At 39.7% G+C, this 64,570-nt stretch overlaps 4 protein-coding genes across 4 annotated transcripts; 3 read left to right on the top strand and 1 right to left on the bottom strand.

Annotated features, from left to right (window-relative positions):
- Positions 1-20,795: 20,795 nt before the first annotated feature.
- parn (poly(A)-specific ribonuclease (deadenylation nuclease)) lies at positions 20,796-31,326 on the top strand. The gene is made up of 26 exons (XM_080881645.1): positions 20,796-20,917; positions 21,163-21,240; positions 21,323-21,402; positions 21,576-21,643; positions 22,760-22,841; positions 23,012-23,072; positions 24,672-24,840; positions 25,001-25,063; positions 25,156-25,194; positions 25,274-25,316; positions 25,401-25,481; positions 25,598-25,654; positions 25,863-25,940; positions 26,062-26,105; positions 26,203-26,245; positions 27,156-27,231; positions 27,321-27,431; positions 27,507-27,576; positions 27,676-27,731; positions 28,049-28,135; positions 28,223-28,297; positions 28,395-28,563; positions 28,689-28,813; positions 29,216-29,273; positions 29,356-29,516; positions 30,629-31,326. Exons 1-26 carry the CDS (start codon positions 20,899-20,901, stop codon positions 30,673-30,675), a joined length of 2,040 nt encoding a protein of 679 aa, XP_080737771.1. The 5' UTR covers positions 20,796-20,898; the 3' UTR covers positions 30,676-31,326.
- A 2,379-nt stretch (positions 31,327-33,705) lies between these two features.
- rexo5 (RNA exonuclease 5) lies at positions 33,706-42,137 on the bottom strand. The gene is made up of 19 exons (XM_080881236.1): positions 42,003-42,137; positions 41,153-41,425; positions 40,897-41,023; positions 40,687-40,798; positions 40,393-40,500; positions 39,708-39,796; positions 39,177-39,292; positions 38,873-39,011; positions 38,513-38,607; positions 38,336-38,438; positions 38,192-38,256; positions 37,134-37,221; positions 36,803-36,919; positions 36,584-36,721; positions 36,395-36,487; positions 35,921-36,281; positions 35,675-35,832; positions 34,145-34,254; positions 33,706-34,058 (listed from the first exon to the last, which is right to left on the bottom strand). The coding sequence occupies exons 2-19, from the start codon at positions 41,401-41,403 to the stop codon at positions 34,004-34,006; spliced, it is 2,325 nt and encodes a 774-aa protein (XP_080737362.1). The 5' UTR covers positions 41,404-41,425; positions 42,003-42,137; the 3' UTR covers positions 33,706-34,003.
- Positions 42,138-42,850: 713 nt separating this feature from the next.
- Positions 42,851-49,201, top strand: eri2 (ERI1 exoribonuclease family member 2). Its single transcript, XM_080879423.1, has 9 exons — positions 42,851-43,059; positions 43,312-43,373; positions 43,468-43,548; positions 43,641-43,768; positions 43,849-44,005; positions 44,230-44,330; positions 44,589-44,670; positions 44,753-44,841; positions 45,584-49,201. Exons 1-9 carry the CDS (start codon positions 43,037-43,039, stop codon positions 47,051-47,053), a joined length of 2,193 nt encoding a protein of 730 aa, XP_080735549.1. The 5' UTR covers positions 42,851-43,036; the 3' UTR covers positions 47,054-49,201.
- A 154-nt stretch (positions 49,202-49,355) lies between these two features.
- Positions 49,356-52,280, top strand: thumpd1 (THUMP domain containing 1). Its single transcript, XM_080879790.1, has 5 exons — positions 49,356-49,829; positions 50,308-50,485; positions 50,578-50,663; positions 50,861-51,023; positions 51,112-52,280. Exons 1-5 carry the CDS (start codon positions 49,623-49,625, stop codon positions 51,438-51,440), a joined length of 963 nt encoding a protein of 320 aa, XP_080735916.1. The 5' UTR covers positions 49,356-49,622; the 3' UTR covers positions 51,441-52,280.
- Positions 52,281-64,570: the final 12,290 nt, after the last annotated feature.

A 64,570-nucleotide genomic window follows, 5' to 3' on the forward strand; every position in this document is an offset into this window, starting at 1 on the left:
GAGGCTGCCAGACACAGGCGCCACCGGGCCCTCTGACCACCACCAGTAGGCAAACACGGGGTTAGTATCTTGCCCAAGGATATTTGGCATGCCAGGATGCAGCCTGGGATCAAACCACCGACCTTCTGATTAGTGGCTGACCTGCTCTGCCACCTGAGCTACAGCCACCCCAGTGTACTGAACAGTTATTTCAAGATTAGTTATTTCAAGATTAGTTAGTAAATAAGAATTAGCTGATGTTGTTCATGAGACTAAAGTCATATCACTTTGGTAATGTAAATATAATATGGCCAATATTATAGTTATTATATTAATCATTATTAGCTATTACAGCAGTGAACATGAACTCTGTGTCAAATACTGAGCTTCAGTACAGATTCAAGTTGCAGTTATTTATATGTCCTATCACCTTAAATCTTCACTCAAAGACAAGTATCTTTGACAGTGTATATATAGGTGTATCATATATAAGAGACAAATGTTGTTCCTTCAGTATGTTGGCATTACTAAATTTGGCTCATTGCTTACATATATTTATAAAAAGAAAATGTACAAGCTGTGATAACTGTTTCTGATAAAATGAAGAGTAGACTGATATATGAAATATTCCTTTATTGGGTGAGAAAATCAGACCATGTCATAACTGCTTTAAGTCATACAGAATAGATATCAGAGCCTTAAACAGGCTGAATTCTGCTAAATGGGTCAAACTGGGCAGAAAGTATACAAACACATAACATCCTTATAGAATATGATGTAACACTATAGATCAACTTACCTCAGAATATATAAAGCATATAAACAATTACAGCAATATGATGCAACAAACACAGCAGTGCTACTAATCCAAAATACTCAAAGCTTCATAGAACTGAAACCAACATTTATTTTTAGGTCCATTCTGCTGCTGATACATACTTTAGGTTTCTGAATATTAAACTTGTTGCTGCCTTTCATAGTGTGTAACTTGAAGGCCCTGAGTACTTTCTCCCACACTGAAAACACTGGAATGATCAAATTATTTGAAAATTACCTAATAAGACTGATTCAGGACAGACAATTAGTTATTTTAAACTTTTCTAGCAGTCCTTCACAAACAGGGAACAGTCTGTCTATTCTCTCCATCTGTCAGCTGCTGCTGGCTCTTCCTCCTCCTCTTCCTCACACACTGTTGAGTTTGTCCTGGTGGATCATTAGGGGTGCAAAGCCTCACAGATGATGTGCGGCAGTGGGTCCCTCAGTCTGTCCTCACTCTGGACACTTGCAGTTGTCACACATGGAAATCAAATGTGTGATAAGCTGCAGGATTCAAACACAAGTGTAACTTATAAACACATGTTCATACTTTTATTACACAATCAGAGAGAAAGAAACAGAGAGAGAGTGCAGGACAGACAGACAGGTGAAAGTCTCAGGTGTATACACTGCTACAAAACAGCACAAAAGAAGGAGGATTTAGTGTTTGTGTTATTACGAAACAAGAAGAGTTCCCAGATGGTACAGTGGACACATGTGTGACTCCTGTGATTAAAGCATCTTTCTTTCAGCTTAACGAGTGAACCGTCAGCTCGTTCAAACACACGTTAAACAGTGCAGTGGATCCTGCTTGTGTCGTGATATTCAGGACTGCAAACCGAGCAGCATCACTGACTTTCAGCTTGTTGTGTTTGTGGATATATGACTGACTTTAATTATCCACAAAATCATCACAATCTCTGTAAGATTAAGGTCGACTATATATATATTTTTTAATGTAAAGGCTTTAAAACCAAGTTAATTCTGAAAGTACAGACATCGCTAATGTCACATAACTTTCCCGACATGTGGCCAACAATAATGGTTTAATGTTCTTCATTAAAAAAATATTTGCGCATAAATAAGTGACATAATATTCAGTACTTACTTCTGAAAGTTTACTCTTCCTCCGCTCCGCTTCCACCGTTTTTTTTTCGGCAAAATTATCCACACCACCACCACACTATGAAGTCTGGGATATGTTGGGCCATGAAGGCTACACCGACCCATCCTTAAAATTCAGGGAAATTAAGGACGCATTTGAGGGCCGCATTTCGAGCAGCCTTTGAATTGGGAAAGCCTTCTCTTGTCGCTGTGACTTAATCGGCCTTAAAATGTGGCCTTTAAGGCTGCAAACCCCAAAATCCGGTCATTTTGCAAGTGTTTTTTAGTTTGTACGTGTTTTGAATTTTGCAAGTGTTTTGGAGTTTGTACGTGTTTTGGAGTTTGCATGTGTTTTTTAGTTTGCAAGTGTTTTGGATTTTGCAAGTGTTTTGGAGTTTGCATGTGTTTTTTAGTGTGCAAGTGTTTTGGAGTTTGCATGTGTTTTGGAGTTTGCACGTGTTTTGGAGTTTGCAAGTGTTTTTTAGTTTGCAAGTGTTTTGGAATTTGCATATGTTCTGGAGTTTGCATGTGCTTTGGAGTTTGCAAGTGTTTTGGAGTTTGTACGTGCTTTGTCTCTAGGTAATATGAGTACAACAAATAAAATAAAAAAACTCTCCCTTATGTTGGTGCTAAAAGTAAAAGTCAGGGGATCCTGAACATCTGTAGAATCCATCGTCTGGGCCCAGTGAAGGTCTGTTCAAGTTATTAAATAGTTGTTGAGATATTTCAATCTGAAACCACAGTGGTGAACTTACTGACAGATCTTCATTGGCACCCTGAAGCCATGCCACTAGCGTGGCTGAGAAATTATCAAGCAGCTGTCTAATTTTGTCGCTGCCTAGCAGATGAAGAACTTAGATCAAAGTGTCTGGCTGCACAGCTACACCCGTGCGATTGCCAACTAAACACTTTTGACAAGCCCCATCCTAACTTATCCATGCATTCACAGCCTCAGACAACTTCTTTTTTTTTTTTTACAAACTGCGGCAACTTCTTAATAAATAATGTACAATATTGTCATGTTGGTGTCACCCCCATGCTTTGCCCACACACCGGCTGAAGATAACACAGCTAAATTACATGTGCAAGCTTATATACACAAAATATTTATGCCTCACGCATAGTTTGATCAGCATCTCGACGCACAGGCTTCATTAAACCGCTGTTCAAAGACTTCCACCTTCATCAAGGCATATTTTCTCACGCCTAGACACACGCATAGACAACATTCACAAACCCAGCAACCTTGATTAGCTGGGTACCATCCACCCCCGTAACTTTAGCATATAATGTACGCAGTGTTGAAATGGAAAGCAATACTACATTAATCCAATTAAAATAGTACTCTCAGTAAGAAATTGTAAACAGCAGTTTTTAATTAGCTTAACCCAAATAAGGTCAGAGCTTTGAATTGAAGATGAGAGGGATTCAATCTTGTTATGAAAGGGCACTCAAGACATGTATATGCCTTTATCTGACTGTGACTCAGAGTTTTCATGGCATTTTGCGTCACATACAGCAATCCAGCTGCTCAGTGATGCATGGGTTATTACTGTGCATGAATCAACTCCAGCATATAGTCACCGAAAGAACAGATCGAGGGAAAATTTCCACTCAGCCACAGGACAGATTGTTGCAGTCCATGTAAATACTGTCAGTGACTGTGCGTTTCTACCAGCCTGTCTCAGATACCAGATGGTGGGATTTGTCCAGGTTGACATGTTGTATATTCAGAGTCAGACTCTATATCGTGAATGGATGAAAGGAGCTACTGAGCCAGAATGACGGCCACAACTGTAGGAGAAATCAGTTAGGTCTTAATGAGGTATAGCCCTGCAATCTAATGCAATGCCATGGCAAACTCCTGCAACAAATTCCACTTTTGTGAAGCTCCCAATCAGTTTCTCTTTGAGATTCTAAAGCTGTGGTAATGCCGTCAGGGATGGGTGGAGAATGGGAACGATTTGTTTAGGCCAAGCTGACTTACCTGGAAAACTCTATATGATTGTCTGATTGCAGAGAAAGTCTTGTGAATGTTAAGAGTAATGTGCATTGACGACATTGAATTTACAGATTAAAGGCCCAGCACAACCTCTCACGTGTCCTTAATTACCCTGGCCTGTTAGCCCTGTAGTCAGGTAGAGGATGGATGAGGCTGTCCAGAAATTGCATCGCGTCAACAATCTGTGTACCAGTACTGATAAAGCAGAACACTGTCCATGTACCAAGTAAATTAAGTCTTGAAGAAGAGTTGCTCGCTGTCTTCCCATTTCCATAAAAACTCCTAATCTTCCCACAGAATACAAACTGGATACTCACCTCCACAACTCAATTTCCTATTGGTAATTCAGGTCAATTCAATTCATTTTTATTTATGTAACGTCAAATCACAACAAAAGTTGCCTCAAAGTGCTTTAAATTGTAAGATGAAGACCCTACAATAATACAAAGAAAACAGAGAAACCCCCAATAATCATGACCCCCTTTGAGCAAGTGCTTTGGTGACAGCAGGAATGAAAAACTCCCTTTTAACAGGAAGAAACCTCTCGCAGAACCAAACTCAGGAGACGGCTGCCATCTGCCACGACCAGATCGTAAAGACTAGTGGACACTCACCCGGCTCACTGGAGTTTCTTCTAACAACTAACAAGGAAGCACACTGGTTCAATCATCTCTCACCTCTCATAATTATGACTTGGATGTGCCTTGAGGCGACTGTTGCTGCGATTTGGCGCCATATAAGTAAACCTGAATTGAATTGAATTGAATTGATGTTGAAACAAATGCTATTTCAATAAGAAGAGATCACTTGGAAGAACTGAACATGATTTAATGAGATCGAGAAAGTCACGTTTTCAGTGATTAGACTCCGATTCGACCGAACAGAATCCCAGTGATGATAGGATTTAGGACAGGACCCCCAGGAGTCTAGATGCTGGTGAAGATAAAGGTAGAGAGGTAGAGATGGGGAGGAGGTGGGTTGCATCAATGAGAGTCTGAAAAGGAAGAGTGACAGAAATCACAGATTTAAGCTACACAACAGATCTTCCTTATTGAAGTTATACGTAAGCTTCATTTAAACGTTAGAAACCAATGTTAAAATGAATCCTTTCAATATGGCTGCATAGATGCAAACCAGCTGTATTTTGTTGTAGAAGAACTGATTTCAGAGGTAAATGGAATGGTTCTTACATACTCTACTCTAAGTGAGCACTCAAAGCTCTTTATACAACTTGACTCACTCACCCAAGCCCTTTTTTCTACTCTTTTCCTATGTAGGTGCTCTCTAGCTAACATTCACACACATTCATATGGAGAGTAACTTGGGGTTACCGTCTTAGCCAAGGATATTTGGCATGCAGACTGAAGCAGATGGGGATTAAACCACCAACCTTCTGATTACTAGGTGACCTACTCTAATATGGAGCCACAGCCTCTCCAAGGTGAGTGCCAGAGATATAGGCCTTGTTCAGTGGCCATTTTGCTCTGGCAACTATGACTTGTTTTAGTCCTGTGTCCCAAGAACATGGGCAGTGAGTAGGAAATGAGGAATGAAGAAGCTAAATGATATTAAGATGTCAAAAAGTTTTTTGTGGAAAAGAGCCTATATTAGTCCAGTCACTGGAAAAGTTCATCTTTGGTGAACTCTGACATGCATAATTTGCGTTATTAACCAGCCGCAAACTGCCCTGACAGCACTGACCTATGAGGGAACTGAGAGCTGCAGAGTCCAAAAGAGTGGAGGCTATATTGTATTAGCTGAGAGCTGTGGGCAGCATTAATTTTTACATAACCCTGCTTCACACGAAAGGCACGAGTTGCGCTGCAAATAAAGAATTTGAAGCCAGTAATATCTTCTTTTAGAATGATTTTTTTTTTCTCAGCAAAGAAAAGTGATTTTGCCAAGCACCACATGCAACCATTTATTAGGTTTGTTCCAAGCCTACTGGTCCTGATTTGTGTTAGATTGTGTTAGCAAGGTATTCAATACATTTTTTTTTTAGCTTGAGCTCATAAGAATAATAAGGTAGTGGAAATCGTCTTTGATTAAAATTTGTGATTGTGCATTAGCTTTAATCCAAGCCCCTTTAACTCTGTGATTTTTTTATCTGTAGTGGCTGGTGATAGAGAATCTGCGGGCACTTATCAGACAGGAAGTGATCCTGTGTAGTGTAGCAAGCTAATCCTGCAAAAAGCCATAATGTCGACAACTGCAGGAACCATTTCTTCCACATGGATGCTCAGATTACATTTTCTGTGCGAATGAGTTGGAGGTGCTGCTGATTAAGAGGTATCCTATATATAATTCATATCTTTCTAACTCTAAATGTCATTATTCTTCCCTTGATGAACATTTTAGTGGTAATAGTAAAGTTTCCATATCATCTCAGTACGCGACTATAATTCATTGGAGACGATTATTCATAGTAATGATCTAATTTAAATATTATACAGTATTACATGTAGCTATAGTTTTCATATCATATCCGAAATATATTTATTAAGCCGGATTGTAAAATGGCCATTTTTGAGGAACTGTGTAAACGAACAGTGATTCATTGATAGTGATCAAAGCCAAACACGGATTATCAGAAAGATTCGACTGATGTGAGAAATGGGTTTTTTCCCACTTTGGTTAAAAAAAGTTGATTAATTCATCGAGTCCATCCAATCAGAACAAGTAGCCTAAAATCCATTTCTCAGTTAAATGAAGTGGCAACACCAAAACTTTCTTCTCATCCCTGTGGATTTTTTTAAAAACACTTTATTTAATCTCTGAATCTTGGTTTAGAGAGACAGAAGTAGTGTGTGTAGTCATAACTTAAATAAACAAACCCATCATTTTAAGCCATGCACACTCAATTGAAAAGCAGCTGATTTTTTTTTAAGACCACTGTGTCTCTGGAGTGATTAAGTGTTAGCAGCTGAGATCTCTACAGATGGAGATTCTATTAATAATCTAATGTTTTAATATGATTATCTGTGATATGGCACACCTTTCCAATAAAGAAGTCATCTGCGTAAAATTATTCAGCATCTTTATAGCTCAAATTATTGTGTTTAATGTTGTCATTTGCTTTCTGCTTTCTTCAGTTTTCTGAGTATTTCAGCATCTCTTTCCTCCCTGCATTGGGTTTCTGACCTGCTGGTAGGACCAACTGTTCCCAGACACAACAGGCAGCTGCTTCTTGGCAAATAGCTTTAATGAAATTAATTATGAAATACCTGTCCAGAACAAAAGTTATCAACTAGTAAATAGTAAACAGTAGATCATTTATGAACTACAGAGCTTGATATTTTTCTCAGTAATTAGCGCAGGATAAAATGAGGCCCAAAAAAAGTAATAATGAGACGGATCACAAATCTGACCACATGAAGTTACCTCTATGTTGATTATGTCTGTCAGCAAAAAATCTAAAAACATTATCTTAAGGCTGTACTTGTGGTGCGATCCATTAACAACTAAGTAAAGGGGAAGAACTAAATTTGACAAACTTACAAAAAAATGAAAATTGTGGATTCTAAGGAGAAAAATTTGAATGCAGGCAACAGGAAATATGGCAAATACACAAGCTGGGCTACTTTGGATAGGCTATTAGGTTATATGTCCAGAGGTTAAGTTGTGGTATCATGAAATAGATAATCCAGAAAGCTATTAGTTTGTGAGGCACTTAGCTAACTATGCTAGCTTAGCAAACAACTGCATTTCAGCTAGCTAGCTCATGCTACTAAACTACACATCTGACATGGAGAAGTTTTCAACAGTCTGATACAATTTTTTTCCACAACTGCAGATAGCTGCACCTCACTGCGTCTGATTCTACTGGAGGTTTCTTGCTATTAAAAGGGAGTTTTTCTTTCCCACTGTCGCCAAGTGCTTGCTCATAAGGGGGTTGATTGATTATTGAGATTTTCTCTGTATTATTGTGGGGTCTTTACCTTACAATATAAAGTACTTTGTGGCAACTGATGTTGTGATTTGGTGCTATATAAGTAAAACTGAATTGAACTGCTTGAACTGAACTGTCACAGTGAACGTTAAATCAAACAATCCAAATGTGATTGAAGTGCAGACTGGATAATGGCTAATGACCCAAAGCCAACTGCAAAAGCAACCCAAGAGTTTCTCTAGGCAGAAAAAGTAGCCTTAAATGGCTAAGTCAGCACCTGAGCACAGAGCATGCTTTCAGTTATCAAATAAAAAACTGAAGGCAGAGAGACCCACAAACAAGCAGCAAGTGAAGGTGGCTATAGCAAAGGCTTGATAGAGCATCTCAAGGGAGCAAACACAGCATCTGGTGATGTCCATGGGTTCTAGACACTGACTGAATGCAAATAATTTTCATCCAATTTTTTAAAGCAATCCTTACATGTAGAGTTATGTCAGCTTGTCCAATTAATTTACATTCTTGAAAAAAATGGACTGTCTATAAAAATGGCTCTAATTCCTAAACAGTTCATGTAAAATAATCCCTGAATTAAAGCTGAAAGTCTGCACTCATTGGACACATATTGATTGTTTGATTTATCCAAGCAATCAGTCTGTCCTGTTTGATCCATTGTGGTGGTGCACAGAGGCAAAATTGCAAAACTTATGGCTTCCTCCAGCTACTTATGGACCTAACTGCACATTTGTTAGGTGCAAAATGCTTCAATTCCTGAAGATAATGGTGATGTTGCTCTGCATCTAGTGGATTCAGCTTGCTGCTAATACAGCATGATCAGACCTTATATAAAAGCCTCTGGGTCTGAAAACTGAAGCATGTGCAACAGCGCCTTCAAACTCCATTCTTTCAGATAGCCAGCAGGGGGTGATTCGCTTGGCTGCATAAAGAAATCAGATTATCTTGAAGTCTATTTAAGAATGCACACTTGATTTATTACCTCAGCAAAACTTTTCTTGAAGGTTTTATGATGCCAGCCACTAGTTTCAGGTATTATTTAATACATCACAAGGAAGATGATGATTTTTCACAAACATATAATTGCATCTAGTGTTAAACAGACTATAATGCAGAGGTGACTGACAAGTTGACTTAAAAGAGCGCAGTGTCCTACCTCTCTCTTATGTCCACGTTATATTTACTGCTTGGTATATCCCCAAGTGGCCACAAAACAGTTAACACACAACTTAATTAACCTAACAGCAGGCTGCCTGTTGTCAAGGTGTGCATTTTATTGGCTATATCATCTAACGGGATACGCACACGGACTCACATTAACACACACACTCAGAGCCACTTACGCAGAGCTGAGCATTGGATGGTGATAATCTCAGTCTGTGATGGCACTCACTGACACAGTAATTTTATGACTCACTTCCAATTTCCCAGCCCTCTGACTCTACAAGAAAGGAGGCAGTTACCAGTTTAAAAAAATGGCTGTGTTAGACCTCTTCTAACATCCAATTCCCTGTGTCCAATACTATCGCTAGTTGCAAGATGCTCTTACTAAGATAGATGGATAGATATTGTTGTTATTACACTGTGTTTCATCATTAAGCTGTGTCACAGCTCTGGAGCTTAATCTGCTCATCTTTCCCAGGCGCCCCACGGTAGAGATGTGCATGTGGTGCGTTTACTTTGATGGATGAAGAGACAAAAGTCTTTGTGCGATCAATATGAATCATACTTATTATGATTCATATTGATCCATTTTCATATTGTTGTATCATCTGTCTTGCGGTTTGTTCATGCAACTTAGGATGGTGTATTTAGGGTGAACAACCACTAAAGGCCAGGAAAATGTATAAGATCTGAGACCAGTAGGCCAAATCTTTTGAAGCACATGTGAACTAAGATGTAACTTTAGTTTAACTTTATCTTATATTATATGTTTTTGTGGTTGTCTGACATAATTAAAAGACTTTGCAGATATTGCTATCCAGCCACATGTTTAGCTTCCAAACATAGCATTATGGCTATTAAATTAACACTGACATTGCAGCCACATTCTCCTCAGGCCATGTTTTGTCACTTTGAGTTTTGCTTCAAATGAAGCCTGATTCTAATTCTAATCTTTTAACACCCCGTTGCTCTTCATGTGTGTCCTTGTAAGACAGAAAAGGACTCAAGACTATGTTGCTGCACAACAGATTTGTTTGCGACAAACTTACACAACAGCAACAAAAAGGCTGATTGGACTTATTGGGTCAAGTGATCATTAGTGAGAGTCAGACTCTGATTTAGGACTCTAGCACAACTGCAGTGCCACTTTGTACAAAGAAAAAGGCAAAGCTGAAAAGCAGTAACAGGACCTATATAAGCCAGCAAAGTCTCCTGACTTTACAAATCTCTGTTTAACTCTATCTTTAATATCTTCTCATGTAAATATCAAATAAGCATGTTTAGTGGCTACAATTCTACCATTAACCTCTTAGTTGAGGGCTGTGTTAGAATTATTCCGTGTATAGTGTCAGATATTTCATAGAGCTGATTGAAACATGTGGCGCCATGACGGCAAGAGAATCCACTGGATGGCTGGGTGTGGGGTCTCTCTGGCTACTCCAGCTTCCTCCCACAGTCCAAAGACATGCACGCGAGGTTAACTGGTGATTCTAAATTGGCCATAGGTGTGAATGTGAGTGAATGGTTGTGTCTATTAGTTAGCCCTCTGAAAGATTGGAGTGCTGTCCATGGTGTATCCCCCTTTCGCCCTATAATATCTAGGAGGAGTTCTTATTTCATAATGAATATATTAAAATATAAATCTGCAGTGTCCACCCTTTTGTGTTTGTGGCTACAGTTCAACTAAGGTATGGTGTCAATAAAATATGTGTGCACAGATTTGTGTTATAAATATTTATTTTAGTGTTGTAGAGAGATATAAGTAATAACAAGTACTTATCCAGGAATAGCAATAGCCCATGGCCTCAAATGAGCTGCAAATGTTCTGTTGTTGCTTCAGAAGTCAACATTTTCAGTTCAATTCAATTATATTTGTATATCCATACATCTGTCTGTTTTCTTAACCACTCATCCACCTGGCTGTAGCCAATACCTGCTGAAAAAGGAAGAGTACATGTCCAAGAGGTTACCAGTCATCATCCTCTGATTGATTCATTTATAAAACTGGGCCAGTGTGAATGATCTTTGTCCAACAGACACCCGTGGGAGTGTTTTCTAGATACAGTAAGTTTCCTTACACTTGTTTCTGTGCCAGACAGACTTGATTCCAATGTAAAACTAATTCAAGAATAAATAATACCCTCATAAGCTAGCAAATACTGTGTTATTGAATGTGTTCTAAGAATTTTGATCAAGTCTAGAAATTTGATCAAGTCAACATGGACTATATTAGACACTCAACATATACTCCATGGCGTCTTCAGCGAATGTGAGCTTCAGTTAAATGATATAACTGTAATGTCTTGATGGCTCTTCTTCTTCCCCTCCTCCTCCTCCATCAGGTCCCTTTAGGGGTCGCCACAGAAGAACATCTGCTTCCATGTCACGCTATCCCTAGCATCGAGCTCTGTCGCACCAACCCTCTGCATGTCCTACTTGACAACATCCATGAATGTGTTTTATGGTCTTCCTCATTTCCTCCTCCCTGGCAGCTCCATATTCAACATCCTTTGTCCAGCATATCCACTATCCCTCCTCTGCACATGGCCAAAGCTTCGCACCCTTGACTCTCTGACTTTGTCTCCACACTGCTCAACCTGAGCTGTCCCTCTGATGTACTAAAATCTTGTCCATCCTCATCACTCCCAGTGAAAATCTGAGCATCTTCAACTCTTCCACCTCCAGCTTCACCTCCTGTCCTTTTGTCAGTGCTGCAGTCTCCAAACCATACATCACGGCAGATTTCACTACCATCATCTAAGCCATCACTTTCACTCTCGCTGCTATCCTTATGTCCCAAATCACCCCTGACATTCGTCTCCACCCACTCCATCCTGCCTGCACTCTCTTCTTCATTTCTCTTATATACTGTCTGTTGATGCCAGGTAATTAAACTCCTTTGCAACCTCTAATCCTTGCAGCTTTGCTGTTACAGCTGTCTGCCTCTCGTTCACACACATGCATGTGTTTAGTATGAAACTGATTAGCTTTTTTTGATACATAAATGTAATAAAGATTGAATGGGAGACAATTGGGCACAATTTTATACATCAAAAAAGAACAGTAGCTCAGTGACAGCTATTTTCCTCTGTCTTTCGTGCCCTGCACCCTGCCCTTGGACTTAAACTGAGTCTCTGTTATCCCTGTGTACCCATGAGCTGTCACACACGTGTTTGGCTTGAGATCTCAGTCAAACCAACAGCAAACAAATGGGAGTCATGTTCAGACTGAGCAGCAGCTCTCTGATTAAGTGTGATAATTTTAGAGTCCAAGTGTAATAAGTGACGCCATTTCTGCACACCAGCGATGGAAATGAGTGTATAAATTCCGAGGCTCACCTCTGACAGGGAGGCTTCCTCTTACTTGTCTCCACAGCTGAGATTCATTCAAGCATCTTTCCTTTCATCCGAGTCAAACTCCTCATCCTCCCACAAGTTCTTTTTTAAACAAAGAGCCAGACCAGCGACAGGCAGCCAGCAAAGCTCCACTCCCTAAATTGCCATCAATTTATTCTTTGTTCTCACTTATCTGTTACACTTCTACAACTCTGAAAAACTTTTATCTCTTTCAACAACTCTGTTTCTGTTCCTTTCCCTTCCCCACCCTGCAATTATCGTGCGATAAACCGCACTTTACCGTTCGTCTCTTTGGCCTGAAAGCAAATCAGTTTCTATTCACCGGAGGCCCAGTTTAAACAGAGAGTGTGTGCGCATTTGTGTGTGTAAGTGATGAAATGGCACAGGACGTGTCAACAGCCGGTTTTTGCTTGTGTGTTGCTACCTAATCTCACGCATGATTAGGAGAGCAATAACACGACTGTCTGAGCAGGTTACAAAAATGTGAGCGTCCCTTCTCAGTGTGTGTTTGCATGTACGCTTCCCTGTGTGCGACAGCCTAGAAAATGTTTATCGAACCACTAACTGTCACATTACAACCAGACTCTTTCTTTTCCCCCCCACCTGTGCACCTTCCATCTTTGTTTTTATACCAACCGGATAACAAATCTCTGCCCTTGACCTTCATCTAACATTCTCAATTTTCCCTCTTTACCTCTTTCATCACTTGTGGCTGCACTTCAATTTCTTTACTCTGAAAAAAGGGTGGTTGAGGAGACATCCACCGTTGGATCAGCAAACAATGGACACTCTCACTTGACAGAAGCCAACAGTCTCCTCTCAGCATGCTTTTTCCACAAATTGCTACTCCCCTTCTCTGCCTCTCTCCCACCATTCATCCCCTCGCCTTCACTTCATTTCGTTCTTACATTCACTTCCTACTCTGCCCAGTTTGCAGACATTGTGCTCCTTTTGACTGAAAAGGTATGGTGGACTTTGTTGGAGAAGAGGCATAGAATGGTTTTACAGTGATCTCAAGAACCGGTGTGTGTGTGTGTGTGTGTGTGTGTGTGTGTGTGTGTGTGTGTGTGTGTGTGTGTGTGTGTGTGTGTGTGTGTGTGTGTGTGTGTAAAAGGGAGAGTGGAATGCGGCTATGTAATAGCAAGTTAAAAAACAAATCTCAATTTCTGGAGTACAGCACCCTCATGTGGTGCTTGTCTATTTTTACCATCCAAGTTTGTGCATCTCTGGATTTAAAGATCGCCAGCCATCCATTCATTTACTTCCACTTATCCAGTTCAGGGTCATGGGAAGGCTGGAGCCTATCCCCAAATGTGAATGGAAAGAAACAAAAATGTGACACCCACCCTCTGCAAAACCGGTGAAGTTGGTAATGATCAAGTGTTTTCTTCAGCGTTCAGCCTTATCATGCAGCGCAGCAAAATTTATTTATGAATGACTTTACAAGAATTTACAAATCAGATCTAGTTGCATAATTTAAGCTATTAAAACATGCAAAAGCTACACTTTTCAAAAATACTGAATGAATAATTGAATTTTATATTGGCCATCAGAAAATATCAGTGAATTTAATACTCTGCTTTGTTTCAGGATTTTGTTAGCCGAGTTATTTATGGATAGATTTTTTTTTCCTATTCATTTTCATTGCCCAATTAAATGTTGACTTTGTGGTCTTGATGGCTTTGTCACTATTTGGAAGTAAACACCTAATCCATCACAGTTTTGTACGAGAAAGTGTTTTTAAATGGCTACAAAAAAACATTGCCAGAAAAATACACATCAATAGCAAAATTACTTGTCTTAAATTAGGTTATACTTATATTATAAGCTGAAAATGATGGTGGTCAATTAAATCTTCCGGATGATGTTAGATAATAGAACTGGTTAATACAAAGCATTCATATCTGATCCGTAAAGTCAAACTTAACGCCAGATTGTCATGCCAGGGGAAAATATCACTCGTTACGACACTCAAATATTAACTTGACAACTGTCATAAATATATGTATAATGAATGAAAAGGAATTTTCAGTGTTGTCAAACAAGCTTTTCAAAGAGTCCGGACAACTGAAAGAGAAATAAGGAAGAACTTTCTATTTGAGTTTGAAAACTGACATGAGTTGCTAGTACTGGGTTGGACGCCCTTTTTCTGGTGACTGCATCTGGTGACTCTAGAAGCCATTTCAGTGCAAGTTTGAAATGACCTAAGCTTTCTGACATGGTGGTCACAAGATGGTCATTAAGGGATGGACATGGTCATCAACAATATTCAGGAAGGTTGTGGAGTTTAAATGATGCTCAGTTAACCCAAAAAGGGCCCAAAGAAACTATCCCCCCATACCATTACAGCAGTGGTATGAACTGTTGATACAAGTCAAATGTGTTTTCCAGTGTTTTCTTGTCCAGTTTTGGAGAGCTCATGCGAATTGTAGCTTCTGTTTCCTGTCTTTAGCTGACAGCTCTGCTTCAAAGTCAACATATTGTGCATTCAGAGATGCTCTTCTGTATTCCTTTTTGTAAAGATTGGTTATTTGAGTTACTGTTGCTTTCCTATCAGCTTCAAACAGTCTGGCCATTCTTCCCTCCTCTTGAATCAACAAGGCACTTTTCCCAAGAAACTGCAGCTCACTGGTTATCTTCTCTTTTCTCTTTTCATTTTCTGTAAACCCAGGAGATAGCCGTGTCAACTGGGATCACAAACTGCTGATTCCAGTGGATCAGCAGTTTGTGAAGTAGTCAGACCAGCCTGTCTGGCACCAACAACCATGCCACATTCAAAGTCACTTAAATCATTCTGATGCTCAGTTTGAACTTCAGCAGGTCTTCTTGATCATATCTGCGTACCTAAATGCAATGACGTACTACCACGTGATTGGGTAATTAGATATTTGTGTTAACAAGCAGCTGAAGGGGACCTATTACAGGCATTTCCAGCTCAATATTTTTATTCTTTAACTTATAACAGCTTTCTTTCATTGTTTAACTCCTCTCTCCTTTAAGGACCCCCTCCCTTTAAACCAGCTTTCTATGACTCTCTGCCCTTCACAGATAGAAGGTTTGAACAGCAAGGCCACTGTGCTAACAGCTAGAAATGTGTTTCTGGAGATCTTAAGGATATCTACTCTGTTTGACATTATACAGATCAAAGTGTAGGAAAGAAAACTGTAACAAATTGAGCATTTATCAGCAGTGTAAAGCCTGATCTTTGGGCTCTTAGGGATTACTTGTATTTTCATGAACCTTATTTTAAATATGACAAAAATAAATAAATACAGAAAAGCTCTACCTTGATAAAATTACCAGAAACCTATATGACAAACACACCAGAACATGTGCCAGATGATATAGTGGTTTGAGCTTCCAGGGAAAATACAAAAGTACTTTGTGATATAGTGTGATGTGTACACTCAAGTTAATTGACTCTGAACATATAACACATACTACCTTACTTTTGAAATGCCACAGTACTGCAAGTCCTGCCTTATCCTCAAGATTTGGAGACTGCACATGACACTAACTGAGGACATTTGTTTCAATCACTTCCCATCTGTCAGTTAAAGGTTAAGTCTACATTTTGAAAGCCTGTCTTAAAAAATAATTGCATGAATATTAGTACATAAAAGTTTTCGTTTGCTGTGATTGTTTCCTGGCAGCACGCTTCCTGAAACAGTTCGTGTACAAACAAATGAAAATTTACTGAAAATGAAAACTTGGACTTAATAGACACTTGTCGAGGATTAGAGTGGCAGTTGTGGTGGAGCTCCTCAGTGGTGAAACAGCGCCGTTGACTGCTCAGCTGGGATTGGCAGTAAATTAAAATCAAACAATTATGATCTGATAAGCTGGCTTAAATAATATGCTGCTGAGTTATTGATATTATGTGGGGTGCTCAAAGGCTTTGGCAGGCTTATGTTCTGTAGGTTTTACACTGAAATGATCTTAATAACCTATAGTAGAAACAGACTAAACTGTCTGTATCTAGTCTGTATTAGAGCTGAATGTTTGGTGTATGAATGGTGAAGCCTTTGAATAAGATGTAGCAGGGCGGTGGGGTGGCAAACATAGTCAGTAGCTATGACTCTTTGAACAGAACTGAAATGAACCAAGTGCTTCATGATTCCAACCTGAACTCGTCACGTATTTTCACTGTAAGAGGTCATCATTTTGTCTGAATGAGGCTTCTTGTGGTTTAAAATGGGCATCTTCCACATGGATGTTTGCACAAAAGAAAAACGGTGTAGGTTGTAAATTGAAGCTGTTTTCAGAAAAGGATTTGTTTTTTTACCCCCTTTTGCTACCAAAGCAGCCCTGACCCATCAAGACATGGACTCCACTAGACCCCTGAAGTTGTGCTGTAGTATCTGGCACCAAGATGTTAGCAACAGATATTTTAAGCGCTATGGGAAAGTGTAAGTTGTGAGGTGGGGCCTCCATGGATCGGACTTTGCGGTTTGTCCAGCACATCCCCCATAGATGCTACACTGGATTGCGACTTGGGGAATTTGGAGGCCAATATCTCACACTTGTTGTTGTGCACCCTCAAAAATTTCTTAAACCATTTTTACTTTGTGGCAGGTTGCATTATCCTGCTGAACGAGGCCGCACCCATCAGGGAATACCATGAACAGGTGTATATGGTCTGCAACATTGCTTATAGGTAGCTAGTCCAGGTAGCTAGTTCAAGTAACATCCACATAATTAGTTCCACCTGCAGGACTCCTGTGGAGGTTCACTGTTTTTTCTCAGGTTTTCCCTGCCTCTACCAGCTTGCCTTCTTCCCATAGTGCAGCTTGGTGCCAGGTGTTCCTCCATGTAAGTGTTATACATGAAACCCGGTCACCCATGTGATGTAGAAGAAAACATGATTCGTGGTCCACTTCTGATGTTTGCGTGCCCATTGTTGGTGCTTTAGGCGGTGGACAGGGATCCACATGGGATCCCTCACTGGTCTGCAGCTATGCAGCCCCATACACACCAAACTGCAATGCGTTCTGTAATGTGACACCTGACTATTAGAACCAGCATTAACTTTATCTACAGTTTAAACTACAATCGTTTGCCTGTTGGATCAGACCACACAGGAAAAACCATGACTCTCCAAGTGCATCAATGAGCCTTTGGCCACCCAAGACCTTGTCGCTCATTCGCTACTGTTTCTTATTTGGATCATTTTCGATAGACACTCACCACTGCAGACTGGGAACACCTCACAGGAGCTGCAGTTTTGGAAATGCTCTCACCCAGTCATCACAGTTTAGCCCTTATCCAACTTGCTTCGGTCCTTATGCTCGCCCATTTTCTTGCTTCTAACACCAACTTTGAAGACAAAATGTTGACTTGTTCCCTAATATATCCCACCCACTAACAGATGCCACGATGAAGAGATAATCAGTGTTATTCACTTTACCTGTCATCTGTCAGTGCACTTAATTTTATACCTGATCAGTGTACAAAAGACAACAAATGAAAAGCTGTTAAATGATGGGAATACAATGGACAGGAATCACCCAAGGAGGGAAAAAGAAGATAAAAGGAGAGAGAAACTCATGAGATGTTGCAAAGCAGTCAATTTGCACTGAAAGAGATGTGAAGTATAAAGTTTTTATTCCTAAAACTGTTTTACAGGTAACAATAACATAATTTAAAGATTATTTCTTTAGTAGCTGACACTCAAGTCTTGAATCACTAAACCTGATCACTGCAACACAAACATCCACAGACATAAGGGTAGCATGTAATTTCATAGTTAAGTTATAATCTATCCATATGATGAGAGTTGTTTGAATTGTTGGCCTGTCAGAAGCTAATGCTGAGATCACCGGCACTACAACAAACCTTGATGTGACATGTGTTTGCTGCCAATAATGCAACCAGAAACTCTTTCAGTATTACATATGTGAGGGTACTGTCACCATGTCAGCAAAAACGTTTCCCTTTTAAAGCCAAAATCTTTGCTCAAACTCGACGTGTTCTCAATATTACAAGAGCAAACATCCTTCAGGGAAATGAGTTTCCTGAAATGAATCAAGTTACAAAATTTATATTTGTCATGGAAACGTTGCGACTCGTTCAGGTGTTGCTCAGCTATTACAGGTGACTTTCACATTTAGCAGACAAAGATTTTTCCTTTTTCGAGCTGGAGAATAATCAAGCATCCTTGCTGTTTTTAAGAAGCGCACAGATCTCTCACTGAGTGTATAGGAGGAGAAAGAGAACGGCAGCAAATGTGAAGCGACACCTTAAAGGTCATTTAAAAATCAGGGCTTCCTCAGATTAGTCGTGATTCAGCTGAAGGTTAATGCACACACCCCCACACCCTTCCCACACCCTCCCCCACACTCTATCACTTCCACTCATTAACCATATTTAATTAAATCTGTTTAATATGACTTGTCATTCATCTCTTATGTAAGCATTTGTCATCATGTCGGACTGTGCTCTAATTTGTTTTTCTTTGTGAGTCATCCCAACAGTTGGTTTGCTGCTGCATTTCCCTTTGTTTGTTCTGGTGTGAGATCTGTTCATACTATTATTATTATTTAATCCTCCTTTTGTAGCAATGCATACATTCTGTCTCGATCCTAACACATAGTAAAACTCTAAGAATAAAAACAAAACAAACTTTTTACATTTCTACTGAGCATAAAATGCTTTCAGTGTGACAACTAGAAAGGATGTGGCATTTCACATTTGAATCTGAGAAGTAAAAAAAATGTAATTCTGCAGCTTTACACCCCCTGAGAAAATACATACAAGCAGAAGCTTTTCTTTTCCCTTTCCTTTATAAAAAAGTATGAAAAGGAAAACCTTCCTGTCCCTATTTTTTGAAATGTCATCTTTGCATTTCAATGGAGAAAACACGTCACCCCTTGCTTCTTCCACTGGGAAGACATTTTCTATTGACAAAGATTTTTTTTATATATATATTCCTTTGACAAATGCATATGATAATTGCAGAAGCTGTTCCAGCTCTAAGAAAATCAGTGGCAGACACACTGCCAGATTGAATTGAGTCACCACTTTACAACACATCTGGAACTGACAGTTACAAATCAGTCAAGATCTGGAGTAGCCCACAGATATAAGATCCACAAAACACAGCCTCCTACAAGGCACCATTTGTACAGCTTGACAGGTGTACGCAGAGTTAATGGTTTTTGTTCAGTGTTTGAGATGAATTCTGTCACTGTGAAGAATATGAAGAGGAAGAATGTGTGGTATGTTTTACACATGAAAACTGTAAGGATGGTAATGTTTACCACTGATAAGTGTAAGTATCATGGGTGCAAAATGGCGAAAGAGGAGGTCGAATCAAGATTGTACCTCGAAACAAGCCAGAAATGACAAATAATGATCACAATGACGCAGTAGGCAAGAATAAAAGAGATGACTGAAAAGAGCTACAATACTGTGCAAAAGTCTTGAGCAACTCCCTTTTCTTTATATTTTGCTAGAAAATGGAAAGTGGGTGGATGAAGGCATACAAACATACATGGGAGTACAGTACAAACTTCTAACAAGTTTGAACTGCCTTAGACATTTCTTTGGATTTTTGCTGCCATTTGTTCTCTTCTCTGTAAAAATGATCCCATGCTGCTTCAATGATGTTGAGGTCTGGCCTCTGGGGAGGCCAGTCCATGACTGATCGTATCTATTGTCTGCTTTTCTACCCCGGTATGCTTTTAATTCATTGGCAGTGTGTTTGGGATCATTGTCATGCTGATAACAATGATGGTATTGCATTATGGATCAAAATCTGTTGATTTCGACCTATAGTTCCATTTATTTTGACAAATCTCCAATACCACCGACTGAAATGCTGCTCCAAACCATGACAGACCCTCCACTGTGTTTTACAAATGGCTGTAGACCTTCACTGTGATACCTCTCTCCTGATCTGCTCTGCTGACAATAATTTCAACCAAACATTTCAAACCTCATTTGATTCATCACTCCACGAGACCCATTGTGAGATGGCATTTTATACTTGAATGATCTATAGGTAAGTGTTAAGTGACAGACAAAACATTCCTCTGCAAATGGACTGAAATTTGTGAAAACGCGGCCAATTTCTCCAAAAAAACATTTGAAAGACCCTCAGAAATCCTAGAGAACTGCCCAGAGAAATAGCTGCAGGCGTTTCAAGATGGCTGTCGTTTTTGTAGAGATTTCCTTCTGGTAGGATTTTTTTTTTATGTGAAAAATCTATTTCAACTTTAGAGAAAAATATTAAAAATGAAAAAGAAATGGAATTTTAAACGGAAATGTCAACAGCGTTAAAATTAAGGAAAATAACTGGATAGCTGCAATAAATTGCAAAATCGTATTTTAAGTGTTACTCTATAAACATGCCCCAAAGGTTTCATGAAAAAAATGGAACATTTATTTTAAATATTGTCCTTTTATAATTGTCAATTAAATCTCTTTCAGCTCAAAAGCTACAAAGATGCATGACCGCGACAGCGTTACTTCGTGCTGCGGCACCGCCGCCGGAAGTGTATGTCAAACGGGTTAAAAGCCAGTTGACGAAGGCTAGCTAACCGTAGCTGTCAGCCGGGTCCAGTCATTGTGTAGGGATGGAGGTTACACGGAAAAGTAAGTAGCCAGACACCGTTTTCAGCGATTTACGGACTTTTTGTCTCACCATACATTTCACGATAGGATGAAATAGACTAGTGGTATGACAGATATTCAGTACTGAGCAGACTGAAAATGAACATCCCAGCGTGAGTGCTGCCTGCGAGCGAGCTACCCAGCTAGCTTGATAGCTGCAGTGTGTTCAACTGCTGGCTAGCATTGCGCTAGCATTCTGATACTGACTGACTGTTTCCTTCTCTCAGATTATAAAGACTGCTTAAACACTGTGTACAGCGCGATAGAAGAGGCTGACTTCCTTGCCATCGATGGGGAATTTTCAGGTATCCGTGTCAGAGCTGTAGCAGACGTCCCCAGCATTATATGTGGAAACTGACTTTTTTTTTTTAATTGTTTATTTTAAAGGGATAAGCGACGGTCCTAATGTCAGTGCACTAACCAATGGACTGGACACACCGGAAGAGCGATACACGAAGCTTAAAAAGGTTAGCAACGTTGAGAAACGCAGTTTATGCATATTAAATAATACTGCAACCTCCATACACACAATTCTAGTTGGAACCTCTACTTCTTTTATGGTCCTGCAGTAGCTTGAACACTTTCACTTTTCCGTTTATCGTTTGAACGTGTTAACATGTGTTTCTCTCCATGCCTGCAGCATTCCATGGACTTCCTCTTGTTCCAGTTTGGTTTGTGTACCTTCAAGTACGACCAGGCAAAGTCAAAGTGAGTGGTGTCTGTTTGTTGAATACAGTAAATGTGTTATTCTAATTGGTGAAACACAAAAATAACTAATCAGCTACTGGACTCCCATTAGTTTGCTGGGGTCTGGTCCTTTACATTGAAGTGCACCATAATGCATAAACCACAGATGGCCTCTGGTCAAGTGTAGGCATACTGTTTTAGATTCAGACTTATCTACTGATATTCTCCTCCTTGGGCATTCTCACACTTAAAGCCGGATTATGAAATGGATCACTGCCCACAATTAGGCCCAAAAGCCTCCAGGCTTACTACATGCCCATTGCCTTGTACCATTTCAAATGAGGGTCTGGGACAGTGCAGTTTCTAGACACATTATCATAATCTGTTTAGGGAAAGAGGTGGTTGGAGGCCAAAATTAGAGCAACTGTGTCCAGTAATATTAGGCTTGTCGGTTTTGATATGGTTACTTTAAAGGTGGGGACCAGGCCTGTGACCACTCAGTCAGGTGTTGTCTTCAAAACAACTCTGGTGCATCAATATGGCAATAAAAGATGAAGCCAGTCTGCTGTTGCGTGACCAGCTTCTCTTTGTGGTAATACAGAGAATAACCATGATAAATCAGGGAAACTGGCTAATGCCAGTTGCTGATTGCATAAGCGAGTATTCACATCAACTACTTGCAGAGTGTAGCCAGAATCTCATAGATTGACATGGGTGCAGGCATTTTTTATTAATTCGTTAATGTATGCTATTCCTAGTTTTCCTTATTTATTTCTACTTACAAGGAGGTTGATGTCCTATTTTGGCCTTTGGTCCAAAAATCTATCTTTGAGCCATTGTTTGGTTTACTTTTGTGATGCATACAGTTTAAACCAATTCTCTGTGCATTTGTGCATGTGAGATAATGTTAAATCCAGGTTCTGAAGACACTGTAATTTTTGTGTATGTGTGTGTCTGTATACCTTGCAAAATATTTGTCAGTAATGCAAGACATTGTAGCAATATATAACTGGGGCCCAGTCTCCCTGTGGTGCTTAAAAGATGTAAAGTGCTTGAACCATATATATTTCTGCAGGTTATTGCAATAAACTCCCAGGAACTTAAATTATTTCTCCTCCCCATTTCCTTGCTCTGCAGGTACATCACAAAGCCCTTTAACTTTTATATATTCCCTAAACCGTTCAACAGGACATCTCCTGACATAAAGTTCATCTGTCAAGTGAGTATTGTTCCCCACATTATTGAATTGCTTCTTAATAAGCAACTGGGATATGACCTTTTGGATTCAGAGAGATTTAGATGGTTTAAAAATGGTGCTTCATGAAATGCTGGTTCAGCTGCAGAAAGCTTTAATAACAGTATTAACACAAACACATTTTGTCATTTCAGAGTTCCAGTATCGACTTCCTGGCCAGTCAGGGATTTGACTTCAACAAGGTGTTCTGTCACGGTGAGTGCAAAAAAAAAAAAAAAAAAAAAAAAAAAAAAGCAGTTCTAGATATCTATTGTTATACAAAAATCTTAAAATGGAAGCTCACTGTGATTACTTGGCCTCTATACTTGATATATAATTACTCATAAAAGCTATAAAGGGTTTTCTGCTTCTACTTTATAGCAGTTATGGTGATGTGCACGCACAAAATTGCCATCAGATTTATGAACCATGTGCTCTGGCCAGTTTTCTTGCCACCGTGGGTATGTTAGTGAATCAGAATCATTCTACATCAGCAGGCTTTTACAATATAAATGGAAGCCTGTGTACTTTGAGTTGAGCGAGAGGGAGAGAGAAGCCTGTACTGCAAAGTGTAGAAAAAAGGGCAGAAGTCGTCCAGCTGAAGAAACTGAAACAAGGGTCTGAGAAGGAAGCCAGAAAAGGTGCAGCTTTAAAATAATTTTTCACAGGACGGATGATGGTCAGTCTCCAAAGAGAAACACTGCAGTTATCAAAAAACATCTGTATCCTTTGGCATCTGTGGAATACTAGAAACTAATTAAACAAAGTTATATAAGTGGTGACACCCAGCACTGATGGAAGTCATTTTTAATAAATGGTAATAAGATTAATCATAAAATAAACATGCATCAGGGCACCATCATCCACTAGCTTCTTCCCAGTAAAGGTTTTAATGGTGATTACAGGAATAGCACTGCTGTTTTGGACACTAGAAACACGGTTTCTCACTGTCTTGGTAACGGCTCCACCTCTTTGCTCTTCGCTGTGTGTAAACAGTCTCCGGCTGCACGTTAAACTGCAACGGCGTCATTGTCACTGCTACTGTTGTTAGCAGGGGTTTGTTTTTTGGGATGGGCTACAGAGCTTCGTGTTAAAGGAAGCAAAGAATTTGTGTTGAATTCTTTATAGTATTACTCAATGAATCGTATTTAATTCTGAGCATTTTTTTTTTTCTTTTGGTTTATGGTTATTTTAGAAAGCTGTAACAATGTTGTAGTAAAATCAGTGCTCATTTGAAAGAAGTGAGTACATTTTCTTAGACTGCTAAATCTTCATCTGTTTATCTGTATGGTCTGCGGTCATCTTCAATTCATTCATCGAGTACGAACAAATTCAGGTACAAATGTTTGTGTGCACATTGTGAATGTGGCCCATTGCTGAAACTTTTTCTTGTGGCTTAGCGCACACTCCAGAGCACAAACCACACATTACAACTATGCCCCATTTACGCCCAGTGAACCCTGCTTGAATCATGTTAATCAACAACCTGTGGGTCTCTCTCTATTTTCACGTTGCATTCTTTCTGTCTCAATTGTGCGCCTGCAATTTCATCTAATCTCAATGTGCAAATTAGTTTGGCACAGACGGCTGATTTGTCAACAAACATTGCACGTCCCAGGCAAGCAGTGGACCAGCAGTGCACAATAGCGTGACTGCTGCTACCTGGCCTTCCACAAATGCAGTTGGGATGAATCGGTTGCATTATATTACGTGCATTAAACCTCATCTGGATACACATTCCATGTTTGTACACGCTGCACAATAAGCTCCAGGTCACTGCAAAGTTTAAAAACGAGGCTTTGTGGTATTTTAAAGGAATCCCCTACCTAAATCAGGAAGAGGAAGCCCAGCTGAGAGAGCAGACAGAGGAGAGGAGGAATCAGCATGCCAATGGTGTAGGGACACCATCCTTTATCTCCCCATCATCCTCCAAAGGCTCTTCACATGTACCTGAGGAACATAAAGATTTCATCAACAAAGTTGTGTAAGTGCTGCTTCAGTTGTTTTCTTTACAGCATCAAATGAGTTCTTTGATCATGTTTTAGCTTTTGGTTGATGTCCTTGGTGGTGTATTGGTCAAGGAAGCCACAAAGGAAACGTTGTTTGCTTTTGAATACTCTACAATCGTTTTGTTTCCACTACAGCGAGAAGGTTGAGGCCCTCATGGTTAACTCTGAGAAGACTTTGGACCTGGAACCATGCACTGGGTAACTGGACACTCTTCTAGAAAAGCTGCATCTAACCCAAACTTTTGTTTTCACCATGTAAATTTCATTTTATTTCTACTTTTGCTTTCCAGATTTCAGCGAAAGCTGATATACCAGACGCTGAACTGGAAGTGAGTGTTGCTTAAAGCCCTGTCTTTGCTCTGATGGTCTTGCTTGGCTTAAAGATTAACATTTGTCTTGTTCCTACAGGTTTCCAAAGGGCCTGCACGTGGAAACTGTGGAAACAGAAAAGGTATGCTTATATTTTGTTTGAAGCTGTTTTTTCACTTTTTGCTGTTTTGTGAACATTTGAAAATACATATTTGTGTCTTTGCAGAAGGAGCGATACATACAAATCAGTAAAGTTGACGAGGAGGAGAGGAAGCGGAGGGAGCAGCAGAAACTAGAGAAAGAGCAGGCAAGCTATCAAATGTTTCTTGTGCTAATTGTCAAGCTTGTATGAAATTCAGAAAAACATGTTGTAGCTTTATGCATTTATAAAACTAACCGAACTGAATCACCTCCCCCTGACAGGAGGAGCTAAATGACGCTGTTGGTTTCTCCAGAGTCATCCATGCCATCTCAAAGTCTGTAAGTCTAGTTTTTCACTTACAGATTTATACACAAATATAGACTGAGGCTTTATACCAACATGCAATTTTGTGAGCAAAGTTTTGTTTGTTAAAGAATTTCTTTTATAGTGTTGCGTTTTGTTTTTTTTGTTGTTTTGTTTTTAGAAGATTTTTAAATTTGCGCCCATAAATGTGACATTTACAGAACCACTCTTTCTGACTTGCAGGGTAAACTGGTTGTCGGCCACAACATGCTCTTGGATGTGATGCACACCACCCATCAGTTTTACTGCCCTCTGCCTGAGGTATGTTTTGCATATTTTAAATATGGAGCTAAAATGCAATTTCGGTACAAGAAATGGCAATTTCAAGCTTGGTATGAGATGTATGCATTATTTAAGGTGGTACTCTTTTTTTTTTTTTAAGGATATTCAAGACTTTAAAGAAGTTACAATGTGCGTCTTCCCAAGGTAATGTTGTTAAATTTGGGGTTTTTGTCATTACAGCAGGGGTTTTGCATTACTTTTTTATTTGTTTGCTTTAATTGATTGATTTATTCACTTGCAGACTTCTAGACACCAAATTGATGGCTTCCACTCAGCCATTTAAGGTAAATCATTTGCTTAAGTGCTTTTAGTGGATCGCTGTTGGTCACTAAGATGTATTGAAAAGATGGGGGTGGGGTAACACTAATTTATGTTTTGTTTACTTTCCATCTGTGAACCCATCAGCTGAACTGCTGACTTACCCTCATGAGGCCCATTTTTCAGGCCTTCTGCTACAGCCAGCCAATATCTAGGCTACAATTTCCTATTTTTAAAACTCAGTCTTAATTGGACAGTGTTCAAAATTCAATTCGTCTTCTGCTTCATGTAGACTTTTTTTTTTCCTGGATGTAGGCAGTTACTTTGAAGTCTTCATCTAAGGGCAACAGTCTCCCTGAAAGGTTAACACTGTTACCCAGTATGATGGCTGCATTGCCTGCTAAGTCCTGAGTGGCGACACCTTCAACATTTCTGGGTTATCCTGCCCGAACTCTAAACAAGTGCCAGTATGATTTATATTGCTGTTGTGCTGACCTGCAGTTTTGGTAGTAACAGTAGCATTAATAATAACGTTTGCCTACACAGTTAGAATTCTGCTGATATCCAGTTAGTCAAGAGAGCTCAAAATACAAATGGAAACAAAAAGCTTCTGACATCAAACATGTCACCCCCACATCCCTGTGATGTGGTTGTTTGAGATTAGTGTCCACTAAATCTGTGTCAACCTGTAAATTCCCGCTGCTCTGTAAGTACTTTAAGAGCTCCCGTGCCTTAATTTCTCTGGTGTCAACAAACTTGACCACAAGCTGATTATGATTTTAAGTAGGGCTTATTAAGACAGTTTTTGTAATTGGGTCTAATTATAATGTGATGGTACAAGTGGCTAGAGCCCTCAATCAACTGAAGATATCATTTGTGATTTGTTGTAAATTATAAGTGATCAGGGCGATAATTGCACGTTCTTTTACATTTCAGGAGTTGATCACAAATACTTCTCTGGCAGAGTTGGAGAAGCAGCTGAAGGAGAGCCCCTTCAAGTCACCACAAGTTGGTGAGTAAATAAAGCAGACTCTGTCTGAAATGCAGTGACTGTCCAGAAACCCCGCTGACACACTTTTGTCTCTGTGCTGCTGTTCTCAGAAACAGCAGAGGGCTTCCCCAGCTATGACACAGCCCAGGAGCAGCTCCATGAGGCGGGTTATGATGCCTACATCACTGGCCTTTGTTTCATCGCCATGGCCAATTATCTGGGTAATCACTGATTCTTTTCACACAGAAAGTTTCAGTTCAGATATTTGATTTTAAACTTGGCGTTTCCCTTTACAGGTTCTTTCTTGACTCCGCCCAAAGCATACATCTCAGCTCGTTCCAAATTAATTGAGCCTTTCTTCAATAAGTAAGTGATTTCATAGATTTGATTTGCTTTAAGTGTTTTATTTTGATTTACATTTTTATTTTAATAAAACCTTTTTAATACTTGTTTTCTGTTATTAAGGCTTTTTCTGATGAGGATTATAGATATACCCTACCTCAACATCACAGGACCGGATTGTGAGTAAAGTACTGCAACGCAACATGACTGTCACTAATGGTCTATTATATTATCTTGGTTTGGACTCACTAATTCCAAAGTGTTTTTTTTATTTTTTTATTTTTGTTTTGTTTTTTTACAGACCAAATGTTAAATTTTGAGCATTTCTTAGAGCTGCGGCGGTATTAAACCAAAATAAACTGAAACAGCTTAAATATTGTTAGACTCACCCTAACACAATACAAAGTTAAGTTTCAAACATAAAATATGCTTGGTACAAATTCAAACTGCAGCTCGTCCACGTCATGTTTGTCTTTCTTCCCTTCTTCTTGCACAGTGCAACCCAAGAGAGACCATGTCCTGTACGTCACCTTCCCAAAAGAATGGAAGACTAGTGACCTCTACCAGCTCTTTAGTGCCTTTGGTACGTCACAATTTAGCCCATTAATTCTGCTTTTAAACGGATATTAGCAATTCTTTATAATTTACCCTCTGCTCTTTATCTACTCAGGGAACATCCAGGTTTCATGGATAGATGACACGTCTGCCTTTGTGTCCCTAAGTCAGACGGACCAGGTACAGATAGGTGAGTGTGACGCTTTAGCTAATCACAAAGTAGTAAATAGTCTTTCATAAATGTTTCAAACTGTGCTTTTTTTTTTTTCTTTTTAATTTAAACACAGCTATGAACACCAGCCGCTATGCAGAGAGCTACAAGATCCAGACATATGCAGAGTACATCCAGGGAAAGCAGCAGGAAAAGGAGAAGCAGACAACCAAAACATGGGGAGAAGACAGTTGGGTGAAGCCTCACTACACCTGCTCCACCACTTCTGCGTTTGGATATTCCAGGTACTCGTGCAATGAATGCTTCACGTTGTACATTTCCTGATGAAATTCTGTCCATTTTTCTCTTCTGTAGTATTTTCTTCAGATTTTCACAGGTTGTGTTTACATGAAATATTCTGCTGTTGTAGGATGAGGAAGCGAAGCATCAGTCCCATGCAGGGAGAGCAGGGAGCTGATGATGCTCAAATTACAGATGGCTGGAGTCACTACTCTTACCCTGATACCACAGGCACCAAGAAGATGAAAACTGATGGTGTGTGAATACGTGTGTTCATCTGTACTGTTTTTGTTTTGTTTTTTCTCTGTTTGGTAGTATGCAGCAGGATTCCCCTAGGAAAGTACTTAGTAGAGGATGAGAGCAGGTGGCATGGTGAATGATAATCACTGCCAAGGAGTTAAAGTTAAGCAAGCCTGGGTACTCTAGCGCTAGATTAGTGTAATTTTATTAATATTGACCTGCTCCAAAGCAGAGATGTCAAATGACTTTGATGACATTATTCCCAAAGATATTTATGGTGAATAGTGAGGGAGTGCATATACTAATAAAAGCTCTGTCTTAATGCATTTTCTACACACACGCTGTGTCCCATTAAATGATAATGAATACTCTGAACTATAATCTTGGGTCTTGTGCACTGTTGTCACTGTTTCCTAGATGCGGCAAATACTAAAGCTGTCGAGAGTAAGACATCCGAGGGATGGCTGAAGACGACGTAAGTAAAAGCAGCCATCATTTATGCTGACACTGTCATGTTTGTTGTGATTTAAGCCTCTTATGGTTGCTGTGTTCTGCAGGGATCTATCAGATTCACCTGGGCTAAGTCCAGCCCCTGATGATGAGAAAAGCCCAGAGGGTACAAATCCAGGCAATGACGCTGATGGGACTGTCCCTTGGCAACAAACTCCAACAGTACACAAGAGGAAGGGTCAAAAGAACAAGAAAAAGAAATCTGAAGGTGCGTTTTGGTTTTTTGATACCGGTCCATTAACTTTTTTTTTTTTTTTGTGTCCCGTTTGGATCTTTAGCCATCAGAATTGTTGTCTTAAGGCCAAGAAAGATGCCAAGCGGATTTATTACCGGTCCATTAACCTACTTGCAGGCCTGGAACAAAGATTCTCCTCATGTGGTTTTTAGTTGTTTTTTTTTTTTCTTTATTTATTAAATAATGGTTCATCGTCACATTTAGATGTTCTGGAAGTAAAAAAACAGGACCAGGTCAGATTCAGGCTGACTCACTGCTTTGGGCTCTTTGTAGTGTTGTCAAATATAAAGATGTGTAGCTAAAATCTGCTTAGCTGTGCCCTTTCCTAAGTTAACTGTACTCCCTTCTTTTATCCTAGATAAGAATAAGACAAACTAAATATCTTCTCAACATACATTGATTAGCCACAACCTAAAAGTGTGTGTGTGTGTGTGTTAACTTGAACAGGGCAAAATAGGAGTTTCAGAGTGAGACCATAGGTGTATCTACAAAAAAATCTCAGGCAAGTTCGAATCCCAGTGGCCTTGACCTCAAGGTCAGAGGTCAATTTTTCTGAAAATCCTGTGAATGCAATAACTTACACTGGGTGACGTAGGATTATGAAATTGATATTGCAGGAGGCCAAGAAATGGCACTGAGGGTGCCAGTATTTTTGTGTTATGTTCCTTTATGCCATCTTTTTGACATTCCAGAGAATTGGGAGAAACTGGAATATGGTGGGAGTCAGGTAGGGAATACTTGACAAAGGAGATCTGCTTGTAGTTGATCTCATAGAAATAATATAGTTACCAAATATACTTGGACTATAGTTTGTTTTTGTTTTGTTTTTTTCTTTCTTTCTTTTCTTTGTTGCTGGGAGTCTCATTTGTGAAAGCTGAAATTAGGTGAGAATCTAAGGGTTCACAACAGCCTGAGGATGTTAGTAAGGGATTACATGGCAGTTTAAGGAAGGGGAGGACTAACGGTAAAAAATAAAACTGTACATTTATCATATACTGTTTAATATGACCTGGTGAATGTAGACACTGGGAGCAAGTTGTTGGGTTTTTTCAGTCATGTGAAAAATGTGCGTCTCTCCTGTGCAGGTGCTGAATCTACACCAACGCTGTTCGAAGTCCCAGAAGTCTGGTAGCGAGAGGTGAAGCATGTAGAGGCCGCTGTCTCATACTGGGCTCCTGCACAGTCTCTCTTCCTAAGCACTTGGGATATTCTCCTTCAAGGTCGTACAGTACTATATTCATTTGTTCATCCAACAGCTGTGGATACCGTGTCCATAGCTACCAGCCAAGCTACATAACTGGACTACTGACAGAGAACACAAGCCATAACAGCAGCTGCCATATTTTGATCCTACATCAGAGGAGCAGGCAACTCCTCTGGGTAAACACACACAGATGTACCACCAGATCTTTAATATCGAAATTATTGTTCATTTATTCTCTGATGTGTTCAGACTGGTATCTGCCACCACATCCACGTTGTCACTTTGGAAACATTTACACGTTTTAATGACGGATACCTGTAGTCGGTCTTATTTTTGTGAGTGTGAGTTGTGAGTGTGAGAGTTTATGCATGTGAGGGACATGTACATTTTTCTCCCGTCTTTGTATCCCTGTGAGTCATAAATTGTGAGATATACCACTTGACAGGTCCTATAGTTTACAAAGTCAGGGTTATTTAGTATTTTAATGCAGTCCAATATTTTTTCCATTTTTAAAAAAGTAATGAGAGGTGCTTGTATTTCCTTTTTTCTTTTTTTTTTTTTTCTTTTTTTTTTTTTTTTCTCTTGTACAGAAATGATTTTTCTTTACCTTTTTGTGTTGAATGTTTTGTAACCGTGTCAACCTTCAGCTGTCTGAGTATGTTCTAATGCAAAAGTTGTAAGCGTTAAAATGACGTATACATTTTTGTATGAGAAAGTTTAAAAATCCTTGAATATTTCCTTGGAAAAGGGGGGAAAAAATTAAAGAATGTTTCTTACTAATTGTTTTTGTCTCATTTTCTTAAACAATTGTTAAATAGACTTTTTTTTCTTTTTTTTTTTTTTTTAAACATTCCTCATGATTAAATTGACTACTTCTGATTATTTTTGATGTTGTTGAATGGAAAACATGCCTGAAATTATTTATTATAGCAGAGGAATTTAATTTGGTGACTTGGCTTCAAGATCCTCCCACGTTGTTAAATATTGCACTCAATTTCTGTGTATACACCCCCGCAGCCTATAGGAGGATGCTGGGGTGGTGGAAGGCTTGAAACTGCTCCCAGAGGGGGAAGATGGGGAAATTCTGGAGCCTAAGTGGAAACTTGAGAGTTGTGTTGATTCCCGATTCTTGTGTTATCTGTCCAGCTTGCAGATCTTTAAAATGCAAAATCATTCAAATCCCACGAGGCTTTCAGAATCAGTTGAGGGGTTGTTTGTTTTCTTTCCTTGTTTTGTTTTTTCCAGAACATGTGTTAAAGCCTTACAAAATTGTGCCTTCATTCTTTAAGTACATGGCCCTGTATTGAATATGTCTTTTGGGTTTTTAAGAACAGGTGCCACTTTTTTAAACACATTTGAGCTCTGTTTGAGAACACAGTTAAATCAGTTATATATCCAAAGTGTTGGACATCAGCGTCATGGAATATATTAGACTGGAATTAAAAGCGCAGCAGTGTAACGTCTGTGACATGATTGTTTGTTGAGGCGTTTGGTAAAAAGTCACAGGGAGACCATCCTGTCCCTTTTAACATCATAAATGATCTGACCCTGATGAAAGAGATTACTACCCTGCTGGCTAAATTAATTAATGCTGAACATCAAAGTGTAGAAAAGAAATAATGTGATACTGGTGGAAGTTCCTCTTCCCTACTGGCTGCATTTACATAGCGTCATATGTAATATCCATGCATGAATTGGAAAAAAATAAAAACAATTTCCTTTGGGGTCAACCTTCAGGATCAAAGTTTTATTGAATTGAATTGAATTCTGTTCTATTTATGCAATTCAGAGCGGTGGAGCTACCTTAGGATGAGAGGTGGAGTACACCTTGAGCAGCTTGACAATCTGTTGCCAACACAGAGGCAGACAACCATTCAGAACAAACTACACACACAGAGGCCAAATGGTCGATTCAAACCAGTGACCCTTTTGCTGTGAGGCAACAGTGCTAACCACTATGCAGCCCATTATATTAATATATTTATAAGTTTTTAGCTAATCCACTCACCACTGTTTTGGTGAGAAGCCTTTTCCTGTTGGGAAGCGGCACCTCTGCACAGAGCGCAAACAAGCACTGGTATCCTGACTGTTTTATCTTCTGATAATTCACTGGAGAATACTACAAAAAGTTCATTTTGTGCACATTTTCAAGGGCCGTGTCACCATACAGCAGATTAAGCAGAAGAAAGTGGATGGATGGATATATTTGTGATTAGTGGCATTTCCATACCTATATTGATACCAGGGTCATTTTTCTAGCTGTGATTTCTTCTAAAACAATCATTTCTTTAATCCTGCAAATGTTAAATGAAGAAACCGCATTGGCGCTTACATGTTCTGTATTAATTCTGGGATCTATTATTTTGAACATACAACACTGATTAAACAATTTTACATCCTGATAGAGGTTCTCACACACATCCACAGAGCAGGGCCTCGATCAGTCATGCACTGATGCCCAGCCTTTTTCAACCCTTAAATATTCGTGTGGATATATTCCAAAGAAATATCGCAGCATACTTTGTACTGTAGGACCTGCAATTCAGACGTGCATGGTTTGATTAAATATGCTAAAGTTTCTGTATCACAAAAACATCAGCTATCTCTGAGGGAATCAGATAAGAAGCACTGATTAATTTTATATGCAATGACCTTTATATTTATACGCAGGTTTGGCTTATAAATGTTTGCACTCAGTCGCAGCAGAACTGCTTTAATGTGTAATTTTAGTCTGTAAATGTAATCCCTTTTAAGTACAACATCCAAATTCAAAGTTCCTATATTCTAAGCACAATAATATTCATGTGTTTTGTATTTAATTCAAGCATTACATTCGTGGAAATCATTCCATCTTCCTTTTACATACAGCATAATCCCTCTGCATGTTTTCCCCTCATAAATGAGACTCCCAAGTTGTTTTCTTCATTTTCTATCATTGTACCACAACATGAAGCCAGGTTAATGTATAAATATTGTTTATTCATGGAATGACAACCATCATATTTTTATTATACCCTTAGGGTATGGAGTTCTTCAATTTAGATCCACACACTAAAGGCAAATCTTAGTTTGCAGCTTTGATTATTTCAAGGCCATAAAAAAAACTTGCCGCATTACACAAAACTAAAAAAGCAATTCCTGAGGTAGAGCAAGTCTCAGTAAAACCCAACACCTTCAGGTTTCACTTTACTGAACAGATTTCATTTGATCCAGGTGACACAGGTTCAGGCATCCTGGAGCCGACAGCTCCATCTCCTCAACAATCTTGCTTGACTTCCATTAGACACAAGCCGGGAAGGTGACCATTTGTGCTAGGGGGAGGAAAAACAGGGAGGAAATGGTTCAGAAATGTATGACTGGAGGGCAGAATGAGGCAGAGACGCTGCGGGGTTCTCACCTGGCGTGTCCGAGCAACACAACCACAGACAAGGTGCCAGCCGGGAGGAATCTGAAGAGCTTCTGCAGGCAGCGGTCTAGCTTCCTCATCACGACATCCATCTGCTGTTCCTACGCATATAAAACATAAGAGTCATCATTATACATGTTCTGTACATCAATAATATTCTGAAAAATCTAATTACCAAAGATGCTTTTAGCTCTCCTAATTGAATTCAATTTTATTTTTATAGCTCCAAATCACAACAGGAATTGCCTCAAAGTGCTTTTTATTGCAAGAAAACTCCAACAATCATATGATTCCCCTATGAGCAAGCTCCTTGGCGACAGTGGGAAGGAAAAACTCCCTTTTAACAGGAAGAAACCTCCAGCAGAGCCAGGCGCAGTCATCTGCACAAACATATTGCAGCATAACTATTACAGGAAATGAACCTATACTGAGATTGGATTCTTATAAAAGAAAAAAACACAATGCAGCACTATCTATATCAACCAATCACACGGAGATATCCTGAAACCACATGATGACATCCATCATACTCCATTCGTTAAACGTAGCAGCTTATCACGCTCACCATGGGGATCTGTATTTGTAAGATCGTGCCAGCTAAGCATCTAAAGATAATCATGGTCCCAGCACTATCCAGCTTTCTGTTTCTCGTACTCTTAAATCCAATTTAACAAACTCCAGTGGGGCTGTCACTTGGCCTCTGCTCAGAGTAACCCTGATATACTGTGAGCTCAAGGCTGCAGTTTTATCCCTGCGCTCTACAGAGTTATTTAGAATTCATGACGTGTTTTCTTTTTTCTCTTTTGAGGTGCTGACACGCTGTGTGAATTCTGGGATCAGTTTGATTTTCCACAGGAGGGAGAAATTAATTACTAGTCACATTTCAACTCAATAAAACCTGACCACACGTTCAGAAAGTGTGCAGATAGGAAAGAATAAAAGTAACTAACAGATTCAAATTCTTCTGTAAGACTTTACTATATTATATTTTTGGTCATATTCTTAATTAGTGAAGTCATCTGTGTGTGATGTTTCTTCTTGGTGTAGCCTTTCCTTTTTCCCTTTTTATTTGGGATTTTTATAGGATGACACAACAGAACTGCGTTATGACCCAGGATGGTTGAAATACTTGTTCAAAGAAAACAACAGTATTGAATTCAGAGCCTTGGAAAAAAAAAACCAAACATTTCAAATGAGACCTTTTTGTGCACATTTCCAGATCAATATTTTTATGCTTGACTTGACTGGAGTAGCTTTGCATGACTCACAGTTCTGCCCTGTTAGCAGGCCCCGAGTTCACGCGCTTTCTGAAAACAGGTCGTTTTAACTCCCCTCACTTTCAGGTCAGCTTTTTGATTGGCTTCCCTCTCAACCATTTTTGGCTAGAAAGAAAATTCAAATGGTTCCAAAAAGATGAGAATTATTTTGTCATTTTTACAGCCAAAATTATGAAACAAGTCCAGGCAACCTGTGTCAAACACGGGTGATAAAGGGTTAAAAAAAGAACAATCTACTCGTTACCTGAGCGCTGCTGTGCCTGTGGGTTGTCTCCTTAATCTCCGCTCCAACCCATGAAGGCAAATGGACCGGTGTCAGCGATGGACAGATGAGGTAGTTCTTCTTCCACAGATCCTCAGAAGAGTTGAGCGCTGCGCGTCTGTCCTCTGAATTCACAAACACTGACAGCCGGACATGTTAGACTCTGAAGTGTACGCAAACGTCCCACACAGCACGTGCAACGCGTGATAAATGTAGTTTTCACCTTACCTATGCGTGCATGTCCTGTGGATTCTTTAGGCTTGGCAGATAGGATGACTCTCTTAACTGTGCCAAAGTGGCCAAATGTCTCTCTGACTGACTCCTCACACAGTTCAGATTTAGAGGTATTGAGATGCAACCATTTGTTTATTTTAGCAGGAAGTAGCCCGTTTACTGTTTTCACAAGAGTGACATCTAAGCATTCAGCATCTGACGCATGCCCATTAACTTTTGTGGAAGTGCTGATGCACTCAGTCATACTGTGGTTCATTTTAACAGCGTAGAGGTGACGGGCATTCAGAGCGTCACCCATCAGTGCTTTAAGAGTCACGTCCAGATCTAGCATTGACTCACACACCGGCCTCTGTACCTAGAAAATAACAAGTAGTTGGAGATAATCTGCATAAATGTGGGCCTAACTGCAGCACAAAGGGAATAAATAACAGAAGCAAATGGGAAAAAAAGGAAAAGGAAGAGAGCTACCTTTATACTCTGCCCGAGCACATTAAGGCCATTCAGAGTTTTTACCGCCAGCATCGCTCCCTCCAGCAACTCAAACTCAATCTCTGCGTGTACCTGGGAGATCAAACACTTAAGCATTCAAGCAACGGTGAAGAATTTCGCAGCTCTGGTTTTATAGCGAATTGGTGAAACAATGAAAGCGATGCACACCCTGACCACTGTGTTCAACATCTTGACTTTTCGAACGGCTCCGCAGAAACTAAACAGCTGCTTCACGTCTCCGTCAGAGAAGCCTGTGGGGAACGGCCCAGCAAACACTACGCACATGTCCTGAAGTCTTGAGCAAGTCTGCAGGGAATAAATAGACAGAGTAAATACAAGCAAGCGAATGTCTTCAAAATGATACAAAGCGCTGGCGAAAAGCCTCACCATCTGATGGTGCCGCTCCTGATGAGGGAAGTAACTCTTCAGATGGTTTGACAAGGTGGAAAACTGAAGGACGGAGAAGAACGGCTGCGTTTTCAGATTTGGGAAAGATTTAAGCACCTGGAGGGGGGCGGTGCATAATGAGTTAGGTGTAATTGGGCAGAAGCAAAGCAGGAAGAGTTTACAAGAGGAAAGTGAGGGTAAATATGAAAGAAAAACAATGAACCAATACTTTCACATGTACTGGAGAAGGAGTCAGTAACGTCTAAAAAGCTTTGGGGGGTTCAGTCGAGTGTTTCATTACAGACACAAGAGACATCACCTTACTTCTTACCTCTTTGTCTGAGTTACACTGCTTGTGACTGGAATCTTTTCCTAAAAAGGCTACTGAACGTCCAAGTGCGTGTAGCACGTCAGAAAACCTGCACAAGAAGGAAAGACAGAGGACCTGTCAGCAGCAGGTGAACAACTCAATCCATCCACAGTATTCTGAGACGACTTTAATGCCTAAATTTGTTTTCTCATTTCAGACTTTCATAAAGTTGGTCAGTCTTAGCTGGTAGCTGAGGCCACTGGATGGAAAGAGATCCAAAACAAGACAAAAACAGATTACAGAGATCAGGAGGCCGATTGCAAATAGTTTCACAGTGTGTTAAATACCTCTGAAGATAACACAGTGGGTCACATGGGTCAGTTCCTACATGCTTACTGCAGGAGGTTTACATCCTGTTTTAAAACCTACATTTCTTCAAGTGCTTAATTTTCAGGTGTGCAATGCACTGCCTTAACTTGAAGGTTAAAAAAACCCGGACAAAGACACAGTTCACTCAGCTCAGAGCAAACATGAGACAATCCACCCCAGCAGACCTCCAAAATATGTGGACATTAACTACTTGACCTGACCTGCAACACTAAAGTGACATTTGTTATTCTACAATTCCATTTCACCCACTTCTCCTCCGTTTCACCCACTCCAGCGATCACCTTGAAGCTGAATGCAGCAGATTGAGTTTATTCGTTCAGGGTTTTCTCCTTCTCTCTCTCAGTAAATGACAAGCAGGGTCATTTAAGTTATTTGACCTTAAATTATATATAATGGCAGCATCTGAGTGCAGTAAGGTTAATTTTCTGACCTGCTCCACCTACAGGTTACATCAGGTCACTTTATAATTTGTTAATGCCTGGCTATAAGAAAACCCACACCCTCTGCTGTGTGTGGGGTTTACACATGACGAGAAGGAAGAAAGACTGGATGAGTAATCCCAGCATGGCTTAGTGGATCACTGTGTTTTACGTTTTTAGTCAGACCCATGTTTTTTTTTTTCTTTTTAAGGTTACCCAAACACAAGTTACAGACTGACCTGCACGCTAACAATATAGAGACTGTTGTACCTGTGACTCTGTGAGGGCTCCTCTCTTGTTTCTCTCCACAGCGCCTTCCAGTGAATCTCTAAAACCTGACAGTAAGCAAAGGAAATGTTAGATTATTCCTGTGTGTGTGAGTGTGTGTGTGCTTTTCCAAATATGATTTCCTACCTGGCGAGGTCCTGTTTTGATAAAGTACTGGGCCAGCTCTAGGGCTGCCAGAGCATCCTCAGTTGGATGATGACCCAACATATCTTCTGTTTGTATTTTCCTCCTGAGATACGAGTGGAAAATTAGGTTATCGATCACAGTGGGACAGAAATATTTAGAGATAACACGAGAACTCACTTCAGTATGATCCCAGTCAGAACCTTGAGCTTATACCTTCGCCCACACTCCCTCTTGTACAGCAGTGACGTGTCAACTACATGCTTGTGGATGAGCTGCGGGGCGGGCACAGACGCAACATGGTTTACAGTTCATGTTAATGACAAAACTGAAGTATTTCTTTTAAGATATTTTCTCTGAAATTACAGGACATGATTACTGCTGGAATAAAGTACTATTTCAGCCGAGTCAAGATGATCATGTTCTAACATTTCTGATAAATGTTAAAAAGCTGCCAATATCCTGCACACAGTGTTTTGTTTTAATATTTTGTTTTTGTGAGCCATGACTTCATCAGAAGGTTTGAAAGAAATCACTCACTTTCAAAGCTATGAGGTCATGTTCAAGAGAATGGCCCACCAGAACTGCCTCATGTGGCAAAATCCTAATAAGCATTTCTTGAACATCCTGCAGAGTCGTTGTTACTCGTTGCAACATCGCAGGTGTGATACCAGAGAATCTATCAGGAGATACGAGCAGTGTTGGAGAAAGAATTTCAGACAGAACAATGAATATGTTTCTATAAGATGTAACATATGACACTGACTGACACAGATTCCTGTACAAACATAATGTGACTCTTAACAATTTATTAAAACTCGAGACCATAAAAAAGCGTGTGTACTTGGTACAGTAGTTGAGAATGTGGTTCGGAGGTTTCACCAGCTCATCCATTAAACACTTCCCATCACCGTCCACCAGAGAAACACGAGTTAGCTCTTTTCCATCTTTTGTTACACACTGAAACATAAAATAAACATAACAGTGAGTGAATGCAAAAACTTAATCATACTAAAAATTGCAGGAAAAAAGCTACAAATCGATGTTATGGATGTAACCTTTTGTGCTGCAGTTGTTATCATAGGCATAGTCAATGAGATGCTAACACAGGCATGTGAGTGGAAGCTTCCTATTTACCGAGGCACACTGCCCTGCTGGGAAACACTGGGCAAAGAAATGGACATAGTGCTACAGTTTTTTTTTGTTTGTTTGTTTATTTTTAATCTGGGATCTGGTTTTCAAAAGTGTTGGGTAAGTCAAAAATCAGCCACACAATATAGCGCCGTACAGGTTGTTAGCTGTCAGCTGCACCTCTGTGATGCCACCTGATTCCATCGTGGAAAATGGGAAGTGACAAAATATTTTAGTCTCTCACCATTTCACAGTCGATTCCAAAGAGGGGGCTGCTGTCAGTCACACAGTCAGCGCAGTTTGTACACACAAATTCCTCAAAGCCGGGCATTCCTGTTTGAAAACAAATAAACCAACAGGTGAGGAGGAGACGCTGAGCCCACACAACACCATACCACTCATATTCAAGGTCAAAGCTCAAAGTAAATCTCGCCACTCAGCACTCATGTTGAAATGCCCCAGGTTGGCTTATTTTATTTTTCCATCTAATATTTGGTAATTTTGTCACAAGATATAGTTTAAAAAATATCAGATTACTGTTTTAACACACTAAACCCCAAATGGGCCCTGATCCTTCAGAGATCAGTGCTCAGGAGCACAGAATAAAGCTCTGTATGAATGGGTTGCTACGGCTTGTAGTAAAAAGCACCTTGGGAGTAGAAAAGTGTTAGATAGAAACAAGAAGAAGCCAAGTGGCAATTAAAAAAAAGGATGGAAAACAGAAACAATTGTGATTGATCCCAGTATGAACATCTATTTTTCTTTTCCTTTTTGTTGGATGGCCATGACAACATTAAAAAAATGCATCGACAGAAAAAAGATCCCTCTCATCTCTTATTTCATGATTTTTTTTTTATTACCAAATGTAATATTTGTAATATTGTGTCAACTCTTAGTTGACACAATATTACAAAGAGAAAAATTCTTACCTTTAACAGGGTAGTTATTCTTGATCATCTCATCCTCTGTGAGAACATATGCTGTGAGTCCTCTCCTCTCGGTCCCAAACACAGTGATGATTGGGTGGTTCTTCATCGCTGCACCAGTGCACAGAAAAAGTGAACACAGGTACAGAGAAGAGCAAAAACCTTACATGAAAACTCAAAAACACCAGAGAGATCGAATATTCTTCACTTAATGTAACAGTATAATAATATGATGAATATTAATAAGAAAAGATAATAGGAGCTAAATGAATCCATCATCCATCACATGATTCTCACCTTCCTGCAGTTCCTCATCTGGTTTGGAGACAGACAAACTGTCCTGTTTGGGAACTTGACTGGAAAAGATTCCAGATACTACATCTACAGATGATGGCGTGAAGGTGACCCTCTAAAAAAAGTAAGATTTATTTATTTTTTTGCTAAAGTGCTACGAATATGACTTCACTCATAAATAATTTGATTTGCTGTGTTTATTTTCCCTCTTACAGAAGTGTAGCTGGTCCTGAGGTGCTGCAGACAGAGGTAGTGTTTGTAAAAGTGATTCTGTGTCAGGTCCTCCACAATCACAACATTTACACCTTTAACCCTTCTGTGATGGCGGAGACGGCACCAGCTGGTAGACAGAAAAAAACACATTTTAAATTATTATTATTATGTGAGTATAACGGCACAGTATGAGTTACTGAGGACTCTTTGACACCAGCTGATGGGGTAGATAACACATTACTACTGCAGCTGTTACCTGGGCTTTTTGATGCCACCTGCTTTCCCGAGAGCGGCATACTGCAGCAGCTCTGTCAGTTCATTCAGGGCGATCGGTTGCTGAAGGCAGTCAGGCAATATCGAAACCCTTGGCAAGCAAGAGGCAGGTCCACACTGCAGCACCTCATCATCTCGCTGTTCAGTTTTGAATCTCTTAGCCTCCTCCTGAGCTGTGTGGGTGCTGTTTTTCCTTTTCTTTGCTTTGCACTTTGCAACTGTGGAAGACTCCATGTTCCAGCCAATTATATTTACACTGGAAGGCAAACCAAAAACATATTTCAGTTTGGGTAGAGCTAAGATTTACTGCTGCTCCTTTTTAAATGTGCAATGTTTGTAGGTTCAAATAAGTGCAGAGCAATGCAGCCTTGTTCTGTAGAGCTGGAGCTCAAACTTTAGAGTTACTAATATAGCTGTGGGCATTAAAAACAGCTAAGAATCACACGCTGTCAGTGAGCTTTTTCATTTTCATGTTTACTTAATTTTGGAGCTGGTAATTGTTCGTTGAACTGTATTTTCGACAGGCAGTTTAAACCAAAATAAAATACAGAAAGACTATGCTACGTTTACAGCACATTACCCAGAGCTGGGGAACTGAAAACACAGCGAAGCCATTTGTTATCAACAAAAGTTCAGTTTCACAAATTAAAGTGCTCATAAATGCTGGTTCAGCGGACGACTTTCTTATTCTTCTCTTTCTGGTTAGTTAGTTTATTTATATCAGATTCACAGTTACACAGGAAATCTCAACCTAGCTGAAATTTTAGTTTAAATCAAATTTGAAGTCCGGTATACGCGTGAGATGTATAATAAGGGTAAAATTGTGTAAATACCACACGCCATAGGTCCGGTTTGGTCCAAAATTATATGTTTCTGCCAATATCTTCAGTTAGTAACACATGGCTAAAGCATGTGTTACTAGTTTTGTCTTGTAAGTGCAAATAAAAACAGGTACTAGCACTACTTCCTGTCTGTAACTTTAAAAATAAAACACGAGTAGCTACGGCTATGTGCATGTAGCAGAATTGTTGTTTATAGATTAGCATTTTCTAGTTAGTTCTTAATTTTTATTCCATTTTGACTTTTTTGTTTAAAATTGAGCTTGGTTTCAGTTAGTTTCCAGGGGGAATTTTTTTGTTTTAATTTAGTTATTGTTATTTAATGTTTAGATTTATTTGTTAATGGTTTCAGTGTTATTTTTCACAATTTTTTCAATTATTATTGTATGAAGCACATATTTCAGGGGCAAGCTTCAGGAAAATCAGCAAAGTTACTACAATAAAAACACAGCACTTTTTAAAAGCAGCTGGCTCACAGGCATGCAGACAACCACAATCTCAGTATACACGACGTCAGTGCCTCATCAAGCATGTTGTAATAAGGTTTTTACCAAACAGATACTAAAACAGGATATTTCATCTATAGTTTTTATTCTTTTTGTTTTAAACATTTTTCGAGTTCACAAAACCGTTTCTGATAGTTTAATTTGACGTTTTTAAGTCGTTTTTATTTTTGTTTAAGTTTTTACAAAAGTGGAGTATTTTTCACACATCTAGTCTTAGATTTTGTTCAGTTTTTTGTTAACTATATAACAACCTAGCTGCTTTGAGTGTTAAGAGGTCTTTTATTTTGATAAGAAATCGTAAGACGGCAACAGAAGCTCGACTATTTTTGACTCTACAGTGATGCCTGCCGACTTGCAGGCTTAAATAATCGAGCTCGGAGCTACAGATGCCGTTTTGAAAGAAACAGCGCGAATTCCCCGAGTTTTCAATTAATGGCTAAAGTCAAGCTCCTGCTATAGTTCACAGTTTCTCATAGAAAGACGGTCGCAGAAACATCACCGTGGCAAAATTAAATAACAGCTATGACCACAAAGAAATTGGCGAAGTAAGTAAAATTAGCCTGTTTGCTGGCTTATCTGCTAACCTAAACAAACTGAACAAAGGAACGTGTTTTGAAAGCAACGAATAAGTTTATGTCGATTACAAGTTACGTTTTTCAATATTGTTTTAGATAAATGCTATAAGTACATCTGCGAGGACAGCGTATTCAGTTAAAAGTAGAATTGTGGTTCACTGTAAACTTTAAATTCAGGTGTTGTTACGATATACACACTATTTTATCTTCGTCCCTTCGCAGGGAATTAGGATTGTTGAGACAGCGGAGCAAGTCCTCTGTGTCGAAGAAATCTGTGGTATCAAGTGAGTATGCCACGTTCAAATCGGATTTGTTTGACAGTTGATTTTTTTTTTTTAACACTGGATCATGGCTGTGAAAACTGTCTGGTTCTTTCAGATCAAATATTTTCTTATCTGATTGTGATCGACTTTGAGTCCACTTGCTGGAGAGAGAAAAACAACCGCAGCCAAGAAATTAGTAAGGAGCAGATTTAACATTCACAGTTTACATCCGGGTGATGTCCTTACTGTTTTAACACCGGCCCATCTTTTCTTTCTTCCTCCCTGCAGTCGAGTTTCCTGCTGTTCTGCTGAACACGTCCACGGGGGAGATGGAGTCTGAATTTCACACTTATGTTCAACCCCAGGAGCACCCCATCCTGTCTGACTTCTGCACTGAGCTGACTGGGATTACACAGGTGTCTGCAGCATACACATTTAAAAATGCCAGCATGCTCTGTGTTACATTACAACCAACTTTTATTTCTCTCTTGTACAGATGCAGGTTGAAGCAGGGATCCCGCTTCACATCTGTCTCTCGCGGTTCAGCCGTTGGCTCCAAAACCTTCAGCTCGAAATGGGAGTGGCCTTTGCCAACAAAGACCAGAGATGTTCGGGACCGTCTCAAAAGCTGTGTACTTTCCTCACGTGGTCAGGTAAAAGTTCTCAGTATATTGGTCTACACATCTGTAAGCTCAGCATTGCTATGAATTGACATTGGTGAACCACTGGGGTCTCAATTGTATTTTTAAACTAGCTATAGAGAACCATTAAATCTGCTCATTTACTGCAGTTCTTAAGACTATTTAAGGTATTAAATGGTATAAAATGAGCAAAAGTGCACTGAAATTTGTGTTCTTTGGTCTCTGCTGGGTGTCAGACTGGGATCTTGGAGTTTGTCTGCAGTACGAGTGTAAACGCAAACAGCTTCATAAACCTGATGTTCTCAACAGCTGGATAGACCTGAGAAGCACATACCGGGTAAGAGTTTCGAAGGTGTCTTTGTTTATTGTATGTTTTATTTAAGCATAAAATGTTTAAATGGGTGTCAGTTTTAAGGTAAAAGCACAAAGACTAGAATACAGATTTAAGTGAGTCCAAAAAGGCATATATTATGCAGTAAAAGGAGTACATATTTTTATTAAGATCTAAGATGTCACAGACTGTGTAATTGAGCTGATTTACTCTAATTACCTCTGCTCATGTGGTTGTTTCTCTAACTTCTTTTTGTTTTTCCAGCTTTTTTACAACAGGAAACCCAAAGGCCTGAATGGAGCTCTTCAGGATCTCGGAATACAGTTTTCGGGCAGAGAACATTCTGGTATGTGACCAAGTGTAGATAATTCTGTATTACACACGACCATCAACCTAACGGCCTAACCCTTCTTTGTTTTCTCTCTCAGGTTTAGATGATGCCCGAAACACAGCTCAGCTGGCAGCAAGAATGATGAGGGATGGGTGCATAATGAAGGTTACTAGGAGCCTGGAGAGGGTGAGTGGCCGGCCGATGTCGCCCTTAACGAACCCCAACTCTGGAAATCCTAGCATCCCTCATCATCTTCCAAATTTAAAAGCTCTGTGAAGATAATAATATAAAGGAAATTTGCTCTGTGCAAAAACATTTTGATTGTGGACATTTTTTAAAAATGTTGTACTGATTTAGATTTTATTTATTAATAAAATCATATCTTTAAGTTTGTATTTTGTGTGCTTGGAGAGAAGACAACATTAGAACTAAGTATACTGTATTGCCAATGGTGTTCGCTCGTCTGCCTTCACACACATATGAACTTTAGTGACGTCCCATTTTTAATCCAAAGAGTTTTATGTCAGTTCACCCTTTGTAGCTGTGATAGCTTCAGCTCTTCTGGGAAACCTTTCCACTGGGTTTAGGACTGTTTATGGGAATTTCTGACCGTTGTCTGGAATCACATTTGTAAGGTCAGACACTGATGTTGGATGAGAAGGCCTGGCTCGGAGTTTCTACACTAACTTATCTCAAAGGTGTTCTATTGGGTTCAGGTCAGGACTCTGTGCAGGCCATTCTTTCACACCTGCATCCATGGAAATAACTGGAAAACCTGAGTTTGGAAATCCAATTATTTTGCTGGCTGAGGGAATGCTGTTGGCAATATAGTTTATGTAACTCAGAAGAAGTGCTTCCAGAGTTAATTTGATAGTTAATGGGTTGTACCATTCAGATACTGATTTAAAATCTTCTCTGTGTCCTGTAGACCCCGGTGATGGCCAAACCAGTGTTTGGAAACACTGCCTGTCCTGCAGACAAGAAAGAAAAACCTAATGAGAATGAAAAGAAAAATGCAGTCATCCGTAGCAAACACTCATCATTTAAAATTCCCCTCAAAGCTTGTCAAAAACAACCATGTCCCGAGGAGATTGCTCAAAACTTTGCCACAGAGAAAAACCCAAGCTCCGTTTACAAATCTGCTCAAATCTGTCAAAGCCTGATCTCACCAAAGACTCTTCTGAACGGCACGATGGCGCCGCTGTTGAGGCACGGCAGGAAATCAGTCACAGCAGAGGCTGCCCCTAGCCTTTCCACCTCAGTTGTTACAAACTGTGTTTCTCCCCAGAATAACAATAGCAGTCTTATTCTGTGTTCCACTACCGTGAGCTGCTTTTCAAATCTGTCTCCACCAAACTGGGCCTCAAAAACAGAAGCAATGCTAGGATCCACGGAGAAAGAGGAGGGTGCGGAGCTTTTAGTGGAAACTGAGGAGAGGTGCGGCTCATATGACGACATGGTGTTGGAGGGTGATGTTAATGAAGCAAATGATGAATGTGATGCAGAGTACATGTCCGAGTTTGATAGTGGATCTTATGATTGGTTAGAGCAGCATACTTCACATTCAGCAGGAAGTCGGCTCACTTTGAATGATGATATGAGAGAATCAACTGGAAAGAGCTCTAAAATGCAAAAGATTACCACAGATTCTACCAGTAAAGGTCAAAAATCTCATTGTTGTATCTTAACAGCAATGAACAACAGAACAACAACAGAAACGATGCATTCAGTGACCTCAGATATTTATTTTGCTGTGCCTAAAACTGTTAACATTGGTAAATCAAATCAGTGCAACACAGGACTTAGAACCTCCCTCCAACTTCACAAAACATCATATGTTCCCACTAAGAACTGTTCGATTAGGCCTAATCCTTTTGTCCCAGAAAAAACCTCCACCCCCAACACGTCCTTTGCCCGGCCCAAACCCGCCATCACACAAATCCCAAAACATAAAGACACTCTGAGATCCTCCTTTACCATCTACACCGAGCCGGCCAAACAAGCTACAGCTCCCTTGCGTCCTTCCTCACACGGCAGTGTCCTCTCCTCTTTGTCAACCAACGCTCTCCCCTCTCGTGCCGACCGTTCCATCATTTCTGTGAGAGGAGCTCAGAAGATCACTTCTCCACTGTGCGCGTGCGGTCGTCGTGCAAAGCGTCAGGTCGTGTCAAACGGCGGTCCAAACCACGGTCGAGGATTTTATTGCTGCCCAGTCCGCCGATCGGGCAGCGGAGGACGGATGGAGAAAGGGTGCGAGTTTTTTAAGTGGGAGTCGGCCGTGATGAAGAGCGCATCAGCGGCCGCTCCTGCTGTCGGATCCTCTGTTTCACTCTGTCAGCTCAACTCCACTGTGTCCCATCGTCCAGCCCACACGTCACTGCTAAGGAAAAGCTACTGAAATCCTCCATCATACATTAGTACAGGGGTAGGCAACTCCAGGCCTCGAGTGCCGGTGTCCTGGAGGTTTTAGATGTGTCCATGATCCATCACAGCTGATTTAAAGGGCTAAATGACTCCTCAGCATTTCTTGAAGTTCTCCAGAGGCCTGGTAATGAACTAATCATTTGATTCAGGTGTGTTAACCCAGGGTGCGATCTAAAACCTGCAGGACACCGGCACTCGAGGCCTTGAGTTGCCTACCCCTGCATTAGTATTATTGGTGGAAAGGCTAGTATTATGGCATCAATGCCAATCAATATCACAAACTAACCACCTCTGATTACCAGTTTTAATTAACTCTTTATATAAATATAGGCATTTATATACATTTGTAACTTTACATACTTGTTAATAATTTCAAACTGAATTTCTGTTATCACTGTGGTCCACCTGGAGAACCTTTGAGACACACCAGGGGGACCTGGCCCATGTGTTTGGGAAACACTGGATTCATTCATTACTACACTGATCAATAACTGGGGCCACTCAAAAGAGAAAATAATTTATTATTATGTTGTTTATATTAAATATATTTTTAAATTTGAATCAAGGATCCATTAAATTCTTTTATAATAATAAAGTTGATTATATTTGTCTGCAGGTAGAGAGGAACCATGATCTTTAACAGAGTATAGAAAGTATTGACCACCAGAAGGCAACTTCTCTGTTGGTGTTTAGAATATCACAAAAACAGCTAGCTGGTATAAGCAGAGTGTGGAAAAAGTAACTACATATAACAAATGTTAGGGAATTCTGCTTGTATTGCATTTTTGAAATAAATATCAGCTAATGTATCAGAATATTGGCTTTTTATATCGCTAAATATTGGTAGAAGCATTGGTCCTAAAAATTGGTCAGGTCACGTTTGAATCTGTAGGAGCCAGAACTCAGGCTGAGTTTTAGTAGCTCAAATAATTCACTCAATGACAAGCAATTCAGTGTATAACTGTTGTGTAATTAGTTTGGTTAAAATTCTGTCTCTCTCCATTAATATGAAAATATTATTAAAAATGTGAGACTGTTCATTTCTTTGTAAGCTAGCAAACTTACAGATTCACCTGCGGTTGAAATAATTATTTCCTCGACTATTTCCACTGTGACATAACCTATTGGTTACAGATGGTCCCAGTTTGAAGTTTAAGCTTCCAGTTGAGTGTTGCCACCACTACAAAAAATCAGATGTGACAAGGAAAGGCGGGTCTGACTGTCAAACCACACACTGGCTAATGACTTCTGACTGACAGCTCATTAGGTAATAATAATAATGTGGTTTTTAAGATAATCCCATGACCAAAATTTTTAAAAAAAGACAACTTTATTTATTCAATGTGTTCCAAAATGAGTGACTGAGCCCATAAACTCGAGAGGTCATGTCATGGTGATTTTTCCATAGACTTCAATAGGGCTGGATGTCTTTTTTGGAACCACCGGCATCGCCTTCTAGTGGCTTTCAGATAGTGTTCAGGGTTTTTTTTATACTATCACATAATCTACATGTGATAGTATAATTTTTTTTATACCATCTATGGTTCTATTCAATTCAATGCAATTTCAATTCATTTTTATTTATATAGCACCAAATCACAACAAAAGTTGCCTCAAGGCGCTTCATAGATACAGAGGAAAAACCCAACAATCATATGACCCCTTATGAGCAAGCACTTTGGCGACAGTGGGAAGGAAAAACTCCCTTTTAACAGGAACAAACCTCCGGCAGAACCAGGCTCAGGGAGGGGCGGCCATCTGCTGCGACCGGTTGGGGTGAGAGAAGGAAGACACTCACTCCTAGTGTTGGCTAAAAGAAATCAGTAACTCTTGTGTAACATTGTCTGTGAAATTGAGTTATTTGTAAACACTGATTCCTGATATAAATTACATGGGTGGAAACTCTTTAACACTTATTCATTCAGGATGTACTTTAGCATTGTTTTGGAATGATTTCGAGTTTGACCCCCCTCCCCCAAATATATATCAACCTTATAATGATTATTATTATTTACCAAATACATTTTTAAATATATGGGTTTTTTTCTTGTCAAACAATATAATGTACAATAGCAATTTTAACAGAAAAAAGATTGTGAACAAGAACAAATGTTTACTGTGACAACATTGTAAATAAAGTTGTTGTTTTTTTTAGTTATTTTGTATTATTTTAAGAATGTGGTCATTTTTTTTGGAAATCTGATACGGTGTCCTAGAGTAGCGTAGTTTAACACGCGGCCAGAGACTTTTGTCCCTCCTGACACGCCGTACAGGATGACCAACAAACGTGCACGGAGACCTCCTTTCTTGGAACGGCTATGGTTTGAACGCACGTGAGGGGGGAAAAGGCTGCACCAGTCCGTCAACTTCACTCGGTTTTTATATTGTTGCTGCAGGTTTAAAATCTCCGACAGTTCGTGTTGAGCTTACGGCTAATACAGGCGAGGAGGTACAATCAAAACAAACACAAAACAGGTAGCCGATAAGCTAGTGAGCCTCCAAACTCCCGGTTTTAGTTCTGTATCTGAAAGCGCTCTGGAAAGATGTCAGCCGTGCAAAACGAATCCAGGAAACGGAGCAAGAAGCGCTTTATGGCCGGCCACCACAGCAAGCGGTGGAAGGGCTCCCGGGAGCTGGAGGTGGGCATGCAGGGGATCCTCATCACATGCAACATGAACGAGAGAAAGTGCACGGCGGAGGCCTTGAATCTGCTCGGTGAATACGCAGACAAGCTCTATGGTCTCGAGCAGGTAAGTTTACATTGTTTACATTATTGGATCAAAGGCCTCCGACGAGCAGTGTTTGGGGCTAATATGCTGGATGGTTTGAGTTAAACTAGGATTTAGCTTGCTCTGTTAATGGAGTAAGGGAAAAGCAACGATCTCATACAAGCTATAATGAATATGTGAAGAACAAATGGCTGGTTTCGGTGTTTCCACGTGTGATTGCTTCTTTTCTCATGTTTTACGTTACTGGAAATGCTTTCGTGTTCCACATGCGTAAAACGAGAAGCACACATGTTGCTTTTTCGTATCACTTGTACTTTTTTGTGTGTTTTTAATGCTCTACATTCAGTAATTTTCTGTGCTTATTATTCTCTTAGTGTAGTTCTTTGATTTAACTTGTGTCAAGGCAACATACAAAGTAAGAATGGCATTGCCCAGCGTAACCTCTGTGTTTTGCAGTGTGCATATATGACAAAAAAGTTGACTTGATTCTTGCTCACAGCTTCAGGAAAATACGGGGAGCAGCAGTGAAGAAGAGGAGGCTGAAGAAGAAGATGTTGATGTTGCCCTGAAGAAAGAAGTGGCCCAGCTGCGAGCATCAGAAACTAAACAGGAGAGGCGCTTCCAGGCACTCCACAGCGGAGCAAACAACGTGATCTTCATCAGAACTCAGAATATCGGTAAAGCTTTTTGTAGTTGATGCGAGTCTGTCTTTCAGTGTTTTTGTTTGGGCTTTTTTTTCTGATTTTTGTTTTATTTTGTTTTTCTGTAGAGTCTGATAAACTGGTTCATCATATCCTGTCAGATCTCCATACTACAAAGAAGAAAAAGTCACGTGTCATCCTTCGAATGTTGCCAGTAAGTAGCTTAGTTGCGAGTCTCGATGTGCATATGCGTTTGAACTGATGCAGGATAGAGAGATGGGTTGTTGAATCATCTGAGCATTCACATGACTGAAGCTCTAAAATAGTGCTTTTAAAATGAGCTATTATTTGATATTGATGCATTATGACAACAGTAAAACCCTTGGGGTTTTTTTTTCTTTCTTCTTTCAGGTAACTGGAACCTGCAAAGCTTTTCAGGAAGACATGGTGAAATATCTGACCACTTTCCTGGAGCCTTGGTTCAAAACTCCAAGCTGTGCTACCTACCAGATTGCGTTCAAGGCTCGCAACAGCAACCACAACAAGCGAGACGAAATCATCAAATCTATCGCAGGTAGGCTCGTTCATTTTCCATGTTTTTCATGGCTGCCGGTGCCCGTGCTAAAGGAAACTAACTCCTTTCGAATCCGACTGTTTTACAGGCCTTGTGGGGAAGATGAACCCTAAGAACAAAGTGGATTTGACAAACCCTGAACTGACAATCATTGTGGAGGTCATCAAGACAGTGTGTTGCCTCAGTGTGGTAAAAGACTATACGCTGTACAGAAAGTACAACGTTCAGGAAGTGGTGAAAGACGACATATTGAAGCCTGACGTGACCACAGCAAAAGCAGACGCAGACACAAGCGATCAGACGGAGAAACCCGATGCGGGAGAGACTGACAGAAGAGAGACGAAGGGCGAAGAAGATAAGGGCACGAGTGTTTCAGAGAAGGGGGAGGGTGATGAGGGTGAAGGTGGGGGGGAGTGAAAGCTCACACTGAAGAAAATCGTTGAGGAAATACCGTTTAATTTTCTTTGTAGTGCCGTGCTTTTGTTTTAAATGGACTGATTTGTCAACATCATGAACTCCGTAAACATCACAAACGATTCTAATATAATTTAATATTTGGGTTTTTTTAATATTCATGGGGATATCTGGCATCCATTATCACCTTTATTGAGTTGTACATTTCAAATGGGAGAATTTTTTAATTGATGTTACAAACTATTTGTAGCTGCTCACAGTTTTTGGTTTGTCTTTTTGTTTGTTTGTTCTTTTAAATGGTTAATTTGACTTTTAATTTCAGTGTGTTTTTATTACTCGCTTAAAAATGGACTTTTCTTCAAGTTAACAGGCATCACTCCTAGTACCTTTTACTGTTGTGTAACTTGTTTCCTATATTCGTCCCTGCTGCCCGTGTGTTTAACTGGTTCCTCACGTATCCTTTACTTGGTTCGTGGTGCTCTCTGTTCTGCTCATTGGGACAATAAACAGAACGAAGTGGAGGAGAGTGAGCAGGTTAGAAATGGCATACATATAAACTCTGTATGGTGTGTTACACTTAGAAAGTGTAGATACTTCTTTGGCAGTTCTTTTGTGCTCCACAAGATGGAGATAAAACATCATTTTCCAGAGTACTGACTGTTACGTGATAATTGTGCTACCCTCTAAATGGATATTTGTAGCTATACTGCGTACTGTTGTTTTCTTTTAAAAATTATTTTAGGAGAAACAGACTTGCGTTTGTTTTAGTCTTGAATACTACATAATCCTACTTGAATACTCCAGGCTGTACCTACCGTTTAAAATATAAAACACTTCATATAAGAGAGTAACATCTTATTACAGAATACATGAAGAGTATAACCTGTTACACAGACAAATTTTATATGAGTGCAGTTTTTTCTTTTGGCGTCGCTCCAGCTGTTGCTGCTGGAGCGACGCCAGCAGAGGAAGAAATATTTCAGCCATTCTAGTGCTTGATTGATATCGTGCAGTTGAGAACAAATTAATCTCCGGTCTGAAGGTGCGGTCCTACCTGTGAGTACTTGTTATTCATGCATTAAGTTTCTAATGAATACTGACTACTCCCGTGCAGTGTGTCAAGTGCATTGTTTAGAACACTGCAATAAACAACTGATACTGGGAAGAAAGTACGGGTGGGCTGTGAGAGGCACCGACTCTCACATAAGCTGTTTTTTTTTTGGGGGGGTTCATTTCTATATTATCAGGTCCCAAAGGTAATTGCTCCTACACCTAAGTCAAACAGCCCGTGTTACTTATGTGTCATGCAAATATAACATGATCCATTTTGTAACCAGATACAGTGTAGATGGCATTGTCTAAGTGAAGGTGTGCTCTCAATGTGGCTCACGAAGGTCTGTGAGTCAGTAGGTTTAACAAAAACAGAAAAAGTCTGTAATTAGGAGCAACCCACATCCTAATTAAGTCAATGTCACGAGGAAGCATATTCAGACATTTTGATAACCTGTAAGCTATAAATGCAAAAGTCTGTAGTGCAGTCCTGTGAAATACTAAGTACAGCCTCACTGCTTCCATAGGAATTAAGAGGGTAATAGCAGCCAGGTGCTGTTAGTTAAATGTACTTGATTAACAAATTCAGAGTGTGATCACCTCTGTAGAAGCAGATGTGTGAACAGTTTGCTGGTCTGGAGGAGACGTAGAGCCACAGCCTGCAGGAGTCGACACTCAAATTCAGCCCAAGAGCGTGCAATGTTCAGAGAGGGAATAAAAGCAGCAAGAGCTACAGTGCTTAGCAATTTATTAGGCCGTCAACCAATGTAAGGTTTATGCCACAGTTAACAGTATTGGTAAATAATTTTTATGTTTTTGTAATGGTTAAACCACCAGTATGTGCAAGCTCTTTAATCAAAGTTTTTAAAGCAAAAAATATGATTATTGTTGAAAATTAATTTTCAGATTTACTGCTTTACAAAAATGGAAAGAAACATAGTAAAGCACAATATTATTTTTTGATTAAGATGCCAAAATAGAGGTATTTACTTGTATTCCTGCACAGAAAGATGTGTTTTTGCAGTTGAATGTTATGCTTGATTAATCGCTGACTTCTAGCTCAAATTTGGTAAAAAAAAAACAAAACAAAGCTAAACTAAACTTGAAACCTGTTGGTTATTTGCCTAATAAATAAGTTTAGTTTGAAACAAGTTTTTGACAGATTTCCAAAATATCTGGTTTCTATTAACATTGTTTAGCACTGTACATCTCAGAAACTACTTCAAGTAGGCCTCAAGTAGCATGTTACATGTTGAAGTTTCTGACAGTGAAATCAGAGAATGGCGGAACAGGTACGACTTGTTTGGATGGGTTGCCAGGAAAACGCCTCCTTTCTCTAAAATGAACATGACAGCACATTTTAGGATTGCAAACTTATATCACAACAAATCACAAGAGTTCTGGATCAATGTCCTTTGCACAGAAGATACCAAAGGCGAGATATTTGGCTGTAGTGCAAATCATGTTTGGCCAGAAGAAAACACAGCCTATCAGCACCTCTGCCACCTGTTAGACATGGAAATGGAAGGATGATAATTTGGACTTGTTCCAAAGGACCTGGGCACCTTGCAGTCACTGAGATGATCATGACCTCTGCTGTATACCAAAATTTTGAAAAATGTGAGAGCATCTGTCTGACAGCTGAAGGTTGGCTGAAAATAAATCATCTGTCAGGACGATAATCTTAAGCACAGCAGCAAATCTAAAAGAGAATGAATGAAAAAGAGAAGAATCAAACATCTGTTCGTGTCTTTCTCCTGAGTTTATTATACCAACCTACAGTATCATACATATGAGCATCCCCAAACATGAGTGTGCATCTCAGACAGATGAACAAACTTGTAGATAGAACAGTACTTATCTCACCCAGGGCACTGAAACGGCTAGAGCCAGCTGTGTTTTTGATTGATAATATGGTGCTATATTATTATTATTATTATTATTATTATTATTATTATTATTATTATTGTTGTTGTTATTATTATAAATTTCCCCCGGTAAGAGGAACACTGCAGCAGAAGTGATCATTGTTGCTTTTTTGTAAGATTAAGCAAAAACTACCTAGCTAACAGAGGAGAGGTGGGAACTGGGAGCAGAATAAAAACAAAGATCATTTGGTGCACTCTCATGCTGCTGAAAAGTCTCCAAGGGGAGCCACAATAAAGTGAGTCATCGTTTTTGATCTAATCATGCTAATAGAATTACAATGACAAACCTAACAGTAATTGTTTACACATATAATGTTTCATGTGTACATCTCAGTTTAGCTTGTTAGCATGCTAACGTTTGTTTATTAGCACAAAGACAAAAGCAGCTGATGGAAATGTTTGCTGCTGTTTGTTTTGCAGATATTGTGGCATGAAATTGCCAGTGAAATTCATTTTGCTGATGATGATAGATTTAAAATAAAAACTCAGATTTCACTCACTGGCACCTTTGCCTTGCAAACAATGACAAAAAATAAGAGCCGCTTTCTCTTTTTGCATTGTTTGTTTTGCCATTGTTTGCAAAAGGTCTCGCATCTGTGACTCTTCCCTCAGTTTACAGGTTCATGCCAGAGTACATGCTCATATCTTTGTAGAATTATCCTGGGTATGTTCTCTGTTTCTGCTCTGCCTTCCTCTAAAGGTCATAAACAGTTTTGCAGTTTGCCTTTTAAAGATATTACCAGGAGAACCAGGCACTGTTTATAGATTTGTGGGCAGACACATCAAACTTAATGTCAAATCTAAGAGAAATAGCAAGAATTGTCTCTGAAAAAAATTGTGCAGTATAACTAGGATGTTGGATACAGTGTAGTGATGGTAATTAATCATAATAAGGACCTCCAGTTCACGTTTTCTGTCTCTTTCAGATACGCACACATGCTCTAACTGATTTGTCATTTCTTTTTCTGCTCATTACACTTGTGCTGAACTGTTGTTGTGACCCTGGCAGTCGTTATCTACACCACATTCTGCTAAAACTCACAAATTGCATTACCTCCAGCTCTCTGGTGCCCCAGCCAGTGAGACCTACTGACAAGCTTGTGGCGCTTATACAGGAAGGAAGGATTGGCTGTTTTCAGCCTCAATAGTGTGTTATTAGTGCAATACCAATTAGACTATGTAGCTAGTCATTTTAATGAGAGACATACAGTGATGCCTCATTATGACATATCTACCATCAGGTGAAATTCGTATGGTATAGAAAATGTATCATTTCCCATCGATTCTTTTTTTCTAATATTAGTAACTTCCAGATGATTCTTCATGGCATATGAAGGTTTTGAAAATCTGTCTTTCAGAGCTCACAGTTTTAAATGTTTAGCCAGAAACAACATCATCTAAATCAAGAGAATATTTACAGCAGTAATAAAATGGTGTTGTCTACATAAAAACATAGCCTCTGATGTTTTAATTGCCCCCAAGGCAATGTCTAATTAAACCTCTGTGGGCACTGCAGCCCATTGGTTTCCAGCCAAAGGACTTACAAGCACGTACACACTGTTCAGCCACCCAGGATTGTACACTCATTCAGGTTTAAATGTCACAGGCCTGTGAAACAATTACATCCACAGGCGCATGTGCACACAGTCCCCAGGGTCAGGATTAGCATCCATTGGTGTGGCTCCATATCTGACCTTTATGAGTGGCTAAGTAGTGCTCTCCGGGGTCTCATTTGTCTCACTTTAACTGAACAATGGCCTCAATCCCCTCACGACTGCAGCTTTCTCTCTCTGCAGAATGAACATTCAGAGCCTGAAATTGTTGAGCTTAAGAGCACACCAAGGACTCGAGGTCCACTTATAGGTGGATGAAATAACCATTAAAGGTGTGAAAATTTGGTTCCAAAATGTAACATTAAGCAAGCAAACCACTGTCGAAAGTGACAATTTGTAAGAAAGCATTTAGTTCCTGGTTATTAAGGACCCTTTATGGCTACATCAGGAAATAGTTTTTCAATATAACTTCTGCTCACCTGTAACCTGGTTTTAACATGTAAGCTGAATAAAATATGAAAGGTTGAAGCCTCCAGTGCACATATAGGCAAGGCAAGGCAAGTTTATTTGTATAGCACAATTCAACAACAAGGTGATTCAAAGTGCTTTACAGAGACATTAGAAACAAGAACAAATAAAAAGCATGATTTAAAATTGATTAAAACAAGCAAATAAACTAACTAACTAATTAACAAACAAACAAACAAACAAACAAAACAGTATATAAAATCAAAACAGATAAAATCAGAACAGTAGATAAAATCAGTAGTTAATGTAAGTTTTGAAATTTAAGCTTAAAGTGTGGATTTGGTGCTTTATTCAAATGCAGCTGAGAACAGGTGAGTCTTCAACCTGGATTTAAATAAACTGAGTGTTTCAGCTGATCTGAGGCTTTCTGGGAGTTTGTTCCAGATATAAGGAGCATAAAAGCTGAATGCAGCTTCTCCGTGTCTGGTTCTGACTCTGGGAACTGATAATATAGATGACTGACTGAGACTGAGTTGTAGATACAATCAGAATTATGTAAAATGATCTAGGAAATGGACTCAATTCTGGATTTTACAAAAAAGGATTAAGGAATTTATAATATAATACAGATAGTATCATCTCTTCTTGCAGCAAACCAGTGAGTAGAGCTCAGACAAAAAAAAATATGCAAGAAAATGACTAAGAAAAAACCTTTTAGTGCCTTAAAACGCCGCTCCTAAAAATATACACATGGTGTAATAATGTGATGAAAGCATTAAATAGTGAAAGAGTACAATCATTACAGTATGACAAGCTTTATTAGAACAAGACATGGTGGAAAACAAAAGGTTAGCTTGTCCATGTGTGGGTGTGAGTGGGCATACAGTTCTACATGGACATCAGCATTATGAGGTTCTTCATCAACTGGCATCATGACTACATTATCATCCTTGGCTTTATGGTCGTAATGCGCATCAATTGCACTAATAAGCATTTAGAGCCCTGAAGATTGTCTTCAGTGTTAACCCTGTAAGACCCAAGCAATCAAAAAACTGAGATGTTTATTAACCCTTATAACAAAATCCACTTTTTTTGCTGTATCATGTGGTGTATGATATATTTTTATTACATATTTATTATATATTTTTTGTATCACATTTGATACATTAGGCATTTTTGGCAACTTTTTGTTAACAACAATGTTAATTTTAGACAAAAAAAAGAGTTTTGTTCATAACATTTTGAAATTATGCCAAGTATTGATCATGTTGATGATATAGAGGTCTCAGAAACTCATGTATCAAAAATGATACAATGGGCATTATAGGGTTAATGTTAACAGTTTGAAATAGTTAACAGAGTTAACCCTGATTCCATGAGATTGATTCATTAAAACTGGGTGAACAGCAACAAATACATTGGACCGACATGTATTCTATGTATGGCAAAGCCTTAATATGGTAAGTTTGCTAACTGCAATGAACAAGGGCACTCTCATTCACTTTCCATTAACCACACATAAAATGTCCAAGTACAAAAAAAGTACAAAAAGCATTAAATTCGACTGAGTCCGCAAAAAAGACACTATTTAACCAAAAGATATTTTGAACAATCATTGTGGATGCTGACCAAAGATTTTCTCCTCAAAAAGAACTAGATCAGAAATTCAAGGTGAAACAATCCAGCATCACACAACAAGTAAGGCAACCTAAAGAAAAGCTATATTTGTCCCGTTAATCATTTTTCCGTCCTACAGAGTTACCTCGCGTGGTCTCATCTTCTGTGATGGAAACCACTACTCGAACTGTTTAATTCCAGTTAAACAAACTAATAACCCCTGTATAAACACATTTGACTTGTGCTATGTCACATTAATGAAAATGTCAGTGCTTTACTGTGACAAGTCAAATATTCTGCTGTGAAGCAACCCCAAAGTAAGAATAAAATCCGGGTATTCTGCTAGCATTACATAAAATACATACTGAATATTTATCTTGTTGTTTTTTGTTGTTCTTTGCATAATTTTCAAGCACATCTATTAAAAGTGGAGGGGAATGCACTGAGCTGACTAAAACTGACTGAAAGACGCTGAGTGTGGTATTTACTTCATAACAAATTAGAGCCAAAAAAATGAAATCAGAAATGACCACAGAGTTGGACGCACTTGTGCGATGGTGACAATAAGCAATTACAAGCCTCGCCAAGCTGGTATGTTTTTGTATAGTTGAAGCTTTTCTGCTATTTTATCCATACCCTCTAGCTATGTGCCAGTTTATAGCATTTCCAGATGCCTTCTCTTTTGTCACACATAGTTAATAGATGCACACACCGATGATTTATTTATTTATTTATATCTATTGTTACAACAATGGCAATATGTTTTGGAGGACATGTATTTCTCCCACAGATTGTGTGTGTGTGAATGTGTATTATACAAGTGTGGCAGGCGCTTATGTGAATGGGGGTTCAGTAATGAGAAATGCTTATCAACCCTCTACAGCCCGTCAGCTTGCTGCCATTAGCTGTTACCCCAACAATCTTACAGGTAGGCTAAGAGTCCTCATATTGATTCCAGACATTGCTGTTTGTCCCCTGCAGAAGGGCAGCAATCAGCAAATGGATTTAGTTGATTGGGATTACGGGAAGTAATTTGTGGAGGAAATAAGTGGGCATTTTTAGGAGTCTAATAATGTGGTGGAATTAGTTCTCCTAATACCTGGAATGAAGTTGCTGTTTGAATGGAAATGGCTGTTTATGTGATTGGTTTGGGAAGGAGAAAGAGAATGCCTGGTCTTAGAGTTGGAAAGCTGAGAAACAGTTTGTTGAGTTGAATAGAGGGGAGTACAGGATGGAAAAAGGCGAAAGCCTGAGTGAACAACAGATTTCGTAGCAGTTATTCCTCTCCAAACACTCACGTTTGTTTGGTACTTCCAATCAGTGGTGTATAATCCTTTGCTAAGGATACTTTCCATATCACTGGGTGGCTTTCGCTGCAGAGAGGTGCATTTAAGCATAACGCTAACAAGAACCTTGACAATTAGTTGGGGGGGGGGGGGGGGGGGGGTGTAGAGAGTGGGGGCAGAGAGGCGGCAGGGCAGAGTAAAGATGTGAATGGAAACTGGGGGAAAGTAGAAGAACAGCAGACAGGCAAGGAGGCGGTAGCTGTGTGACTCTAAAGAGCTCCAATTACTTTTCATTCTTTTTTCCACTCAATGATCAGTGCTTGAGAGAAAGCTGATCCAGGTTCTGTTACACTGATGAGTCATGTTTGATTCGGCTCTTTGTCTATTACAGAAAATACCTCGGTAACTGAATGGGACTGTGGGACTGTTCATTGCTTTGATGGTCAGTTTTCGTTTTTCCATCAGAAAAACTGCATCAGAAAGACCGCAGTGATACAGCATGTTGTTTCAGTGATATTATACAGCGTGAGCCCAGGTTACTTCAACTGCATTGGCCTGAAGTAGGCCCGTTTAGCTAGTGAACAGCAGAGACAGCAGCCAATATAAATTATTAGGTATAATAATACAGCAGTTCAGTCAAAGATAGACTGTTAATAACATTTTTGATAGGGGGACACATTTATTTTACTGAAAAGCTTTTATTATGAAATTATTTGGATTGACAAAAATGTTAGTATTAAGCTAAAACTGTCTTGCTACATAGCTTTACTGTATTCGCTTAAAACTTTGCTTGGACAGGACTTTTTGACACAAGATTCAACAGTTAAAAAATGCTATTCTGCTGAAGTGTTGACTTTATGACTGAAAAAAGTGCAAAACATTAATTTTTAGTCTTGATGTAGAAAAACTGTATAACTAGCTTGGCTAAAAGCTAGCTAAGCCATTTTAGCAGTAACTAGAGTAGTTTATGTGATTCAGTTTGGTTAAATTAGGGTAAAATAATCAGCTTTTAAGAACGCATAAAGTAATTGTACTGCAGCCTTTCTGTCTTTTCCACTTTGAAAACTTTAAACTATTAATTGTTTCTTCTTGACTTTATTATCTTTATAATTACATTACTACTGCCGGCCTTTGCAGAGCAGTTTAATTGTAAATCCATTACACTGTATTTTAAATATATGTAGTAAAACGTTGGTTTGCTTCATTCTCTTTGCAGGTACATTGATGTTGGACAAATCTAATCCATTCAGTTGCTAATTCTGTGTGTTTTTTTAAGGGATGATCTTATTGGGTTTGATACCAGCTGCCACAGAGGATTGAGAGTGTGACAGTGAAACATGTATATGTGATTTTGGGGCCGATGACAGACAGACAGAAGGTCTCCTTGAGAGGACATAGAACTTTAACAGGATTGGAAATGGTACCGACCAGCTGTAAGAGGTAAGAGAGAAAGAGCAGGGGATGAGAGTCAAAGTGTGAAGAAGGAGGGGTGGCTACGCGAAGAGTAGTGTTGTCATTTAGTCACAAAGTTGACCAAGAACACATTTGTGTTTTGTTGCAGCAGCTTGCAAAAACATATAAGAAGGGTGAAATGAACGTCTTAGAAAAGGAGCGAGCTTTGGGATCGAATTAAGCTAGACGCATCATCAAACGCTGCAAGCACAGCAGGGGGCCTTGGGATACACCCGTCTGAGAAATGGGTGGTGTGGGTTTGTGCTTATAGTTTTGTATCGGCCTAATAAACCACCCATCTGCAGTGAGAGAAGAGGAGTGGATGCTAGGAGCAGGGGGGGTTACAGCACTCTTTATGCTCCATATTTACACCCCGTCCTGCCCAGAGGTTCTTTGATGCTTGTCGATACCGCTGCGTGATGATGTCATACGGCAGACAGCAAGGGAGGGAGGCATGATCAAAGGAAAGAGGGAGGGATGAAGACGCAGGAGAGCATATCCAAGACAACAACGGGACAAAGATGGCGACTGCTTCTGCAATGGGACGTCCACTGGCGTCCAGACCTCGGAATCACTGCGATGAACTCGGGCAATGCAGCAGGTGTATTCACCTCCCTTATTCTAACAGGACGACCATCAGCATGACACACTGGAACCACCAAGCCAACCTCAGCCATCACTACCGCGGGGCTAGCACGGTAAGCCTTCCGTCTACCTTAGCCTTTCCTCCGCTGCCGTTAAATCATCAAACCCTCAAGACCCCGATGTCTGGTTACCATCACTTCATCCCAAGTATTCATCATGAGTTGCCATTCTTTCTAATAACACATTTTCTACCCATTTTGCTTCTTTTTCCTCAGCCCTTTCATCATGGTCTTTTTGGCCGTTAATATAGGCCTCTCTTTGCCATCAAAGGCAGCACATCAATTGCCTTGACTCCCAAGTGTATGTGTGAGGGTGAAAGAAAGGGAGAGAGGAGAAAAAAAAGAAGAACACCATGTATCAAAGATCAAGGCACGCTTTCATGCCTGTTTTTGGCCTAGTTGGGTTTTTGCTTTTCCATCATCTTTCCATCCCTTTTCCCCCCTGCCTGTTCTAGGGCTGCGGATGCTCTCCGAACCCTCAACAATTTCCCCCGACCCTCAGTGGTCCAGATCCCACATTCGCTGAAATCAGACGCTTTTGTAGGGAAATGGAAGCAAAGACATTTTTTTTGGGTTTCTTTGAAAATATTCTGTAGCTTGCAGGCTACTGGGCCAGAGCTCAGTCCCAATGATGACAATACGTGAAACAATATTTGAATAAGCAGCAGGAGGGCAGCGAGCTAATCCACTGTGGCTAATCCAGTATTGGTGCGGGCCATATTGGTTGCTGGAGTATTCAGCCCCATCACAATACACATCAGCGGGACGCCATGGCAGATATACTGACACTCTCACTACAGGCATGGCTGGGAAAGGCCAGCAGATGGATGGATGGATAGGTGGATTGACGGATAGGTGGATAAATGATAGAGAGATAGATATAGATGGGAGAGTGTTGATATTGTGCTTTCTGTAGTTCACATATTGTTTTGGTTGGCTTGTGTAACTTTGAGGATTGAAAGAAAAAAATGAAAACAGAGGGAAGTGTTTAAGTAGGAGGGTGATGACGCTAGCCGTCCTTCATAGCTCTGTGGCAATGTTTGTGACTAATGTAATCGCCAATTCTCAGTGCAAAGTTGCCTGAAACGTTGACGTTATCCTACTCACTACTACATATCAAACATAATAAAAGGGCTCACTGTACAAGCTCAGCCTTATACTTTGCTTTGGAGCTCTTATTTCACCCGAATAAAATACTTGTCTCCAATTAATTTTCCTAAAGAGCAGGGGTGTGTTTTTCTTTTAAGGGGTATATAATGAAGATTTCACTTTCTCTGAGCATCTAAATGGGTCTTTGTGCTGGGAGGCCCCCAAGAGATAAGCCTGTTTCTGACAGGCCTCCGTACAGACGCCCAAATCTGCTGTGGCAGCTGGAACAAAGGGACCCCTGAGCTGGACCGGCTCACTGACAAAAAGCTCCGTCTCAGTAGTCTAAGAGGGTTGCCTCAATTTAGGAATTAATGATCTACTCTCGTCTTCACTTCACTTCAGCTTATGAAAAGGTGACTGTGTTTTTACTGAAATTGAGAAGAGCTAGCAAGGGTGACCAGTCGATTATTGATCATCCATGTATCAATCACGTTATTCATCTGAATTAGTCCAGTGGCAACAGGTGCAGCAGAACACATTATTTGATTCTTGTTAGCCAAAACATACGGTAGGTTTGTTTGAATTTTGGTGGATGAGTCTTCCTTAACCCAGTCTGGCATCTGACGACAGAGAGTGTAAAGGGCTGTGATCCGGGATATTGGACTTTATGAATAAAAATGACTTCACTTCAAACATGATCTACTGAAAGCTTTTCCCAGAAGATATTTTGACACATCAGAGGAGTAAAAGCACAGCACAGGTAATACGTTTAATAATTGTTGAATACCATTTACCTTCTTTGATTCCAGAGTTCAGGCGTCGTTGGTTCTGGCGCACTGAGTTGAAAGGCGTCTTTGTCAGTTTTATTAGTAACAGCTGCTCTGCTAATAATGCGATAAAAAAGTCAGTAAAGCCAATAAAACAAGATATATAACAGGAATAAATGAGGCACAATGTGCTTAATGTTTAACAAACATATATGTTGTCTATGAGTAAAAATGTGTTACATTGTCGTATTGCATAAATGTCAAATGATGTGGAGCATATAGGTGTGCAGGAATATTCATTCTCTGAATGTCACTTCCTACCATCCAAGTCTTTAAAATTCTAAAACTGAAACTGATAAGGAAAGCAATCAAGTACTATGGATCTGTATCTATAAATGCACTATTCCTTACACTGAACACTGTCTCAATCTGCATGTCTTTTCCTCTGTTTCCTGAATTCAGTTGCTTGACCTTCTTGAACAAACAAGTAGATTGGTTCTGATTTCCCTGTACACCTCATGGAGTTTTGGTGACGGTAGCCCATTGCTAGCTAAATCTTAACATACAATCACATAAACTCTGAAAACTACACTCCAAAGCCACAAAAACTCAAGTCTAAACACAACTAATGATCATATAACTATTAAATCCGTTCATTTTCGTAGCAGGTTATCCAACTGAGTGTTGCAGGGGTGCTGGAGCCAATCCTATCTGTCAAATACCAAGACGTGGTTATTGGTATATCCACGTCTTCACCCTAGGCAACTCAGCCGTCAGTCAATACAATACGATTTTGCTCTGATGAGTTATGATGAGTTAGTCAAGAAAAATGTATTAGGATGGAAAAGTATGTTTCATGTATGTCTCAAGCAATAGATAGATAGATAGATAGATAGATAGCTAGATAGATAGATAGATAGATAGATAGATAGATAGATAGATAGATAGATAGATAGATAGATAGATAGATAGATAGATAGATAGATAGATAGATAGATAGATAGATAGATAGATAGATAGATAGATAGATAGATAGATAGCACCAGGTGTATTAGTGGTCCCCTTGTGTGATGACCTTTCTTCAGCTTAGAGTACAGACCAGCAATACTCACACACATACATAGTTCAGATTCATTATAGATTCATAAGTACCAACATGCCCCCAACCCCTCCTCACCAAGACATCATAAAGGTCAAGTTCATCTTCGTCAGTATTCTCTCTTTGTCTTCTTCCCTCTCCCCTCATTGTCTCCGGGGGCACCACAGCAGCCCTGACAAC

The sequence above is a fragment of the Rhamphochromis sp. 'chilingali' genome, assembly GCF_963969265.1.
Source record: "Rhamphochromis sp. 'chilingali' genome assembly, chromosome: 4".
In the NCBI taxonomy this organism is placed as follows: domain Eukaryota; kingdom Metazoa; phylum Chordata; class Actinopteri; order Cichliformes; family Cichlidae; genus Rhamphochromis; species Rhamphochromis sp. 'chilingali'.

Coding starts and splice junctions, on each gene's coding strand:
- parn (XM_080881645.1), top strand. Junction 21,644..22,759: donor TACGACCAGGCAAAGTCAAA/GTGAGTGGTGTC, acceptor CTTGCTCTGCAG/GTACATCACAAAGCCCTTTA. Junction 29,274..29,355: donor GAGGGATGGCTGAAGACGAC/GTAAGTAAAAGC, acceptor TGTGTTCTGCAG/GGATCTATCAGATTCACCTG.
- rexo5 (XM_080881236.1), bottom strand. CDS start 41,403: ATGGAGTCTTCCACAGTTGCAAAGTGCAAAGCAAAGAAAAGGAAAAAC. Junction 39,012..39,176: donor ATTCTCAACTACTGTACCAA/GTACACACGCTT, acceptor ATCTCCTGATAG/ATTCTCTGGTATCACACCTG. Junction 37,222..38,191: donor GAGCCCTCACAGAGTCACAG/GTACAACAGTCT, acceptor CTTCTTGTGCAG/GTTTTCTGACGTGCTACACG.
- eri2 (XM_080879423.1), top strand. CDS start 43,037: ATGACCACAAAGAAATTGGCGAA. Junction 44,006..44,229: donor TACTTTCCTCACGTGGTCAG/GTAAAAGTTCTC, acceptor GCTGGGTGTCAG/ACTGGGATCTTGGAGTTTGT. Junction 44,671..44,752: donor TTCGGGCAGAGAACATTCTG/GTATGTGACCAA, acceptor TTTCTCTCTCAG/GTTTAGATGATGCCCGAAAC.
- thumpd1 (XM_080879790.1), top strand. CDS start 49,623: ATGTCAGCCGTGCAAAACGAATCCAGGAAACGGAGCAAGAAGCGCTTT. Junction 49,830..50,307: donor AGCTCTATGGTCTCGAGCAG/GTAAGTTTACAT, acceptor TCTTGCTCACAG/CTTCAGGAAAATACGGGGAG. Junction 51,024..51,111: donor AATCATCAAATCTATCGCAG/GTAGGCTCGTTC, acceptor ACTGTTTTACAG/GCCTTGTGGGGAAGATGAAC.